The sequence below is a fragment of the Aplidium turbinatum genome, chromosome 2 (genome assembly GCF_918807975.1).
Source record: "Aplidium turbinatum chromosome 2, kaAplTurb1.1, whole genome shotgun sequence".
NCBI classification, from domain to species: Eukaryota; Metazoa; Chordata; class Ascidiacea; order Aplousobranchia; family Polyclinidae; genus Aplidium; species Aplidium turbinatum.
This window is the reverse complement of record NC_137473.1, coordinates 41,905,464-41,977,552: the sequence shown is the minus strand read 5'-3', so window position 1 is coordinate 41,977,552 and position 72,089 is coordinate 41,905,464. Positions and strand designations below refer to the sequence as shown.

Below are 72,089 nucleotides of genomic sequence, written 5' to 3'. Positions count from 1 at the left end.
TTAAAGCACCCGATTTTTTATTAATTTCCTTCCTTACAAAATGCTTTATGATTCTTCGACGCTGCTGTACTGTGTGATGGGGTACGTCACAATCACCACACAAACCAACGCCCACCAGTGCACCTACATAGTACATATCTAGTAACAAATGATCAGCAACTGAGAAAACCACTTGCGTTCGCCCTCACCCACTGCTTGCTCAGTGCTCACGCAGGTGATTGCATGCGACGTCCATCTCCATGCCGATCAAGTAGAACTATAAGACACAGTCTATCCCAGCCCAGCCAACCAATCAACCCTTTATTAGATTGATTCAACGTCTGTAGACCTGTAAAAGGACCGATTTGCTGACTGGTACCGCATCAACGGGTGACTAGTTACGTTCATGCAACATTACACCAAGCAAGAAAAGCTTTTTAAGTTGCTACTCGAACACACCCACTGGCCATTGACGCTAGTAATAGCTGACTCTTACGCAATAACAGCAGCTGTGCGGCTTCAAGGGAGTGGCTACTGATGACAGGAACCAAGTGTAAACGTTGAAACGATGCAAAAAGATAAACATGTGCTGTATGGGAATGAGCTAACCGGACTGACCCGTCAATTAGCAAGGTAATCTACACCATCTTAATTAAGCATGACAACGTAATGGATTAAGAACAAGTGACCTTTGCTATTATCGAGTTTTTATTTCTTGCAGCAATCGACGATTCATGTTTTAATTTCTGTGAGCACACGATCAGCCATGCACTTGACGTATAATTACATACCAACACATGGCAATCATGCTTTGTAGGTCTGAAGTGTTGGTCATAAAAAAATGAATAGCAAAAAGTAACATTTATAAAGTAACACAAGAATCACAACAAACTCATTCAGATATTGAGCTGGGATGTTGTTTATGTTTTTTCAAAAAAAAAAAAAAAAAAATTCAACCTCGCTTCATAGTTCATACAACCGAGAGAGACATTTGCCTTTCGCCAACCAACGGACTTTGGTATAAAGAAATGCGTAACGGAACGTCACATAAATTCATAATGAACTCAGAAGGCTATAAAGTCATAATGAAAACCACAAGTTTGACTTTAAGTGACGAATATCAATGTCGTCAAACTTGGGTTTTGCAATACCAGAGCTATATTATATATAAAGAGAAAACCTCTATACTGGTGGTCGGCGAAAACCGCTCTGTGGCCCCCGGTTGAGAAAGCCTAAAATGGACCATGATGAAAACGGGAAATCCACACTGGCGACTCCGCAGTGAGATTACAACTAGATAGACGAAGCCTATGGTGGCAAATTAAGACATAACAAAACATCTCACAACCAATAAATGCACTGATTTCCATCAATATACTAAAATGTTCAAAAAAGCACTCAAGTTTAGAGCATAAGGTTGAAAGAAAGCAATATCTCGCCGTTCACGATTTTATGACGCACTTCAAACGACTTTATCCCGGAACGACGCGATCCGTATGCCATCATGCTAGAATAACGCGACACGGTACTGACTTCAGCCAGAATGACGGGTGTCTTTGTTATTTCTTGTATCTGATGTAAAGGTTGCGCTGCTATATGCTGTTGCTACATTTGTCATTACACTTGGTCGCAAGAGTAAGTTACCATTCCTCAGTTTGTTAATGAAGTAGCGAGATACGGGATTAATTGAGGATAGCTAAACTTACACGTAGAGTCGTAGAGTAGGCCAGCAGCCTGACAAACTGTTGTAATTACAATAAGATTTTACTTCAAACATTCGTCCATAGCGGTCAGTAATCTCCTCATTCAGATCGACGTCATTACGTTTTCGCGTATTGGGGTAAGACGTCATTACGACATTATTAGAAGTTGAAGTCACCAAAGTAGGTCATGCAGACCTTATTTCGGTATCAATATTCACCACACCCCCGAATAATACTGCAATTCGTTTCATCATCATCCAAACTCGGTTGTGTCTCCACTCGTGGAAACAAAACCGGTCGATGAAAATCTTTCAAATCCGACAAAAGTCAAAAATATTATCCTTAACAAAACGATGGGACGTTTATCGAAATATTTTTTACTTTATTTTAGTCTATCAGTATTTTGTGATAATATTATCAAGTAAATTTGTTACAGTATTATATTACTCTGCTCACAATGTTTACTGCTATAAAAGAACCAAAAACTGGTCATTTGAGATATTCGAACAGAACAGATTAAACTTTTCGTTTAAAGAATGCACAATAACAACTGAGCAAATAAAAACCCAAACCATGTGGCAAGAAAAATAAACTAGGTAAACGCTATCGGTTGCCAGTCATGCGTTTGTAAACAAAAGGCGTGAATTAAAATACTTTTAGTGCCGACAACTTAATTCTTGAAATTTCAATCTATTCTACTCACGTGTTCACCGCGGTAATGTGACGTGCTGATGTCCTGAAACTCTGCTTAGTCTAAATTATTTAGACTATAAACTTATTTAGATTGTTTTAGACTCTAAAACAACTAAAGTATGTAAACGCACAAGTTATCTGAAAATTCACATGACATCTTCGGTTACAAGACAAAATTTTAATCAACTCTCCCAATATTCACTGCACAGACATAAGAAGTCTAATTGCTATCATACTGATTCATAGACTACAATTACTACATGCATGGTTGGAAATAAGCAGTTAGTCATGGACAAATCCCCAGGGTGAACAGATGTTTTGCAAACGAGGCGTAAACTATTCGTGGGTAAAACCGACATTTCCCTGAAGACCCCAACTTAATCCTCCCAGTCTTTGATTAAATAAGATATTCATTGTAGTGACGTTACAAGCTATTTCAGTGATGTAGCGTCAACACTAATGACAGTGAGCGGTCAGGCAACGAACTGAAAGACCTCACCAAAACTGCACAGGAAACCATACATTATACCACCCACCACATTAAAAAAGCTACATTTTTGCATTCTGTGGTGACTCATGACAAATTGCAACACTGTCCTATACTGTGCCTTCGACTGCCGAAGTAAACAATATATTTTCAAAACAAGTCCAAGACATTCCCTTGTGCATAGAAATTCCCTAACAACACATAGATGCCACTAAAAGCTAAATAGAAAGCATTTAAGACCATAGATGCTCTAAAATGGAAGTATCACGGACGTAAACAAACCTTAATCACCCACAAATGTAACCACTGGATACAGGACATCCTGGCACGGCCGATCAGTCGCAGAGACATCTCACCGCGGGACTATTTGGTACAAAGTCTATTTCATCCATTGAGTACATCTTGCTTGAGCATATTTTGTATATGGGTGTTGAATTCCCACCACAATTTTTTTCTAATTAGACATGTGTTGTGACAAAAAGTTATTCAATATATATTAATATTCAAACAAGGAAGTAGAAGCTACAAACAAAACCAACAAATGGAAGGAGGAGGGTCGTAGCATAAAATCATAGCCATAAAACTTCAGGGGGGGAATATTATTATTGCACATGTCAGTGGGCCAGGCGGTTTGTCGCTTAAGGTGACACACCCATAATGGGGTCTGGCAGGCTCCTCATAAAAATTTTGAAAAATTTGTCCTAAAAGCATGTATTCTGAGAGTACTTTCAGCCTCTATTTATAGCAAAATTCTGTCAATGATGTTGTAACAAATGTAACAGAGGATGAAATCTTACTTAGGTTAGGCCTACATAAAACCAAAACAGCTGTAAGAGTGAATGGAGTTAAGTCTATATTCTCTATAATGGTTGGTTCAATGGTAAGCATCAGTTTATCAATAAATACCTTTTGCTCAAAATGCAATACAGCACTGTACTTATCCAATGTTCATATTAGATCTGACGTGAACAGAACACACTTATATAGAACAAACATTCAACATTACGGTAGGCTACCAGTAAGAAAACGTTAAAAAATAAAATTGCATGGAACTGCTTTTGACTACTATTAACAGTGATAGTGTGGCTAAATTCTGCATGAACTCGATTAAAGAAATACATCTTTTTTTTTGATAAACTTTCCAACAGCTTATCATCATTAGCTTACAAGCCTGTTAGCCGCTAGCTGGTTGCATATACAAAAATATTTGTAACCATTACAAATACAAATGAGAAGGGCAAACAATCAGCAAAAATTAAAACTTGGAGATCCTGAGTTGTCTTTGTTGTGCTGTGTGACAGAAGTGGCCAAAACATGTGAGCATCAAATAATTTCATCTTCACCACGATAATCCACATGCCGATGTGATCCAAGTTTTTCTAGCTAAAACTAGTGCATCACTACAGTAATTCCACAAGTTCCTTAATCTCTCCATTTGGCACTGTGCGATTTATGGTTGTTTTAAAGTCAAAAATCATTCTGAACAAAACGTGATTGCCATCACAAAAAGATATGAAAAAATCGGGAGCTAAGGAGAATTTCTGAAGAGAGTTATTCAAGAGATATTTTCATAAGTCACAAAAGAACACTTGCCTCTAATTGGACCACATTAATCACAAATGGACAAAAATACACTTTACATAGGTATTAGCCTAGACATAGGCGTCGATTTTTTCTTAGAAGAGAGGAATTCTGGGTGGGCGAGAGTTTTCAAACAGATTTCATGGAATGTGTATGTTCACAAATTCGCAATGGTTAGTCTTTCTCACAAAGACTGTGTTTAGTGTAGATGCAGCAATTAAGCTTTAATGGGTTTGATGTTTGCTTTCTTGCGCCTTGCGATCTCATGAACGCTGTTAAACTAAACAAACTTCTTTGATGTTTTCCTTTGCGACCTAAAAAGCGAGTGACCTGTTATCTTTAAAGTGGCGCCTTCGGATTTGCCACAAAATGTTCGGATAGATTACAGCTGACTGTGCGGCGGTTTTACAGCGTATTGGCTTGATATCAAATCGTGCCCAAACGCAGGCCTCGAAATTCAAGGCGGACATGTCCACCGTCACAGCATGTGATGTCCACGGGAAATACCGTCTAGATCGGTCATAAACGTCGGCAGAGAAATAACACAGGATACAAATCGTCATTGCATAGCACGAATAATTGTTGCGAGAATGTAATTTCCCGCGCATCTAGAAAATGTGAATTCTGTATCCCTTAGCTTCCATTCAAGCAGGAAAACTTTCGATTTTGACGTTGCTTTAACGATTGATGACATTGAATCAGCGTAACAAAGGTAAATTCTTCGCCAAAAATTGATGGGAGTACCGGTACTTCTACACTAATCATGCGCAACTTAGTTCAAGACTTACGTCATAATGTCTGGCTTTGATCTCCGAGCAATGTTGATAAGTTAGTTACAAAATTAGATTATACGAGTAGGCTATTACAGGCAGCAAGATGTAGCAAAATTTGTGAAGTTTTGGTATTACGGTAAGAAAGAAAAGGCCCAGGGAAAATTCACTTCGCTCACATGACTCGCAAAATTAAACCTAAAGAAAAAAACCTAGTGAAACTTTGCACAGCAGAAAATAGTAGCGTTAGTGTAGATTGTAGAAGTTTTCCGACTCGTGCCCGGAGCATTGTGACGCAAGAAGCCGCACGACCTCGTTCGGTGAAAGTTAATCAGTTATGCGGCGTATTAAGCAGCGACACGGCGCTTTGACTCTTCAACTTCAAGCGCCCGTCGTTGGTGTGATGAAAGCCTTTCAGAGTGACATTGCTAAAATTTTAAAAAGCCTTAATCTAAACCGTATCTACACTGCATAGTTCTTAAATGGCAAAGAATTATCAAGATAAAGTGATTAAGCAATGCATGACAATCGACGCTAAAACTGGTGTGTCCGCCGTGAGACTTAATTTGTCTGCCGAGATAGCTGCTCAGACCGGACACGTTTGTCCGCCGTCAACAAAAACGAATTTCGAGGCCTGCAAACGCCTTTTTTTCAACGCAACGTTGTTGCGGAATTGCTTTGTTCTGTTGGATACCTAGCGGGAAACATAGCGTAAAACAAGAAGTTGCGCTGCAGTTGGTTGGATAATTCAGCGTTTAACAAAAACGGAAATAATTGTAACGAACACTTCATAAGTGTCATGAAAACAGGGTGGGCGAAACATATTTTGCCCACCCTCGTTTCACGGTAGGGTGGGCGTTGCCCACCCGGCCCACCCTATTTCGACGCCTATGAGCCTAGACACAAAACATGTTTGCACTGCAGAGTGAAGAGGTGGTAAATACAAGCTAGCACAATAAAATATATTCAAGTATTATGCATTTACTGTGTTGCACTATGTAAAATGAAAATTGAGCTGGTTTATATCTGGTGTAACATGACTGGTTTATGCTACTTAATACGTTTGCTTGATCAGTGAAACACTGATTACTGCATCCAAAGTGGAGTTGTCAATGAAATTGAGCACATGACTGTATAAATGTGTAATAAAAACTTCACAGTTAAAAAATTTACGTAAACGGAACAGCCATATGTACAATATTGTATGTACAAAATCACTTTGTGATTTTTTATAAAAAAGTTTGTTCATACAATATAGTCCATTTTTTTCAAAGACTTCTGAAAATTGTATTGTGAACTTAAACAGTTATATACTCTTGTTTTATAAGATATTTTTATAGCCTACTCTTGAGCGTGTAATAATTTGGTGGTATGGTTGGGTGTATTAAAATTACAACAGCATAATTTATGAATCAGGTTTTAATTCCAAAATGCATCCAAACACTACTGTCATTCAGGCAGAATAATTCTGCATGATCCACATAATAAAACGATTATTAAAAAAACGACGACAAATAATGCAATGGCAGCAACAACATGCGGACCCTGATAAAATCAATTCTGGCAACATATTTATTTTTAGGCTGTGGCTATATTTGCACTATATAGTGTAATAATAGCCTTAATAGTGTTGCCAGATAAGGAATTCTTCCCTAATTTTAGAAAAGTTTAAAGCTGTTGAAAACAAAAACTTGTACCGTATTCAGGAAATTTTTTTATAATCAAAACCCTAACCTTATTCCTAACTCTAACCCTTACCTTAACCTTTCCTAACTTTAATCCTAACTCTGGCAACACCTGATTGTAACCATGGCATTAATTTTTGATTGTAATTATGGTTGTATATATATTTTTTCTTTTCTTTCTTTTTTGCCAATAAAACAAAAAATAAACTGAACTTAACCGTGGAAAAATAGCCATTTCCTTATTTTTATGCAACTTGAAACTCAGGATCCCGTTTTTTATTTGTTTTTGTATAAAAATCGGAGTTTTTCTAAAAACGTACGGTAATTTGAAAACAAAATACAGAAGTTGTGATAACATTATTGCTAAATAAACTGTTAATTTCTTTTCTGTCAAATTATTTTCAACTGCAAATATTTACAAATTGGTGGAGTGGACTGTGGACGCAATTGCACACATGGACTGAAAGCATACAATACCTACAGTATAATACGGTAATTCATTTATCACTAAAAATACAGAAATCACTCCACTTGAATCTGCTAGGGGTCCGCCACTGTATAAATACAGAACGTGGCTATATTTCCCGCTGTGCCTCATTTTCTCCATTCTAATCATGATGGTAGGCCTGCTGCACTGCGCACTGGTCCCCACCAAGGTAAGCTGACATTGTCACACCTTTGCAACTCCTGGAACGTTTTTAGTTTAACTGCCAAGTTAACTTTAATTTTTTATCTAAATACGTTCATAACCAACTTTGCTGCTATTCTGCACAGACATAACATGAACTTCGCATCAGAAATTCAGTTCTTTTTCCAGTTTAGGCTCAAAGCTTCTTCATCAGAAGTTCGCAAATCAAAAGTTGCAAATAGTACTTCGTATATTCGTATTTGACGTCATAGCAACAACCAACTGAACTAGTCTCAAAGCAGAAAAAACAAGTTAGACATTTTGCCTATAGGAAGGCGAGACTCACTGTCTTCAGCATGCGAAAACGTCGCAGGGAAAATGGTGCATGTTTGTTTCCTTTTATCATTCACACTGGGAATACAATTTAAAAAATACGCTGTAGGTGAAATCTATTGTTATGCATGTTTCAAAAGCACGAGAATTTCAAAATGCGAGTCGCTGAGTCCTGCCCAGTGCCGGATTTAATTCTAGACTGAAAAAGCTTAAGCCTATAGGGGCTAGATTTAGCGGTCTCAGCCCTCAAAACTTGAGATGTACCACTTATAAATAAAAACGTTTAATAAACACTTTTGTGTAGAAACTTTCCACCTAGCAATAACGTGAATTTTTCTGGCAACCAGTTTTAATAAAGTAGGTAACCTATCGGAAGGGAAATGTGTTACAACACAGCTTAAAAGATGGGCTACACTTTTAACTGTTAATTTGCAAATAGCTGAACTGTTCATAGTCGTGCAGAAAACTATCTGCTAAATTTTAGGAAACTAATTTTTAAGAATTTTTGCCCACCTTTAGTCCTGCTACGCTGTGGACAAATTTGCGTGTAGTAACCTACATGTGCATATTGGAGCAAAACAATTTGACACCAGTATGCAGGCCCCACCTTAGCGCCTTTCTTGGCAAAAGCATTTCGGTTGGGTTGAGGCCCGTGTCAGATGTGAAGCTTTGAAGTCTTGTCGAGTCCATAATGTCTGTAAAGACAGGTAGTCTACGCACTAAGTATTTTCGAAATCAAGAGTGACCAACTGGGACAAATAAATTGTGATGAGATTTTGATACAAGGAAGGCTAGAATAAAAACTTTATAGTCAACATGAGTAGCCTACCGGTATTTGTGATAATAATAATTCATTTCTTATGTGTTTTAAGCCGAACTGTTTAGTGTTTGTTACGGACCATCGTTCCCCTAATCAAACGTCACATAAAACCGTTAAGGTCTACTTAACCTGACGTCTTACGTAATGGAATATTTAAAAAATGAGCAGAGATTTTATCATCCCTTCGAAACACCTGAAAAACATTGCACAATCCTTTTGAACACCTGTGAAATTGCATAAAAATGCATATGGACTATTACGTCACAGAAACTGGTTCCGTCCATTTCAAATATCGCAATCAATTTTCTCATTTTAAAATTGTCGTTAAAAAGGTTGGTCGAATATTAAAACTGTTTTGCTTGTGCTTACCAACTAGACGAAATTTCCGTCTTTTATCCTCAGTAATCTGTATTGTGGTGACAAGTTTTAGTGCGTACGTGTTGCGCCTCCTTTTCGACAGCTTGTGGCTATTTTTTTCTTGAAATACTGTTCCCGACAATTTTCACCAAATCAAACGTCATATAAAAACCGTTATGGTCTACTTAACTTAGCTGGCATCTTACGTCATGGAAATTGCTAGAAAATGTCCAAATATTGCACCATCGGTCGTAAGACCTGATGAAATATTGCATCACTACCCTTGAACACGGGTTTGAATTGCGTGACAATGTCTTTCATTATTGCGTCACAGTACTGTGTACGTGCATTTGAGATATTGCTATCTATTCTGGTCATTCGTAAAATTGTTTGCTGGAAGTCAGTCGCAAGTTAAATGTTTGCTTGGTGCTTGCTAGCTGGACAAATTTTTCGTCTTTTATCCAAGTAATCTGTTCTGTATTGACAGTTTTAGAGGCGTACGGTGTTGCGTCCCATTTTCGATAGCCGCGGGCTGATTTTACAGGAATACACTTTTGAATAGACGTTTCAAAAGAGTGTTTATTTTCTGTCATTACATGCAGACGAACGGATTTGGGAATCTTATGTTACAATTTTCCCACGAAGAGATTATGGTTTACCGCTGTGACCAAATACAATTCGTGAAAAGACGTTTTCAGAAGAGTATTTTTCGGTGTTATCGCACACAGACAGAGGTGGGCAGTAGCGCGCTACTTTTGGAGCGGCGCTACTTTTTTGGTAAAAGTAGCGGTAGCGGCGCTACTTTTTAGTTGGAGTAGCGGCTGCAGTAGCGGCGCTATTTTTATTTCAAAGTAGCGGTAGCGGGAGAGGCGCTACTTTTTTTCAGTCGCACTCCCGCTACCCGCTACTTTTGAATTTGAATTGAAAAAAATGCTTGTTTTTTTTGCAATAGGCCTACTGGCGTGGTCAAGCAGCTATATAATCGGCTTGGTTGCAAAGTTTTGGTCTTTTCTAGCTGACGTCAACTTCTTCGACGAATATTTCCGTGTGATGAAGCCTATCTGCCAGGCTTTAGACATTCTCCAGGGCGAGTCCAAGGTATATTACGGAGTCTTGCTTCCAACCATCACAATTTGCGGGAAGAAGTTGACCGAGATCAGTGATGTGACCTGTGAGGAGTTGAAAGTGAAAGTCCTTGAAGGGGTGAAGAAACGATTCAACAAGTGCTTCAACAACATGGAATGCGTTATGGCATCATGTCTTTATCCCTCCTTCAAGACGTCGTCGTGGCTACAATTTCTGCACTACGTTTCCACGGATGATGCTGACGCACTGCGAGAAAAAGTCAAGACAAATGTAATTCGACTGTTGCGGGAGACATTAAGCCAGGTTGATGCCGAGAAGAGTGACACCAACACCAGTCATGACTTCGAGGATATATGTTTTGGAGTGTTTGCGCCATCCCGTGAAACGTCGGTGCAGAAAAAGGCAACAATTGTGGACGCCTTTTTTTCGGACAAGAGCAAGTCCTTGAGCTTTTCGAATACTGGGACATACCACTACTAATCATATTACTGGGACATACCACTACTACATCCCAGCTGGCGATGACTGTCATTTTTGCATTAATTCAACGTTAGCCAACGTTGGATCGGTGTGGAAGTGGCGAGTTTAGCTGACAGGGGTCTAAAATTATCGCTTTATCAACGCAACTTTTATCAAAGCACGCTTGATATCTTTAAGACATAACTTCCCTGGTGTTACGGCCAATCTCTGTACAAATCAAACGTCATATAAAACCGTTCAAGTCTACTGAATATTACGTCATGGAAGTTGCTGGAAAGTGTGCCGAAATTGCACCATTGTTCATAGACTTGTTTCAAACCTGTTTGGGCCTGTTTAAACATGAATGCATTGGTTCACTAGCTTTGGACACCTGTTTTGAATTGCGTGACAATTGATTTCACTATTGCGTCACAGTTACTTTCTACGTGAATTTGAGATATTGATATCTTTTCTGATTCATTCGTAAAATGATTGCTTGAAAGTTGGCCGCTCATTTAACTGTTGGCTTAGTGCTTGCTAGCTGGACAAAAGTTCCGTCTTTTATCCAAGTAATTTGTATTGTAGTGACAGTTTTTAGGTGTACGGCGTTGCACCAGTCATTTCGATAGCCTCGGGCTAATTTTACTGGAATACACTTTTGAATAGAGGCATTTGAATAAAATTCATGAGGCACTCCAAATAAAGCAGCACAACCCCAGGCTCAACAAACAATTATTCGCTGGAGGGGCATCTTTTTTGTTGAATTTGTATTAGCTTACGTTTATTTTATGTTATGTTGTCCGCTCACTATCTCGTCTCATGACCACACTCCCGCATAATTATGACAGATTGCTACCACCTTTTGTGTTTGTTCGTCAGTTGTTGCTTGTACGCAGGTCAGTGCAGTTTTATTGAATTTCAGTCATTTATTATTAACATTTCACGAATAATTGTTTTGTTTAGATGAATTAAGATATTTTCCTGAAGAGGGCAGAAAGTTTTGCCGAAAACGTTCGAAATTATGTATCTATTTCATTTCTGTATTAATTTTGAATTATGCAATTCAATGTTATTAAGTTGTTATCGATTGTCTGTCTATGGTTTTTAAAAAGTACCTCTCTACCAAAGCTATACTTTTGAATAGACGTTTCGAAAGTGTGTTTATTTTTGGGTCATTGCATGCAGACGAACGGATTTGGGAATCTTACGTTACAATTTTCCCACGAAGAGATTATGGTTTACCGCTGTGACCATAAAAAATAAAAGACGATTCTCTGTCTAGTGTTTGGCACAGAACATAGCCATCTTCAGTAGAGGCCTTGTACACGTGCGCCATTTTTTTTGACTGGAGGCGAAACTTTTGCTGAGTCAGCAGTTTTTGTCTGGAATCGTTTTAAGAGTTTAAGTTGGCTGCGCAGCTGCTGCTGTGTTACTGTACTTTTTTCGCAGCATGGTTGAACTACTTGTTATTATGACGTTATAGTCAGAGTTGAAATATTGATTGTAAGTTTTGTTAGCAATCATGCTGTGGGACGTTGTACTCTTGCTGGCTTAGACTGTTTAAAAATTAGCTGATTTGTTGTGAAAATGCTGTTTAAGTCTTTAAAGTTATGTTGTTGATTGAATACAGCTATACTTCAGAAAAATTAAGCTATGACTTTGTTGATTGTTTTTTTTAGCATAAAATAGAAGTCTGAGCTAGTTTGTAGTTGAAATTTAACTGACTATTTTAATAATTCTATTTCTATGAAGCACATCAGTTGGTCAAATTTAGAAACAACTTAAAGCTTAGGCTACACAAATTTGAATGTAACAGTAAGATCCATATCTAACTTGCAGAATTAGATTCCTGGATATAGCAGACAATCAGACATGATATAGTAATAAAAGAGTTTATAAAATGTAGCCAGAATTAGGTAAATGTGCTAAACGACATCCAATCATGCATAGGCTACATGATGTTGTAATCAGGGAGTCGAACCGTTTGATTTTTTCGGTTCGGGTCCGGTTCTGGTTTAAAGATTGTTTCAAAATTTGGTTCAGTTCCGGTTTGGGTTCAAAGAAACTTAAGAGTTCCAGTTTAGCTCCGGTTCAGCAACAATGATTTGTGGTTCGGGTACGGTTCGGTTTCGAAAAAATAGTCTCAACACCGGTTTTATAAGTTCCGGTTCGGGTCCGATAAAATTAGGCCTAGGCCTACTATTGAAATCCAAAACTGGTAGCCTACCAAGATTTAGAATAATACCACATGTAACACGGAATAGGCTATAATTCATCCGTAAAATGTGGCCTCCAAGATAACAACATGCTATGTACAACTTCACTTACCACAATGCGAGCAATGACGTAATGCTGGAGTGAGCCGCTTGTTTCAACCGGTTCGGGTTCGGTTAGGATTTAAGCTAACTCAAATTTTCGGTTCAGTTAAGGTTCAGACAAAATCGCACCAAAACCGGTTTACAAAAATCCGGTTCGGGTTCGGTTCGACTCCCTGGTTGTAATGCTATGCAAGTTTTTATTTCAAGATGCATCATTACCATTATGTTTTAAATACAGTCAAGTTTAAAAAGTGTGCTTTTGTATCAATAAGTAATTTAACATGGTTCGAAAATGTTGTGTGACTGGATGCAATGGAAACTATGACAAAGAAAACAAAGAAACTGTGTTTAGACTTCCAAAAAATGAAGAAGAAAGAGATCGGTGGATCAAGAGCATTCCACGTGAAAACATACCACGTTCACAACACACTTCAGTATGTGAAAGGCATTGGCCGAAAGACTATGAAACTGTTTTTGTTAATGGGCGAAAGCGACCCAAACAACCCCCAACAGTTTTTCATTGTGTTCCTCAAAGCCAAGTTCCGACACCCCCAAGCAAACCTCGAACAACGACAAAGTCAATGCCAAGCAGCAGAAATACTATTGGTGATGAAATGGAGACGTTTTTGCAAAAAGACCGTATCTTATCATTTGAAGATCTTGTCAATAAACTTGAAAAAAATGAGGTTGATTTCGGTTTGAGTTCATCCATTTTAAATTATACAATCCCTGACCAGTTATGCATACAAAGTTCAGAGTTTAGATTAGGTGTTGCACGTTTTCTACTTAAAGTCTCAAAAGATTTGTCCTTTGAAGGGTACCATTATGGTATCAGGCACACCATAAAAAGTTTGTCTATCAATCGTGTTTGTGTCCTGGATAAAGTGTCAAATCTTATTGAAGCAATAAATTTTTTAAACAACATCACCACAAGCAACAAGCAAGAAATTTTACTGCAGCAAATGTCCAGCATGTCTTGCACTTCCATTGTGGAAAAAAAATATACACCTGAAATGATAGCAAGAGCTTTTGAATATTTTTCAATGTCTCGTTCACTCTATAGTCGTCTTCGAGAAGATTTCCAACTTCCATGTATTTCATTGCTTACAAGATTGTCTAGCAGAGTAAATCAATTAGAAGACTGTGACTTTTTAAAGCGGTATTTTGACAACTGCACAGATGTTCGTCACAGGAATGTGGTTTTATTGATTGATGAAGTTTATGTGAAGCCTGCCTTGACATATCAAGGTGGCAGTGTTTTTGGAAAAGCTGTTAATAACCCAGAACATTGTGCGACTACAGCTTTAGGTTTCATGTTATGTAGCCTGTTTGGCGGAAAAAAATTTCTTCTCAAAATGTTGCCTGTATATTGCTTAGATGCGGATTTTCAATTCCAGGAAGCTTGTGCAATTTTGGAAAATATTCGATGTTCTGGTGGCTTCCCTATTGCAGTAATCTGTGATAATAATCGAGTCAACCAAAGTTTTTTCAAAAAATTTGACCTTATTCCAGGAAAGCCTTGGTGTACTACAGACAATATGCACTTACTCTTTGACTATGTGCATTTGATGAAATCTATACGAAATAACTGGTTCACGGAAGCATCACAAGAACTAAGATTTACATGCAATGACAAGGAAATGATTGCCAAATGGAGTGACTTGAAAAAGTTACATGAACAGGAGAAGGAAAATCTTGTGAAGCTTTCAAAACTTAATGATGTTGCTGTCAGTCCAAAACCTGTTGAGCGTCAAAATGTGACTCTTTGTTTGAGAGTATTTTGCCATGAAACACATGCTGCTTTAAAATCTCATTCGGATGTTGGTTCTGCAGAAGGAACGTTGTTTTTTTTATCAAAGTTCATTAAGTTTTTTAGTATAGTCAATGTTAAAAGATTGAATCAAGATATAATCTCAAGAGACCCGACAAGATCTGTCATTAAAACAGCAGATGATGAAAGTTTGCATTTTTTACTGGATTTAGCTGATTTTGCTGAATCTATGAAACCAAAAAAAAAAGGTAAAATAGAAAGGTCATTTACCAATGATACAGCATCTGCGCTGATTCAAACTTGCAGAGGTCTGGTTGATCTTGCAAAGTATTTGTTAAACACTTCACATGACTATGTCGCTTTTGGGAATTTTAACAGTGACCCCATTGAAAAAGCTTTTTCAAAATTACGCCAAGGTTCTGGTGGTACGTATTTCATCAATGTGCAACAAGTGTTACAAAAAGTTAATATAAGGAAAACTAAGTTGTTGTTTGACATTGGAGGTGGTGTTTGTGATTTAGACACAACTGTTTCACATTCTTGCCGAAAGTGTCAGTACCTCATCGCGGATGAGAAAACATGGAATGTGTTTCTGAATCTAGACAATATGGAAAATAGTTTAACAAATGCTGTCAAAATGGGGCTTGTTTATATTGCTGGATATGTCACTCGAAATGACACTTTTCTTAATGACAGCATGACGTACATGGAACAGTATGGCCAATTCACCGATGAACTAAACAGAGGTGGCTTAAACTTACCTGGGGACAGTGTTTGTCAATGGGTATTTTTTTCATACATTCTATTTCATGAAATTGCAAGTTTTGTTTGCAGAAAAAGCTTGTGTAATGTGTTTTCAAGTGTAGCAGAATATTATAGTTTTGCAGATATTCAAAAGAAACACTGTCGCATCTTATCAAACATTTTCTTAAAAAATCACTGCAGTTTGTATTCACCAAAATGTTCAAAAGAGCCAAAACTAAAGATTTTAAAACTTTCTGCTTAGACTTCTTTTAACATTACTTTTTGTTGGTATGATGGTTTTGGTGCTTCTGTTGCAACCTTTGTTATTACTTAACTTAGCTTTATTTAGAGCATAAGCAAATAACAAACCGATGTGTTTGTATTTTTGTGTAAGTTGTCAATGGTGTTTCTGCATTTTGTATATTATACACTGTCACTTTAATCTCTCCTGTCGGTGCCACAGCACATTGTATGTTGCAATGCTCTGCGCCGAACTATTTTTCTTGTTAAGTATTGGTATGTAATTTATCTTTGTGATTTTGATACCCACCGAGCGGTATCAATTTGTAGGTTTAATATGATGACCGTTCTGTTTAATATGATGACCGATGATAGTTCTGTACTGAATAATTAGGTTGTCTGTGTCGCTTTCTGAGTTTGCTTAAACATTATATCTCATGTGGTTTTATACTTAATCGCTGTACCTTGTCACTTTCATACTGAAACAGCAATCACAAGTTTGACCAAATCACAGCTTTTTGTGTGTTTGTTTTGAAACCTTAAACTTTGTTCTTTAAATTACCAAACTTCATTGTTAGTTTAGAACAACATCTAGCGACATATTCCATGTTCGGTTGGCTTTAAAAACAGCATAATAAACTAATAATGATGTGAAAGTGTATTCACAACTTCAAGCTCGCATTATGCGACTACACAGACATTGCAGGTCGCTTATAACATCACAGTTCTGCTAGCTGTCAGATTTAATCAATCGCCTCCAGTCATTGCCTCCAGTCGCACGTGTACAAGGCCTCTATATAAAGAAGGTCATGGCACAGAAGCACTTAGAAGCAAAAAATAAAAGACGATTCTCTGTCTAGTGTTTGGCACAGAAGCACTTAGAAGCAAAAAATAAAAGACGAAGTTTGTAGTTGGTAGGCTAAGAAGCACTTAGAAGCAAAGAAATAATAAAAGAAGATCTTATTGGTTGGTAGTCTAAAGAAGCAAAGAAAATTAAAGACATTTCTTCTCGGTAGGCAACTGAAGAACTTTAAGCTAAAAAGTAAAGACATTTCTTCTCAGTTTGGTACAGAAGAAAAATAACTTTGACATTCATTGGCAAGAAAGAAGATTAAAGGCAATCCATCTGTGCTTGAAGATTCAAGTGGAAGAATCCAAGCAAGTTTTGTGGACGTTTGGACTTCACATACTCGTACAGCTACGGTATCGTGCATTTAAATTCTTTTTTGTATTTTTACGGTCTTTGCAGTTAAGTTTTTTATAACTACTGTAATTTTGTGTGTTTGTGTAACTTAATTTTTTAATTGTTAAATTTAGCCCTAACATTTTAATATGTCTACACTCGGTGGCGACAGGGACTCGACCGCCGTCGACTCGACTGAGTTTAAGCCTGATGATGTTCTTTGCGGTCGGGCAGGCCATTCTGGGGAGGGGCCCATTAACGATGAGGCTAAGTCAGTTCGAGAGGCCCGGCATCTTAGATGGGATATTTTGACTCAAATTGGGAAACTTTCTGTGGCCCTAGGTTCTTTGAGTGATAAGCAGGAACTGTTAATTTTTAGATCTAACTTATCTACTTTAGAAGAGGAATTAAGGCATTTCCATGCTCTTTTGAGTAAAATTGTTAACTCTGCAATCTTGACAGAACTTCGTGATAGGGTAGATCCCGAATTTAACTCGTTAAAAAATAACTTCGAACAAAAAGAAAGTGATTTCTCAGATAGGTTAGATGCTGACATACATCCTGAGGATAGCGCCTCAAATGTAAGCACTAGGATGTCTGAGAGCTCGTCACGGATAGTTGCACAAATTAACCTACAGTTAAGACGAGAGGAGCTCCAGATCCAAGCTGAGGCCGAAGCTAGAGCTGCTGAGGCCATAGCGAGAGCTGAGACCATACGAGTTGAGGCCGAAGCGAGAGCTGCTGAGGCCGCCGCGAAAGCCGAAGCGAGAGCTGCTGAGTTCGCACTCAAAGACGCTCAGTTGAGGGCCGAACAACGTAAAGAGGTAGTTTTAGCTGAATATCGTTCTGAGTTGGGCTCCCGGCGTAGCTCTAGGAAGGGCTCTTCTAGGCATTCCAGAAGTGAACACCAATCGCAGTTTAATTTACCTAACCTTTTCCAGACGCCTGTTCAATCTGTAAGTGGACCTGTACAATCCACATGTTTTCCAGCTGTTTCAGGAGGTCTCGGGGCCGCGGCTAAGGGTCTTCCGAAGGCTGTAGAGCTAAGGTCTGCAAATTACAACCGAACTCCTCCCCCAGAGCGTACAGGTCACGGGGCCGCCATTAGCAGTAATGCTTTGCCCCCTTCAAAGTTTTCAGCGCCGCTAGTTTTTGATCGCCCAGCTACACGTAATTTGGGTGGTTGTGAGAGGCGTATCGTGTCTCCTGATTTTAACGTATGTGAGGATCGTGATCGGGCTGTGCATGTGACTGAGCCCACTCAGCCCATTAAGGGATATAGCTTGTCTTCTCCCGCTAAATCGAGTTCTCAACAGCAGGATTGCTTTTTTGAATACCAAAATAGTAGGACGTTCTTCGATAAGGCGGCCTTGATTGGTTACGATGGTAATAATATGCCATTTGTCTTCTTTAAAAATCGTGTTATGGCCTTGATGGCAGCTTCGCCCTTTAAGGGAACTCGTTTGACTTTGTTGCAAGCAGCTTGTGTTAGAACAGCTGCACAAACGATTGCTAATTCGGTTTCTGACACTCCTGGCTTGTCAGAGGAAGACAGGATAGAAATGTCGTTAGCTCGCTTGTCCCAACGTTTTGGGGTTCGTGGAGGTCTTTTCGCAGAACCAGAAATTAGAAAGTATCGCTATGGTAGCAAATTGACTTCTATCTCTTCCAGTGATTTGAAAGAGTTTAAAGATGAATTGTCGCAGTGTTTGCTTTACGCGAAAGCTTATGGTCAGCGTGATAAATTAGAAGGACGTTTTGTTTTGGATTTGGCTAAGCGACTCCCGTTTGACGCTAAGCAGCGTTATCTTGACTTTTTAGGTGATCAGTATGGTAGCACTGAGGAACCTACCTTTCAGAGTTTGTTTGATTTTGTAGTACGGGAGGAAACGCGCAAGTCGACTGATTTTAGCATTATGCTAATGGGCGATTCTGGTGAGTCGCAGCATTTTAAAAAGTTTGGCAAAGGAAAATTGCCTTCATGTCCGGTTAGGCAGACGTCGGTAAAGCCCCATGATAATGTGATTTCAGGGAGTTCGCAGTACTCGACTGCTGTTGGCGCACCGCGCGGCGGTGTGGCCAGACATAGTGACATACCGGCGTGTTTTTGTTGTTCGTCACGTGGTCAAGTTGAATATCATTTTTTGTCTAATTGTAAAGAATTTTTGCGCTTGACACCTAAAGATCGGAGAGATGTCGTTGTGAAAGCTGGCAAATGCTTGAATTGTTTGCGCCAGCATATGGTTAGAGACTGTAATCATGCAAATAACTGTCGTAAGTGTGGACCTACCAACGATAGGAAACACTATTTTCTTCTGCATGATTTTTATGTGACGTCACGTGATTCTCTGGATTCGGTCGGTAAAGATGATGCTGGTGCCAGAGTTCCTGTGCGTAATGTTAAGATTGGAAATGTTAAAGCAGCCTTTAACCGCGTTACTGCTGCTCGTGTTTTGAATCCAATGACTGGCAAATCGAAGTTGGTGTATTGTCAGCATGATCCTGGTTCGCAGTTGACCTTTGTTTCGAGTGACTTGGTGTGCGAACTTGGTCTTAAACCGTATGATAAAGCGTCGTTTAAAATGGATACTCTGGCTGGTCAGAAACCTACTTGTGCTGACCTTGTTAAACTCAACATCCAGTCGTTAGAGACTGATGAACTGTTTTGTGATATAACCTCGGTGGTTAACCCAGCTTGGGCTGACGATGTTAAAACTTTACCCCATAAACAAGATTTAAGTGGTTTCCGTCATTTTCATGACGTGAATATGTTTCATTTGAATGATTGTAGTACTGTAGATGTACTGATTGGCAACGACAACGCTTATTTGATGTGTGCAAAAGAAGAGCGTGTTGGTGACAATCGTAGTGAACCACATGCTTTGCTCACTCCTCTCGGTTGGTTGGCTTGTGGTGGTAAGTCACCCTTAGATGAAAACGTTGCTAATGTGTGCAGAGTGCAGACGTCTTCAGAGTTGGATGTCATCTCTGGCTTTCAGCATAAAATTCAGTCTCGTGATATGGAAATAGCAGACCTGAATAAAGTCATTCAGGATTTGACTTTGCAAAATGAAACCTGTGAATTGTCTCGCAATGACATTTTGGCTAGAGAACTTGTCGAACCGAATATTGAGTTGAAAGATGGTCGATTTGAGATACCTGTTCCGTTGAAGGAAGATATTGATTTACCTAACAATTTTGTGTTGGCTTCAGATAGAGCTGCTGATTTAAAGAAGAAGGCTTTAAAACAATCTGAATTCCGAGGAACTTGTGTAAATGATGTAATGTCTTCTTGTCCTGAATTGTCTGACTTGTTAAACCCTCTGGCAGATGTCTTGGCTAGATTTCGGCTTGAAAGATTTGGTTTCATGGCTGATGTGACCAAATACTTTTTTCACATTTTGGACTCTTCAATTCGTAAGCCCAATTTTATTGAACTGCTTACGTACACAGGCAGTGCCGTTCGGATCGTGAACGAACGCCCTTTGGTACCTTTGAGTGACGACCCTAGGGATTTTACTGTCATCACCCCTGCCTCACTTTTGACCCCATACTTAGACCCATACTGTGCTGTTGGGCAACCACATGATCGTGACCAATTAAGAAGGGATTATCGGTTCAATTTGTCACTTTCTCAGCAGTTTTGGAGTAAATGGATCGATTTTTACTTGCCAGGTCTTCAGGGCCGGAAAAAATGGCTAAAAATGGCCGAGAATTTGGAGCCTGGTCAACTTGTAGTGGTAGGTTCTCTCCAAGACATTGGTAAACGTGGGAAGTATCAACTTGGGAGGGTGCATGAGGTAGTTCCACAAATTAGGAAAGGGAAGCCTGTGGTTCGTAGAGCCAAAGTTGCCGTCTGCAACTATGATGAGAGTACGGGGAAAGTGAAAGTAGACTACGTGTTGAGGGATATTTCGTGCCTCGCCCCCGTAAAGAACACCTAAGTGTTAGGGTTTGAGCCTGGTTTTGTCTGCGGTGGCCGATACTTGTCTGAGCCCGGAACAGTCGGTTATTATCGCAACTATTGTATATAGCGTCATTTAGCGTGTACCTATGGTACCAATTTCATGTATCGTCGTGTATTATTCTTATTGCTGTTCATTCTTTGCATGCCCTTTGTATTTGCGTATTAACTTAAACGTGAGTGATTCAAAAAATTTGTGTATCGTGTGTTTTATTCATTGGCTCACGATTGTCCTTCAATTCTTTTTTAGTTATGCCATGTTAGACTGTCATAACTAGGGGCCGCTATGTTACGGCCAATCTCTGTACAAATCAAACGTCATATAAAACCGTTCAAGTCTACTGAATATTACGTCATGGAAGTTGCTGGAAAGTGTGCCGAAATTGCACCATTGTTCATAGACTTGTTTCAAACCTGTTTGGGCCTGTTTAAACATGAATGCATTGGTTCACTAGCTTTGGACACCTGTTTTGAATTGCGTGACAATTGATTTCACTATTGCGTCACAGTTACTTTCTACGTGAATTTGAGATATTGATATCTTTTCTGATTCATTCGTAAAATGATTGCTTGAAAGTTGGCCGCTCATTTAACTGTTGGCTTAGTGCTTGCTAGCTGGACAAAAGTTCCGTCTTTTATCCAAGTAATTTGTATTGTAGTGACAGTTTTTAGGTGTACGGCGTTGCACCAGTCATTTCGATAGCCTCGGGCTAATTTTACTGGAATACACTTTTGAATAGACGTTTCGAAAGTGTGTTTATTTTTGGGTCATTGCATGCAGACGAACGGATTTGGGAATCTTACGTTACAATTTTCCCACGAAGAGATTATGGTTTACCGCTGTGACCACCTGGGTAAAATTGAATTTCCGCAAGATGATGATGTTGTTTTTTGCTAGTTTGATTTATTTGTTTTTTGTCATTGTTTTATGTCGTCAAGTTCTAGCCTATCTATTTTGTGAGTCGTGCAAGGCCTGGTGCGTTGCGCTTGAAATGGCTTTGCCCGTGGTAGGATTTCTTTGTGGGGTTTTCTTTGCCTGCCTTGCTCTTTGCTATGAGCTAAACGCATCAAGACGTGTTCCCTTTACGACCATCAGCACTCTTGATAACGCACCATGGCCGATCTTCATAGCAACTGTCCATACAAATCTTCAATATATCAGCTAAAGTTAAGTAGGCTGATAAAGTTATAGCCTAGCCTATATATGTTTATTTGTTTTGTAACATTTTTTATTTTCCCTTTATATCTTAAATTTTTCTGAAGGTGTTGCGACCGTGCCAAATTTTTTTCAACTCAATAACTTACTTCGATCACAAGCACGTTTTAACGTTCGCGTTTTGTCGCTTCTACCTTTTTCTTGACCTTTGCTATGTTGACGTGTATTGTTTTGATATGATGGTCAGAAATAAAAAAACAACTGAACTGAACTGATCTGTTCATTAAATACAACATCCCCATTCCTTCCAGTGCTGCGGTGGAGAGACTTTTCTCTGTTGGAAAAGATGTGCTTAAGCGAAAGCGGGCAGGACTTAGTGACTCTCATTTTGAAATGCTTGTGTTTTTGAAAGATGCGTAACAATAAATTTCCCTTAGAATGTGTTTTCTATAACGACGTCAAAATGACAGCGTAAACGAATGATAACATTTGTTTTCAAGGTCATTTTTGCGTCACTAGGGACTTGAGTGTTTTCTATTGTCATTTTAGACAAAAGTAGCGGAAGAAGTAGCGGTAGCGCGCGCTACTTTGGCCCGAGTAGCGGGTAGCGCGCTACTTTTGTAAATTGGTAGCGGGTAGCGGTAGCGCGCGCTACTTTGGCCCAAGTAGCGATAGCGGGTAGTGCGCTCCTTTAAAAGTAGCGGGTGCCCACCTCTGCACACAGACGAAAGGATTCGGGAATTTTATGTTTCAACTTTCCCACAAAGATATTATGGTTTTCCGCTATGACCATCAAATATAAAAGACGTGTTCTTGTTAGTAGGGACAGAAGCACAACAAGAAAGAAAAAATAAAAGACGGTCTTCTAGCTAGTGTTTGTACGGAAGCACAGGCAAGAAAAATAAAAGACATGTTCTAATAGTTATATTGAGCGTGCTGGTGAAGCAGGAAATGTAAAGGGATTTGAATGGAATTTAGGCTACCATATTTTGTGGCGTCACAATCAAAAAAGTGCATTATTTACGATGTCAAGTCTGAATTCCGAGGAACTTGTGTTAATTGTTTGTTTGTTTATCTTTATCCTGCATTGCGGGAAAGCGGACTTGAGCGCTATGCATCGGTGTACGCCTTCCGACATACACCTGACCCACGCTGCAGCCGACGGCAATGTCTGTTTCCGGTTGTCTACTCTACTTATGACTTAAATTTGGTACTAGGCTACCCATTACTCGAAATCGATCACTGGGTAGAGGCAATTATCGTAAAGTTTCTTGCCCAGAGCAACAACAGCAAGTGCGGGTGGCTGGAGTCGAACATGCAGGCTCTCGACTGCGAGCCCAACGCGCTAACCACTCGGCCACGGCTGCCGACAATGATGTATTGTTTTCGAGTCCTGACTTGTTAAACCCTCTGGCAGATGTCTTGGCTAGATTTCGGCTTAATAGATTTGGTTTCATGGCCGATGTGATTAAATACTTTTTTCACATTTTGGACACTTCAATACTCAAGCCCAATTTGCTTACGTAATTCTGCTTACGTACACTTCTGCCCAATTCAATTCTGCTTACGTACACAGGCAGTGCCGTTTGGATCGTGAACGAACGCCCATTGGTACCTTTGAGTGACGAAGGGATTATCGGTTCAATTTGTCACTTTCTCAGCAGTTTTGGAGTAGGCTAGCCTACCATACCGGTAAATGGATAGATTTTTACTTGCCAGGGCTTCAGGGCCGGAAAAATGGCCGAGAATTTGGAGCCTGGTCAACTTGTAGTGGTGGGTTCTCTTCAAGACATCGGTAAACGTGGGAAGTATCAACTTTGGAGGGTGCATGAGGTGGTCCCACGAATTAGGAAAGGGAAGCCTGTTGTTCGAAGAGGTAAAGTTGCCGTTTGCAACTATGACGAGAGTAGGGGGGCAGTGAAAGTAGACTACGTGTTGAGGGATACTTCGTGTCTCGCCCCGTAAAAAACACTTAAGAGTTAGAGTTTGAGCGTAATTCTGTCTGCGGTGGCCGACGTTTGTCTTGCCTTTTGTACTTGCGTATTAGCCTTATCGTGAATAATTGAAACAATTTGTGTATCCTGTGTTTTCATTTATTGACTCACGATTGTATTCAATTCTTTTTTCGTTATGCCATGTCACTGTCAGACTGTCATAACTAGGTACACGATGTTACGGACAATCGTTCCCCTAATCAAACGTCACATAAAACCGTTAAGGTCTACTTAACCTGACGTCTTACGTTATGGAATATTACTAAAAAATGAGCAGAGATTTCATCATCCCTTCTTAACACCTGTAAAACATTGCACAATCGTTTTGAACACCTGTGAGATTGCATAACAATGCATAATTGTTTATGGACTATTACGTCACAGAAGCTGGTTACGTCCATTTCAAATATCGCAATCAATAGGCTACTCTCATTTTAGAATTGTCGTTAGAAAGGTTGGTCGAATATTAAAACGTTTTGCTTGTGCTTACCAACTAGACGAAATTTCCGTCTTTTATCCTCAGTAATCTGTATTGTGGTGACAAGTTTTAGTGCGTACGTGTTGCGCCCCCTTTTCGATAGCCTGTGGCTATTTTTTTCTTGAAATGCAATTCGTGAAAACACGTTTTTAGAAGAGTATTTTTTCGGCGTCATCGCATACAGACGAAAGGATTCGGGAAGTTTACGTAACAACTTTCCCACGAAGATATTATGGTTTTTCGCTGTGACCAGTGATAACATCGATTGATTGAATCTTTTTCCTCGGATTGGAAAAGTTTCTTTGAAACCTTAATCCTGACAGTTTCGCGTAGCCTACTTGTAAAGGCTTTGAACCATTGACGCAAGCCAGATCACTGAGATTGACAGAGTGAAGTTTTCGATTGTTGAAGGCCTTAGACCAGTGGCGTAGGCTACGCCTGGTGGGTTGAGCAAGGGAAGCAATAAATTTGTCTGGGATTTTTCTCTCCGGAAAAATTACACTCAAATAATGGATTATAGTGCTTTGTGGAAACACTTTTAGGGTAGGCTAATATTTGTATGGAATTTATTAGCAGATAAACAGCTAATTATCCTATTAAAAGTAGCTCTTACACACAAACGGGCAAAAACTGCGGCTAAAATTAGAAAACACCAAAAACAGAGTAAGCGATTCAGAAATTGCTCTCACAGATTAAACCAGTTAAAAGAAACGTAAATCGCGTTAACTTTGGTCTGCTTTTTTCCTTCGTATAGCGAAAACGAAAGCAAGGGATGCGATACGAATCTCGTCTTCCAACTTTTTTTTAATTAAAACCGAGCTGAAATCATAGGGGGACATGAGTTAGAAGCTGTTTTATTTCGAGTTCAGATAAAGAAATTACCAATTCGTTTTGCTGAGAAACATCACCTCCCCTTTTTTGATTTTGACAGGGGAAGCTATGCTTCCCTTGAGGATACGCCCCTGCCAATGGACCACATCTCTGTCTGAGCAACACCACCTTAAAGCTGTGGACACAAGTTAAATGTTTTTTCGAAGGGCAATGTATCAAACCTTCATTTAACAACTTTTTTTGGAAAGACAAGGGCATTTACCGAAAGCTTCAATCTAATAAAGTTTGGCAAATGCTTATTTAAAAACGGTAATATTAATCGTTCATTTTTTGTCATGAGCTGTACAAAGTAGTAGCGTTTAGCAAACACGAGGGCACTTTTGGACCTGTGAACCTTTCCGAGGGCTCCGGAAACCACCTCGTATTTTTTGGATGTAGTGCGGAAATAGATCAGAAAAGTTGGCGGAAGTATGTGAAACTATTTTTATGAATAGCTATAGGCTACTGGCTTTTTTCTCCATATAAAGTGCTGTCATATACTTATCCTCAAGTATGAATAAATTGCGTGTGGCTTACAATAATGCATTTCGAACATTGCATAAATTACCGAGGCGTGTTAGCATTAGTAGTATTCAGACGTACAATCATATTCCTACGTTTCATGCCCTATTCCGAAATCGCATATTTAATTTTGTCAACCGCTGTCAGGTCTCATCTAACAAGTGGTTAGTTGCAGTTTTTACCTCAGAGTGTTATGCTTTTTCTGACTATGCGTCTCACTATAACGTGAATATGTACGCATAAGTTTTGCTTGTATATGTAACCGTGTGTGTTTTGTGACTTGTGTTGTGTTTATGAATATGGGCCTGTCTCTTTAGTGCCTGATGCAAATAAATAAATAAAATATTAACAGGTAGGAGGACAAGTGGCTATATAAGTTAAATGCATGAACCGGCAACCTATTTGTTTGGCATACTATGTAGACTATTTTAGGGTTTGTAGATGATAGGGATGCGAAACTTCATCCGCTTTTGGCTTATCCGCAACACTAGAAGGGTTACGTTTTTTTGTAATTTACAAAATATTTTACTTTTTATAGGTTATATAAGAAGAGTGAAGTTGGTTTTAAAGTAATTTAAGGTTTTTAGTTGAAAGCAAGCCAGCAGTAAAGCGTAAAAAAAATGTCAAATTGGCAATTGACCCTTCTAATGTTGAAGGAAGAACGGAGTTGCGCGTCCCGTAATGTACCGTCCCTAAGACTATTTAAACTGTTTTTGTTTTTTTTATGTCGGAAACAAGCCTACAATTACACCTTTGTCAAAACTACGATTCCACTTTTGGGTAGTGCTAAAACTTAAACGATACCGCGTTACACAGATTGACGACACATGTAGGCCTAATATTTGGCGATGTAGGCTACAAAGTGCTTAACTTGATACGCTGGTATTTGCACAGTGTCTTAGTCTGAAATAAAGCATTAAACAACCACTCATAGAGTTAAGTTAAATGTAAGTGAGGATTTGTCAGCGCTCGATGAGGTCCCAGGATTAAGATCAAAACCAATTCCTCCCACACAGTAAAAGGGTAAAAAAAGGAAAGAGCAAAAAGAAACAAGACAATCAAGAACTCTGTAAACCTCCTATTGTTTTTAATCGATATTAAATCAATATTCCATACTCTGTAAAAAGCGTGTGCTTGATTGAGTTTTAACAAGCTCACTTTGACAAAGTGTCAGGTTTGTTGTACTTGTGGAACATCGTACACAGGTATTGGGTAGCGGTACAGCAAGACATCTATTTCTCAAAAACCTGAAGTCAAGCTGCTGTATTCGAACAAATTATCGTCACTGTAGGTAAAAACGCCGTAAGAAGCACACAATCTTTTTTTCTTTTCAGTGCTCAAGCACACAATGCTACGTATTTTGGCAACGCAGAAAAAACCTATACTTTTTACATAGATTTAGCACCTAAAGACGTTGAATCAACATTAAAAATATACCGCAGGGGGCCAGCGTATGCGTCGGACTGAGGCAATGCAAGCATTTTCCAAAAGTCAAACATTTCAGTTTACCTGCGCCTGAAAACAAGCCATTGCCCACAAACATAAATGGCAACTCAGAAAACATTGGTTCTGCGGAGCGATTTTGTTTTGACGTCACAATTCGTATTACAAGGAGCCATTCATAACAAGCAAAATTCGAAAAGGTAAAACAATGCTTAAAGCGATCTTAAAATTTAAAAACAAGTAGGCTACATAAAAAAACGAATTAGTCATTAGACGCCAAATCAACGTAAACATGGCATTTTAGAAAACCCAGAAAAGAAGCTTTTTACATCAGTTTCTTCTTTCTACTAATTAAAAAAATGGTTTATTCAATAGCATAAGTTTCAACTGAGCAAACCAGACACATGCGCAAAATGGTTGGAGCGCCTGGTTAAACTAATCAAAACAACAATGAGCTGAAGATATCCCTGCTGAAGACAGTATAGTTTTCGAAACGTTTGCTGAACATGAGTTTTGTATTTATTTATTCTTGAGTCTTTATTTTTTAATTAGACACAGGTGCTGTTAAAATGATGACGCATTCGTTTTTAGCAGTGGCCTTTACAAGCTATGAACACAAGTAAGCGCGTCTGTGTGATTCTTCCTACGTCTATATAACAGTCAAGAAAAAACTAATGCAATAAAAGCCAAAAAAAAATTGAATGCCTCGTAGTCGCACCAGTACGTTGCAAATACGAGCACATTAAAAATTTATGGAATCAGTTCAATACAACAGCAGGTCGCCGATCACGTGCGAAATTTTTTCACTTCAAAAATTGTAAATATGACATCCCCCTAACAGCGCAAAAGTCTACACGTAGGCCATACTGTCTCTCTCTAGGGGTTTAACTCTGAAAACGGAAAAGTTTGAAGTTTAGTTTCATGGGGAAAATCTGAGATGGTCGTATTTTCTATAAAAAGCCTAGTACGAACCCAGACAGCAAAATTCGTTTAATCAATGTGAAAATGACGGATTTTGCTGTCTGGGTTCGTACTAGGCTTTTTATATAAAATACGACCATCTCAGATTTTCATGAAGTGGCAACAAACGATAACAAAACACATTATTTCGAATCAAACAACAGGAAAATCAATAAAGATAACAAAACAAATCAACCGAAAAACAAACTCACGATGATCAATATGAATGCGGTAACTGATCTGAACAACTGGAACTTAACAGTTGGGGTATTGCAAAGAAACATGAGTATATTCGAACACATGTAATCGTACTCGAGCACGAATTGAAAAATAAAAAACGCCTTTCATCGCTGTTGCGTTGATTCAACATTAGCTGATGGATTCATCATGGCTTACAAAAGTCAGCCAGCGAAACATGGACACTGTAGTAGAACACGACATGGGATAATTGCTTAGTCAACACAGCTTCTAAACAAAAAAATTCACATCAACGTCAAAGACAAATGGTGGTTTAAAAGCGAGATGCATTTTTTCAATGACACAGTCGAGATTGGAAAACTGATGCTATTTGAATAGCAATGCACCCAAGCTAACAGGAGTCAGCCAACCGCTTTAAATATACAGCTTGCTGGGTTTAGTTTAAAAAATGAAACTGAACTTCTCCAGACGACAAAGATTTCATTACATCAATGATTTATGGTGAAGGTTTCACTTGTGCAAACTAAACCCCAATTGCGAGGCTACCATCCAACGACGGAGGTTCTTCCGAATTAAGCTAAAAAGGTATTTGCATTTACTTTTTAACATGTTCAATTATAGTAGGGATCATGTGAAGGGCTGTGAGGGGCATAATAGGGCGCTGTGACCACTTAAGGGGATGCCAACGCCTTGAAAGCGACTAGACTTGGTGGCTTTGTCAACAGTTCCGTATAGATGTAGCAGTCTCAAGGATCCGGCTGCTGAGAAGCGCGGAAACCTGCAATTGATTAAAAAGCAGCTAAAGCAGCGGTTCCCAACCTTTTTGGTGCCGTGACCCTTTTATGACATTTGCCAAGTTGCGGTGACCCCAAGGATAAAATTAGTTGGGTTGATCCTCCTTCACTGCACTTTTGGAGCTAACTAGTAGGCTACTAGGCTATATATTAAATTTGACTTCTAAATAAATAAACAACACAACAATTTGTTCAGTGAGAAGGCTGTGCTTGCTTCTTTTTAGCCAGATCTGAAAACCTTGGAGCAGTCTTTGCAAGAGCACAATGCAGATCATCTTCTGCATCAAGTCTGCTCCTGTATTTAGATTTGATAACCAACAAGCTTGAAAAGCCTGTTTCACAAAGGTATGTTGTTGGAAAAGGAAGAATCAGGCGCAATGCGATCTCAGACAGAAAGGGATATGACTGCAAACTTTTGGTCCAAAATTTGGTAACTGACATTGAAGAAAAATTAGTTTTTGCTGCATCGCTGGTAATGAGTTCAATGAACTCCTCTTGTGCATTCTCAGGAACATCTTCAACTCTGATGGTGAATGGGCTTCTAGCAAGGGCAAATGGTGTGTCAGGTAAATTAGGAAAATACCTTGAAATTTCTTCCTCAAGAATTTTGAAGTGTTCTTTGACAGAAAGTATTGTTCTATTCATTGTTTCCTGTTCAATATCATTTTCCTCAAAGAAAGCAGATAAGTTCAGCAACATGTAAATTCTATTTTCATCCAATTTTTTTTGCCAAAGTTGAAGTTTCAACTGGAATGCTCGGATCTTTTCTGACAAATCTAGGCATATTGCATTTGGTCCTTGGAAAGACAAATTTAACTCATTTAAGAATGCAAATATGTCAACCAAGTAAGCAATTTTGTGAAGTTGGTTTTTGTCGCCGAAAAGTGCTTCAAACTGGGGTTTAGATTTTTGATTAAAAAATGTTTTTAATTCATCACGAAGATCAAAAACACGTTTCAAAACTTTGCGTCTGGACAACCATCTCACACTAGTGTGAAATAACAGAACATTATTGGATGCATCCAACTCACTGCAAACTTTTGAAAATAGGCGGCTGTTTAAAGCACTAGCTTTTACAAAATTCACGACACTTACAACGCTTTTCATTGATCTTAGAATTCTTGTGGCAAAGTCTTCATTGCTAACACTTGTCGATGAATCATAAGGTGAATTACGATGGCTTTCGGTGATGCATTGATTACCAATCGTTGAAATCCAGACCTACATCCCAGCGGAATGGCCCGTTTCGGTGAGTCCGATCCCTATTTGGTGATTTTTTCATTTTTTTTTTTTAAATTATTGGGTACCGTAGCCTAATTATCATTCCCGTTTTAGGGTTAGGGGTTAGAGGTTAGGAACTCACCGAATCGGACTCACCGAATAGTAGCAGACCCACATCCCAGCATTGCTGGAGCACCGTCTGTGCAAACACCACAAACATTTTCCCAAGGAATGCCATGATTTTGCAGAAATGATCCAACTGTGTCAAAGATATCGCGTGCAGTAGTTGTCGTTTCAAGTAGTTTGCAAAAAAGAAACAATTTATCTTTGAAACCACCTTCATAAATGTACCTCACGTAAACCAGTAACTGAGAACAGTTTGCCACATCTGTTGATTCATCAAGCTGAATACTAAATATTCCAAGTGGAGCTGATTTCATTTCCTGGATTACTTGCTCCATAATATCAGCAGACATGTCGTATATTTTTCTACTGACGGTGTTATTAGATAAGAATATTGTATTCAGTTTGTTAACATATTCAGCTCCAAGTATAACTCGAACAATGTCTTCGGTTGCTGGCAACAGCAACTCCTCGGAAATGGTGTGAGGTTTCTTGGCTTTGGGGGATTCTGAGAGCCACCAAATATGAAGCATCAAGGGCAGCCATATTTTGCTGTTGGTACTTGCTGCCAGAATCCAGCCTGTTTTTTTTGACTCAATCAGCTTTGTTCTTAAAATACTGGACATCCTTGCCCGCAAAGTTTGAATGCTTAGCGTCAAAATGGCGTTCCATTTTGTTGGGCTTCATTGATTCGGCTGACATAATTGTGTTGCAAATGACACATTGTGGCTTTTCAATTCCTGCTTCAACTATGAAATTAAATCCATACTTCAAAAATTCCTCACTATATTTTCTTTTCCTAGGCCTAACACTTGTCTCTCGATTCATCATGGAAAATCTGAAATTTTACAAAATAAATTTTAGTTTATGGCGCCAGTTATTCTTAAACTCTTTCCAACGGGTACTTTTTTTGCTTTTTTTTAAGTCTAGAAAATGTTTTCAGTCGCTTTTGAAAGTTCTGTAGGCTAGGCTAGCTATCGTAGGCTACCTATGGTTGATGCCGGGAATTCAATAGTAAGCCTACTGCCTACACTGGCTTGCCTAGGCTATCAACTGATGCAGAAATAATAGCCTAGCTCTCAACTTGCGTCCTAGCTGCTCAATGTTTGAAAATTTACCTTTTTTCTCACAAATATCAACAAAAGTCGCGACCTCAAGTCCAACTTTTGCTTAAAAAATGCAATATGTTTGCCCAGGGTGTTCTGGTTTGTCTAGTTACTAGTGACTACTAGACAAGCCATTGTAAAATCGCGATTTTTTTCTAGACACTAGTAAAATCACGATGCACTCTGTGGTGAGCTGCCCATTGGTAAGAGTTAACTTTCTAAATTTCTAAACTAATAAATTTCTAAACTTTTCAGAAGGCCTCAGGTGACCCCAGGAAAATTGTCAGGCGACTCCAGTTGGGGTCGCGACCCACAGGTTGGTAACCGCTGAGCTAAAGGAAATGGAAAGCTAGTGTCTGAGTCTATTTATATAAACTCCAGAAAGCGGCCACGTGGCCGCAGTAGGCGTCGAACAAACTTTCTAATAAAAGGCTTTGCAGTCAACTGGTTCCAATTTCGTGCATTTATGTGCAATTTTTATACAGTTCTACCACAACTAAGAGCCAGTGATGATAGACTAGAGCATGGAGATGCATAACTAGTTTTATCTACATACGATTTTGTCTTATCCGCCACACCAGAAGAGTTACGTTTTTTTCTGATTAATAAAACATGCTTTGTATAGGTTATATTATACAGTATAAGAGTAGTGAAGTTGGTTTTTAATTGCCGGTATTTTAAGTTCTTTTGTGTTTTTTGAAACCAAGCTTGCAGTGATGCATAAAAAGTTGTCAAATTGACAACAAACCTTTCTCATGAATGTGGCCGGAGAAGCGGAGCTGTGTGTCCAGTAATGTGATGTCCCTACAAGGAACAATACCTCACGAGATGCCAATTCCCTTTTTTAATTTTGGGATGTAAATCTGATTTTCCAACCACACTAGAAGTATTAATTGGATAATTCTCTACAAGCAACCTTAGATCGCTTCAATACTAACTCTACTTCTCAAAATAACCTATAAAAAGCAGAAAATTTAAATCAGAACAAAAATGCGACCCTTCAAGTGCGGCGGACAAAGCATAATTGGATGTAGTTTCGCATCCCTTAATCTAAAATCTCTAAAACACACAAAAAAAAAGAAGATTCAGAGATCTTCCAAGACTTGAAGAATTGAAGTTACAACTTATATTTCTCACCTTGGCAGATAAAGACTGGTTGTCCGCCCCGTAACTTGGTTCTGTTAAATATGCGGAATACTGGACACGATGCTTCCACTCGCAAGCACTGTTCTATGCACGAAACTCCTAATATAGAAACACACGAGTCGGAGTGCAAAGAGTGATGTTGCGTGCACGTCCAAGCCTTGTAGTGTTCCTGCAAAGAAATGAATCATTTTATGTATAAGCATTTATCTGATAAGTAAATTTATATATTTTAACTAACGCTCTGAAACAAGTGACAGTAAATCAATTCATTCGCATTTATATGGTATATTATATATATTTTTACTAAAGCTAGTTAACATTTAACTGCTTATTAGAACAATTGACTTGCTAAACATACACACCAAAGGAGGTGAAAAGTACATTCTAAATATATATATAATGTAAGTGAATCATATGATTTTTGGTGCATTGTATGCCATGATAATGCCTCATACTCAAAGCAAAATACCAGCACAAAAAAGGATGAATATCATGTGAATTCTTTTTCTACTGGAAGTGCAAGAGAATCATTAGTCAAATAAGAATTGCTCAAAATTTTCATCAACAAACTTGTTGCTATTCAATTTCTTTACTGCATTAGATTGAAAATGATCTGTCAGACTCATAGTAATACGTATCGTATATATTATATGGGTATTATTTTGATACAAACGTATTGCTCACTTCTTTTGCAATTTGCATGTGACTGTGATTTTTATAGAAAATTCACAAAACAAACAATCTCTCAAGTATCACCTCTGTTCTTTTCACTTAAACCGTGCACAAGAAAGCCAAACTAAGGTGGGCACTGGGCAGCAAGGAAACTTCCCAGCTGGGAACTCAGGTGCTTGCCCTAATGGACATTCACCAAGAATATTGATAGTTTCAAACTATCTTAAACTTTCTTCAGTCCAGGCTCAGTTTGAAAACGTATTGATTTTTACCACGATAAAATATAGGTGACCTTAAAAAATGAATGCATGTGCGTACAATCAAGAAATAACATGCAGCAGCTGCAAATAAAGTGCTCGATACACGATACAGCTAGCAGAGCCAAAACATTCTTAATTCATAGCAAAAACTAGCAAGGAAAAGTTTTGCACTACCCAAATACTCAAGATCTCATGTTAGACAATCATCAGGTGGAAACTTCATCGAATAGCCAACATCAAGTTTAAATACAAGAGATTCTACGTATATAAATTTGTTTAAATAATCTGTTAGTTTTTTTACGAATTTATATATATATAAGTTTGCAAACGCAGGACTTTCTTATCATAACAAGAAAAAGAATCATATGATATGGAAAAACCTACAGAAGTGGAAATTCATTAATTATTTAAAAGCAGCCAGCTGGTACAAAAAAAATGAAAATTTGATTTAAAAATTGCAATTGTATTACAAGCAGGATTGTCAGATGGTGATTCTTTCCAGTATTAGTTGAAGTACGATGTTCTCCAAATTACTTTTGGCATTTTTTTTGTTGATCTGAAGCTTACCATTAACAACACAAAGAGTTTGGAGATTCATTTTTATTATTTTGTTGCAGTTCATGGTTTTATGATGACTGTATAATGTTAACATTTCCTAAAGCAGTAATATTTCTGGCTTTGTTTTTGTTGTTGAGGATTTTGTATTGTGGAATTTAACACATGAACACAATGGTTCTTAAAGTTTTGTTTTTTACGGCTTGGGAGTTCTATGCATGACCACATACCAGCATTCAGCAAGTTGTAAAAGAAATTTATTTACCAAAAATAAGTAAAACAATCATTAAGAAAACCACAAATGAGATTTTAAGAACCATGTATATACTTCTTCATTACTGATATACCAGCTGGTTTTTTTTTTGGTCATTTATCGGTCATTGACCGATTTTTTAGCAAAATGTCCCAAAAAAATATAGTGAATTCGGTCAAAACGTCCGAAAAAAAAAATATATATATATATATTGTCAATTAGGTCAAAATGTCCGAAAACGTGCATTAAAGATGCGTACAATTCTAATGATATTGTGAAAATGGTCGAAATATTTTCATCAGAAAAAATAACCGAAATAATAAAAAATGACCGAATTTTTTCAAGTCATTTCGGACAAATGACCGAAAAGTCTCAGCAAAAAAAAAAAACAGTATACCAGTGCATACTTCAAGTGCAATCTTGTTCATAATCATAAGTAAAAGAAAAACACAAACTATGTCACAAACATCAAGAACATTCACATCTTGATTTTAAATGCTCATCATTCTCATCCATCAGATGAAATAAACATTGCAAACAGTTGTGTATATATTATATATATTTAACATGTATGCTGCATCAAATTCACAATTTGGATCAAGTGCATGATATTTAGATAGGAGCACTTTGGCACAAAAAGCAAGCTCACGTGTAAAGTAGGCTAAAATGTGACTTTAGGCACCATGGCATACTATAGGGCTAGGCTATTACAGCACTTGTTCTCAAAAAAAAAAAAAAACACACATTCAAATAAAAATTGTATATATTATGATTTTTTAATTCATGTCATGTCAGTTTTGGTAATCGTTCAGGTCAGTGCAAAATAGATTGATATGATTTTTATCCTCGAACTTGGAAAGCTTATTTGAGAGCTTAATCCTGACAGTTTTGCATACTTGTAGAGTAGGCCTAGAGAAGGTTCTTAAACTTTTTTTAACAATGACCCCTTAAAAAAAAAAGGTTAGCGTGGACCACTGGACCCCTTGTTCGAGAAACTTTTTTGATGAAACAGGCTGTCAAGGGTTTAGAGCAGGGGTCACCAACCTTTTTTGCATGCGGGCCACCTTGGTACTAAGGAGAGCTTAGGCAGGCCGCACAACAAAAATTTTAGGTAGGTTGACTCTTATGCTAGAAAAGAACGCATTTCGTACCCAGTATTACATGTTGTTAATATTTATCTTAGAATATACCGCAGCAACAAAATTAGTCGAACAGCACTACTGCCAGGCCAAGCTCCTTTAACAACACTTTTGACTTCTTTAACAATGTCTAATAAACGAGGCCACTTGTTTTGCGCACTTATAGCGAGGCAAGCGAATACTCATGTCCAAGCAAGATTGGTGTTGTCACTTCGCTTCACAAAAGATATCTTGTAAATTGTAATTAACAGTTTCAGTAAACAAGAAGAACGCTTGTGGAAATCACCAAAAAAAAAACGTTTCTATCGTAACTCATGAACAGCGTTCCCTCAAAAAAGCAATAAGTTGGTTTTTCATCCTTTTTGTGAGAGTCTGTAAAACCGTCTTTCTTTGATTATTAGACAACTGTCACTTGCGGTGCTCATCAGCATGGCAAGAATTGTTGATTAACAACATTTTTGCAGTACTGAGCTAAATCTTTTTCAACTGCCTGGAAACATAATAATTTCACTTTGTACGCGTTTTAATCAACCACTGGGACAGTGTGGTTGGACATTGCATTGGAATAACTTTAAGTGACCCCCACCTTGAACTACATTCTGATTGGTCGGTCGGTGGAATCGTATGCAAAACGAAAATATGCTTCCCGGAAAGTATTTTTTGCCTTCATGCACTTTAACTCCTCAAGAAAAGTATTTTTGGTTATACTTGTATGCTGATACTTTCGGCGGGCCACCAGTTGGTGACCCCTGGTTTAGAGAATAGATATTTGGTTTGAGGTAACAAAATTTATGTTTTATTAAATTTAAGAAATAGCAAATGCAAATTGTTTTTCAATATCTTCGATTTAATTTCATTAATGTGAAGGATGCTGCTGTTTGTCTTCAACAAGAACATGAAATTGTGGCTTCGTCTTTGATAGGGCATGTTATCCTTTGCATGCAACCAGTTTCAACTCTTTGTTTTGATAGTTACCAAGAATGAAAATCCTGACATAAATATGTAGTCGCAAAAGGGTTTATAGAAGCCATGGCTCTCTTTACCAAAAGATATGCATAAACCTTTCACAATCTTAACCTAGCCTAGCTGACGTCTAGCTTAGCTGCAACTGATAAAATTTTGCAATGTTCAAATAGCGGCAAAAACAACAATGTGGAAAGTACGTAACAAAAACAGTACAATGCTATAACAATTATCTGGAAAGGCAAACTAGAAATCATCAGCGTTGTTTGAACTTAATGTCTTGTCTTTTGAAAAATTTATTCCATTTTTGAAATTATACACTAAGATTTCCATTGGGCCTTCATGCACCCTCTAAAACTAGTCTGCATAGTGCGGGTCTGCTACTATTCGGTGAGTCTGATTCGGTGAGTTCCTAACCTCTAACTCCTAACCCTAACCCCTAACCCTAAAACGGCAATGATAATTAGGCTACGGTACCCGATAATTTAAAAAAAAATTGAAAAAATCCCCCGTTAAGGGATCGGACTCACCGAATCAGACTCACCGAAACGGGCCATTCCGGCATAGTGCATACCCCTTGGGGGTCCACAGACCCCAGTTTAAGAACCCCTGGTCTAGAGGCTTTGAGCAACTGACGCAGGCCCGGTCATCAAGATTGACAGAGTGAAGATTCCAATTGTTGTTGAATTATTCCATCTACTAGATGAAACTAAATAAAGAGCATTCTTGAAATGCGTGGCTTAAGTGCACACCTTAAGAGTCAAACCAGCGAGGCTTGATTTTGAGTCGCGCATGTAACTAATGAGCTAACAGGGTAAAATAAATAGAAAAACCTTAACATGGCTCCAAATACCATACCTTTCCTTAACCAACTCAGAAAACTAGAAAACTGAATGAAATAGGCAAGCATAGTTAATGCATACGATGAATAACACTGATTAACACGATTTCTGTGGTATATATAAACTTCGATAATTAATCTTGGGTAATTTAGGATGATGAAACTGACCTCAGATTTATTCTATCATGTCAGGTTTTTGAAATATGATAACTACGGTACTAATTGTTATTTTTGGCAAAAGTGGCTGATCTAAAGTTGTAGTTATTACAACTACAAGTTTAATTATGTTTTCACTGGAAATGCAACAAAGACCTTTTCAAATGTATTCTTGAGCATAAAATCCAAAAATCGAGTGCTCACATGCCGAAGACAGAACATTTTTAAAATAACCAATTTATATTTGCAATTTTTAACGTTTTTAGAAATGTTTTGTTGTAAAGGTTTTACATCACATCATAAAGATGGAAACAAACCTATGGACATTAAGCTTATTAAAGCTACAGTATTTTGGCATGCCTAGCACTTAACTTTCACCATTGCACTGCATCTTTGTTTGTAAGCGCAATGTAAATTATGTAACTTTTTTCAAAATATGATATGATGCAAAAAATCCAAGCTCAGATTGGGATTCAGCAGCCCATCATTACGCTAAATCAATTCTTGAAGTTCAAACAGCATGAAAACTGTTTTTTTGACCACTGAAATACGGTACAACAAATTGAAATTTAACAATTGTGTATTTATTGAGCTAGAAAACAACACAGTGCATTTCCTATCATGGTTCTCCAACTTATGTCTAATTCAAATTAGGAATAAAGTCTAAAAAAAGATTCATTATTCTGAAATACACATCCCCACAAATACCACAGAACCACTACATAACACCAGTAAAATCCATTTATCTTTAAAAAAAAGTAAGTTATAGAATATATACCGTAACTTTAACATAACCACCTTAATGATTAAACTTGAAATTATGCCATAATATGACTACACTTCAAAGAACCCTATAGTGCTACAGTATGGTACTTGAAAGTGTTGAATAAAACATACATCTTTTGAAAGTACAGTGCAGTACGCAAATGAAATAAAATAATAAATCTATATATATATCTCGCAGTCTTAATGGACTGTGATAATGTGATGTATTTTGAAAATTTTTCAATTCAATCAAAATATTACTTGGTACAACACTAAAATTTCACAACACATCAGGAAACAACTAAGTGTATTAGCGACACTATAGCTGAAATGCTTTAAATCCAAATTAAAAAGACTCCACTATCAACCTTTGTGTTTGTGAAACCCTGGGTTATGATCAATTTCAAAAAGACAAAACTGATTTAAATAAATTTCCTGCCCCACTTTAAAGAGACACTGCACTTTCAAAGGATGATGGTTATTGTTCAATGGAACACTCAACTTTGTACAACACAAAAACGCTAAGTTAAAGAATTAAAACCAATCAAAAAATAAAGAGCCTAAATTGTAGAAACTAAACTCATAGCCAGACAAGTAAAATTTTGCAACATAAGAATTTCTAACTGGAAAAATGCAACAAAAGAATTTCAAATTGGACTTTGTCTCACTTTTATGCATATACTCTAAAAGGTCGTCGTTTATATTATAGTGTTCATATTTTTCTCAAATTTTTGATGCTTTTGTATCTGCTTTACACGAATCCCCGATTGACTTTACGTTGATACGGGTTTAAAGTAATCGCCCCCTTTTTTTAAACAAACTCATAGCGTCTTCAATTAAATTTGAAAATTTTTTAACGCACTTATAGCGAGTTTTAATTTCAAAACCAGGCTTCGAAACAACTTTTTTTCCGGCGGCCAAACGTGTCCGACTGAAGCAAGTTGTTCGGCGGCCAATCACAAGCACATGGCGGCCATCGGAACTTCGACACGCATCCACATACAGTCTTCGAAATTAGCACATTTTACTTCGGCAGAAGCGAAAAATATACTAGAGTGGTCTATCACGACCGCACTGTATGATTTGTTGTGATGTAATAATGCCAAAAGTAGCGATAAAGCGAGGTACAAGATACGCACGTCGCACGCTGTTACAGTAATTCACCTCAAATAACTGACGGGGGGGGAGAGTAAGTTGATTTTGGGTTGATTCAACGTTCAAGTCAGCACGAATCGATTTAATTTTCCCGGCGGGTTATATTGCGTAACAACAAAGCCCAATAAGAAAGTTACGTTTGTTTTACATTAATTCGACATCTAGCAACGTTGAATTATCATAAAATAACGTCAATTGCTCAACCAGGTTCTGGTAACAGATTAATAGCTCCCTGCGAGAAGATTGCCTCGATTTACAAATACACTAACATAATTTCGGCACAATTGGGATACTGCGAACAACACAAAGTCTGTTTGATGAAGAACTAGCTGTCAGAATCGGAATAATCAGATGCTGTATCGGAGCACGAGGTTGTCGCGTCATCACTGGAATCAGACACATCAAGAGGCTCATCGCTTGGCTGTAAATCTACACCGTCTTTGCCGTTCGCAATGAAGCGTCCACGTTTTGCAGCTTTCGGGCTTTGATACCAATTCACACGCCTCTTTCTTTTTCATAGAGATTCATCAGGTTGTTGACTAAGGAACAAATCTATGGCTGTGTCATAACGACTGGGAAGAATGTCTCACCCTAACCTTACAAGCACTCGTGTGCAGAGGCGTAGCAACCGCCCTCCGATCGGAGGGGGCCCCGCAAGAAATGAGGGCCCCTCCGCCGAAGTTTTTGGAAGACTATCGAAATACAGGATATAGGCTAACCACGTGGTCACAAACGCACGCGAAATAGCAGAGCTTATTGGTATTGAGCAGGAGTTTTTCAAAAAACACGATGCGACGTAGGAAGAGAATGTTTGGTTACGAATGTGCTGATGATTCGAGCCGTCTTTCTGCTGAAGAAAAATTAAAATCGCAAGTTTTTCTTGTTCTCACTGATCAGGCCATGTCTTCTGTTTCTTCGCGCTTTGACCAACTCGTGGAGTTGTTTGAATTTCTGTACAACGCTAGCAGTCTGAAAAAGTGTCTCAAGAGAAAATGGTTGGTTTTGAATCTTTATCCTCGGACTGACAAAGCCTTGATTGGTTATTCCTGGTAGTTTCGCATACTTGCAGAGGCTCTTGACGCAGGGCCGGTTACCGAGATTGGCAGAGTGAAGTTTTCCGATTATTCAAGTGTTGTTGCCAGGAAATTATTCCATTCACTAGGTGCCGCTGAATGGAGAGCAGTCCTGAAATGCGTTGCTCAAGCGCACACCCCGAGAGTCAAACTTGCGCCGCATGGTCTAGAGTGGGCACGTAACCACTGAGCTAATGAGGCGGACAATGGAACTAGATAATCACTAAAAAAAAATTAAAAGAAAAATGGGAGACATTGATGCCAACAAACTAACAATGGAATTGAATCGTTTTATTTATGTCATAGAGAAAGAGAGAGGACTTGTTACGGCAAGTATTCTTTTAACGTACAAGAACAGCCTTTGAGAGATACATCCGAATCTTTGCATTTGCACCAGAATTCTTCTGACCGACCACACCAGTTACTGTCGCCAGTGCTGAAAGGACTTTCAGCAGAATGAAACTGATCAAGAATATGCTGCGCTTAACAGTGGCAGATGACAGGCTTTCTGCTCTTGCAATTACCATCGAAAACAAGATTGCCAAATCCCTGGACTATGACCCATTACAATTTGTGTAGAACAAGGCTCGAAAGAAGCGCTTTGCGTAATTATAGAATATATGTCCACACTGTCACTGCAGACCTATACAGTAGCCTACACAGTGGTGGGCCACGGCCTACTAGAACACGGCCAAATATGTTGCTATTTGGGAAAATTTCTAAGAGTCTTAGTTGTTACAATCATAACCACGACAAACCTGTCATTTTCCCACTTAAAGAAGTATGTAAAATAAGCAATATTTGCATCTAGACATATTTTTACTTGTTTTGCCGGAGATTAGATATGTATGTTAAGCACAATTCATGCAATAATAATGTAAAATATGTAAGACTTTCCAGCTGCATCCTGGCGGTAGTCTCATCATACAGTCGTTAGGTTTTTTGTATAACAGGATCTTTCGCCAAAAGCCATATTTCACTTGCACAATTAAACTTGGCGAAAAACAAAACGAACTAACATTTCAATTGGCACGTCAAATGAACAGCTTACAACATAGATTCCACAAAAAATTCTTGATATTTTGGAACATGCAATTGCACCTAAAGCGATACACCAAAGGATACTACCTCCAGGGTGCAGTTGGAAAGTCTTACATATTATATTATTATTGTGTGAACTGTGCTCAACGTACATGCCTAATCTCCGGTTAAACAAGCCAAAAATATGTCTAGGTGCAAATATTGCTTATTTTACTTACTTTTGGAAATGGGAAATGACAGGTTTGTCATAGCTATGATTGTAACAATTCAGACTCTTAGAAATTTCCTCAAATAGCAACATATTTGGCCGTGTTCTAGTAGGTCATGGGTGGGCGCAGCTAATGTAAAAGTTAGCTTTCAACAAAAAAATCAGCGGATTTCCAATAAATTTACTTTCGCTGATGAGTTTGCTAAAATTTCTAAATATTAGCGAGTATTAACTGTGTAGGCCTATACATAATATGAACCCTGCATGTTGTGTAAAATAAATACCACATTCCAGTTTCTGCGTTGGAAGGGGCCCCGGACTTATATTCGGAGGGGGCCACGTTCTTTGTTGCTACGGCCCTGCTCGCGTGGCCTCGGCATTTTTATTGCCGACGCTAATGCGCCATTTGCCGACGCTAATTTTGAAGATTGAATATATCGCATCAATAAAGTGTATTGTGATGTCACTAAGCATCCTGCGGATGTCAGACATCAGCTGCTTGGTCAATCAAAAATTATGTTAACAATTCAAGCATAGACAGTAGACAGTGTGTATTTTGATTTATCGGATACTTTGACTGCTTTCTAATCCTTTGTGATTATAAGTGACAAAGTACTTTATTCACAAGGCCGGTTGCGTAAATTTTTCTCGGAACTTCATGTCGGACAAATGCAGCCGACGGAAGGGCGAGACTCGGCGCACAAAATGTCGGTTTTTGTAGGTTAATCGCGGCCATGGCCGCCTTCAGTTTCGAGGCCTGAAAACTATATATATATTATATAAAAAACAATGAAAACTATTAATACCGGTACTACAAAAAGTGCTCAATGCTAAGCAAAAAGGCAAAGCAGAGCGAATTAAATCAAATAAAGTTATTACTATCTGAAGCCTTTACATTTAATTTTTACAGGTTTTAAAAACAGATTTCATTTCATTTGTTCAGGTTACTACAGGTTACATCATCACAATTCCTTGTGATTTTCACAGGTTATAATTTTGAAAAAATTAAATTTTATTTGATTTTTACAGGTTATAAATCTCATTTAATTTTTACAGGTTTTTTTAAAAACAATTTTCATTTATTTTGTTCAGGTTACTACAGGTTGCATTGATCATCACAACTGCATTTTGCTTTTTTGTGATGTCATAGATGTTGCCATCAAGTTGCTTGGTTTCCAGTTGGACAAATTAATTGAAACTTTGTAGTAATGGATGGAGGTAGCCCTTAGTAGCCTAATTCTGAGGTTTTTTCTGCAGATTGGATTACGGTTATAATAATATATAATATTTTTTCAGGAATTACAGGTTTAGAGGTTTTTTTTGCAGATTAAATTACAGTTGTAATATTTAGTATCTTTTCAGGAATTATCGATTCATTACTTTTTGCATGTTTTTCAGACCTTCTGATGATCCGTTAGGTGAAACAATTTGTAAAGGCTTCAGATAGTAATAACTATATTTGATTTATATGTTATATATATACTGTCTTCATCTTTATTGGCATAAAAGTGTAGGCTATAAAGCTTACTTTTATTTGACTGAAGATGAAGACAGTACAGTTTTCAAAACGTTTGTTCAGAATAGATGTTTAGTGTTTGCTAAACATGAATTTGGTTTCTACATTTTGAGCTCTTCATTTTTTAATTAGACTAACCAGGCGTTCCAACCATTTTGCTCCTAAGAATTAAAACTTTTAAAAGTATCAACTCACCAAACATTGTGTCTTGTTCCACCTAATGGAGTAGGAGTCTGGTGAAGCATATCGTGCAAATACTTTCTCAAAAAGCATGTATGCTGACTTAGCTTTCTCATCATTTTCTTTAAGTTTTGTTAGATTGTTCAAACATTCATTTGAGGTTGAAAAATATGAAACATTGAGAATTTTACTAATAGAAAAATCTGTACAAAAGTCCAGCAGGAAATTTGGACTCATTGTTGGTTCTCTATCTTGTTCTGGTGCATATACAAGTTGAGATAAAGGTGTTTGAAAAAAACTTTGGTCTGAATTAATTGAAGAGCGAATTGTTACAGCATAAGAAGAATGCAGCCCATAAGATGTAAAAGAATTATTTCTGCTTGAGCAATTGAAATAATACTGACAAAATTCTTGATTAGAAATATTTGTAAACGAAACTTCACAATCGGAAAGATAATTAATTGTCCTTTGCCTAGAAGCCACAGCTGTCAGCAGAGTGGAAAAAAATATCAATAAAAGTAAAAATTTATACCAAAAAAGAAGCAAGGAAAAATTAAAATAGGTAGAAAAAACAAAGCGAGATAAAAACTGAGTGATGTTCAACAAGCACAAATGTTTACGTCTTGCTGGAGGATACTGGTACTGAGGCGTTCTTGATCTTTTTTTCACATTATGCAAGGATGCAGTTGCAGAAACTGTTGACTGTTGAAAAAGTTGTTCATTGCAGAATTTGCAGATAAATCCATTATGATTAGTTCCACATAGACTGGATACTGATAACTGACAATTGCTTTTCTGGCTCTTGCAATGTAAGGGTGGTGTTACTGTTTGGGTAGTACCACATATTCTAGCTGGATCACTTGTTAATTCCGACTGTTGATTGATATGCTTTCTGTTCTTTAGATATGTAGAGTTGCGTTGCTTCTTCTTGGCAACCCACATGACCATATTTGGTCATGGCTTTGCAGTAACACACCTGAATAACTATTTAGCAAAATGAAGCATTCCCGCTCCAACCTCAGATGCATTAATATCTATCAAACTGACATCCTGTGTAAAAGATAAAAATTTTACAATGAATTCAAAATAAAATAATTGTAGTGCTGACACAGTCTACTTTCTAAAACATTAATAGCAACGCATACTTACAACAGTGGATTATGAAAACACATTAATGTTGTTAAAGGGCGGAAAAACCCAAATTAACTTTGCGGTTTTTTGTTTCAGCATGATGTTATTGTGTACAACATGCGTTTTAGCAATAAAAAAATCCAAATTTTGTTATGTTAAGACCATTTTTGCATTACTTCAAAATACTGCATCAGATATAAGATGATGCATAAAGATGATGCAACTGAAACAATATCTGATGGATTATTTTGAAGTAATGCAAAAATGGTCATAAATCAAGTCTGGTCTTAAAATTTTGGCCACAATTATATGTGTACCTTGTGACGTCACAGCGAACAGCGTCACAGCGAACAGCGTCACAGCTTGATGCGCGCGAGACCTCGCAAACGGGTATCAAACAAAAGCGGCCTTAGCGAGACAAAGGGTAACAAAATTTGGATTTTTTTTTGCTAAAAAGCATGTTGTACACAATGACATCACGCTGAAACAAAAAACTCGCAAAAAGTTAATTTGGGTTTCCCCGCCCTTTAAGGTACCTTATTCTATGCAGTAAGGTGAGCAAACATTTTTAATATTTATATATGCTTATTCCCCTAAACACAATTTTTGGTAAAATAACCCGAAACACGAATTTCAAATAAAACAGGCTAATGTTTGTTTAAACTCAAAAACTGAAATGGCACAGGTACGGTAAGAAGATTGCTATCCCTATTTCTGCACTAAAAATTAGACCAAAACCGCTTTTCAGATTTCAGCAATCAGGAAATATTTCACCTAGGCCCAAAACCCTGTCCCTAATAAATGGGAATAAGTCACCATTTCTTGTCCAATTATGTTGAACAAAGTGTCTATTCCCATGTTCTCATGGATGAGGAATTCAATTAAATGCTATTAAAATTTCAAAAAAACAATTGCTTGATTTGAAAATCCTCATGTTATTTTTTAAAAGTTCCGTAAACTTTAAGACCTTCCTCTCCCCCATAATTGCATAAATTTTTTTTGATTGGCTCCATTTTGTAAAGTGATTGTTTAGTTACCAAGAAATGAAAAATCTTTCATTAAGGGCATCATCCAAAGTAACAGTTTTGAATACGTTTATTTGCAGTAATTCAAACTTAATTTTCAAATTTAATGATTTCTTGTCAATTCTAACCTTTATACACTTGTTGAGGAGGGTCTGCTACTATTCGGTGAGTCCGATTTGGTGAGTTCCTAACCTCTAACCCTAACACGGCAATGATAATTAGGCTACGGTACCCAATAATTTAAAAAAAAAAATTGAAAAAATCCCCCGTTAAGGGATCGGACTCACCGAATCGGACTCACCGAATCGGACTCACCGAAACGGGCCATTCCGTGTTGAGCAATATGCAAAGCTCACGAGACAAAACAACAAAAGGAGCTGTTTTAAGTGATAATTTTTTTATTTTTGCATGTAGGATATAAACGTTCTTATTACGTAACATTCCATGATCGTTAAAGTCATTGTCAAACCTTAGCGGGCCGCATAAAACAATGATGTCAGGTTGGCTAGGTGATAATAACAGTAAGAGATGTCGTTAATGCAGGCCAGGGATGGATCCAGCCTCTAATTTTTGGGGGGTGCTACTGAAATCTATTTTCATTCAAAAAGGTGTATTTGGCATACTGATAAGCATTCATGTTGTTAATACAGATGTTTTTGTTTAATATTTATAAAGACCTGAAAACGGAGAATGTGTGCATGAAAAATCAAGTCTTAAAAACAAGCATGAATAAAAAAGACTTATGGTATATATAACAAAATTCAAGAACGTGATGAAATTTTGGGAGATATTCTAAAGTTTAAAAACATGAGCAGTACAAAACACATGATTATTTCGATTGGTACACATTCCATAATCTACAGTTCTACACAGCATCAATTCGTTACATGCTGATATAAATGATGCAACCTAGTTCGTACCATCAGTTCGTACCCTGAAAAGACAGAGAGAAAAAATAAAAAAAAGCCGAAATTGCTGATTGCAGTTTCCGCAAACAAACAAAAACTCTTAGGATATCACCAGAAATTTAAAAATGTTTGCGGAAACTCCAATCAACCCTAACCCTTTTAAAATGTTTGCGGAAACTGCAATCAGTGATTTCGGCTTTTTTTCTATTTTTTCTCTCGATCTTTTCAGTTTGTTTGTTTGTGGAAACTCCGATAAGCAACTTTGGCTTTTTTTAATTTTTTTCTCTCGATTGTTTCCTAACCCTAACCCCTTTTAAAATGTTTGCGGAAACTGCGATCAGCGACTTCGGCAAACTCTTAGAGTCTTAGGATCATTACTGGAAATTTTAAAATGTTTGCGGAAACTGCAAAAAAATGGAAACTCCAATCAGCAACTTCGGCTTTGCTCTATTTTTTTTCTCAATCTTTTCAGTTTGTTTGTTTGCGATAACTGCGATCAACGACTTCGGCTTTGTGCTATTTTTTCACTCGATCTTTTCAGGGGGGAAAATTTAAAAAAATTGCTGAAACTGCGATCAGCCCCTTAGGCTTTTATTAATTTTTTCTCTCGATCTTTTCAGAGTACGAACTGAGGGTACAAACTGTTGAGGGTATGAACTAGGTTGCACGCGATATAAAATGCTATGATCTATCAAAATATAAACTAATACTAGTAGATCTAATATCATTAGTTTATTAAAATAATAGCAGTTTGAAATTTTTTGGGGGGGTGCGCACCCTCCCCCCCCCTTGGATCCATCCTTGATGCAGGTAATGTCTGTGACCAAGACCATTCAATACAGGAAGGCCTAGTGCTAATTTTCATGTGTTAATGAGCGGATTTCGATTCTCGTGCGTCTGATAACAAAACAATGTATTCTGTTGAATCATAACACTGTGCTGCGTTAATTTTAAGGTTACTAAAGTATTGACGGTTCTTTTTGATGCTGAATCCAAAACTGTTATCCGTTTTCTTACATCAGGTCAATTTTTTTGGCAAATTGAATTTGAAATTTTCGACAACTGCTGCTTTCAGCGTCTTGCGATTGAGATTTGTGATGTCATAAAAATGATTTAGCAAATGAATTAAGTTTTGATGAAACTTCAGTGACATTACAATGAGAAGAACATGACGAATGCACCCGATGCTTGAAAAGTTAAACATCTGAACTGGTTTTTACAGGCTGCGTTAGTGTGCAGATAAGATGATAGTTATTGTATTTTATTTGGAAATTAGCTATGTAAAGACTTATGTGCACTTAATACTTTACCACATCAGTATATTTGATACGTTTGTGTAATAATGATAAGTTTTGTTTTTACAGTACAATGAGAAAGTGCAAAAATGATGCAGACATGTTCTGTTATATATGTGGAAGGTCACCCTACATAGTCGCCAAGCAAAAATTATGAAGTTTGTTAAGAAAGCATATTATGAGTATTTTGGAGTAAAACTAGGCGATCAGGACAAGGAATTTGCTCCGCACATATGTTGTAGAGCATTCGTTGAAAGCTTGAGATTATGGAGCCTAAAGAAAATAAAGAGCTTTCCTTTTGGTATTCCTATGGTATGGAGAGAAGGAAAAGACCATGTCACTGATTGTTATTTTTGCATGACCAACTTACAAGGTATGCTGATACTTGTACTGTATGGAGGCATTTTCATTTATTGTTTGATTTAAGAGTAACAGTGTTCTTTAAAAAGAACACTGTTACTCTACTTCACATATTGTTTGTTCTTCCAGTTTATTTCTGAAATGAAAATTCATTTCAGAAATAAACTGGAAGAACAAACAATATGTGAAGTACCCTGATGTTCCTTCAGCCATGAAACCAGTATCATATGGCCCTGGTATCCCTGTTCCAGAACCACCTGGAAAAATAAGTGAAATGGAGTGTTCTTCATCTGCAGAGAGCTAAGCAAGTGAACAAGACACATGGGATGCAAGTACAAGCCAACCCAAGCCTCTTACACAGCTTGAGCTGAATGACCTAACACGAGATTTAAATCTCACTAAAGAATAGAAGCCCTGATTAGAAAGCATAGAAGCCCTGATTACGAAACACAGGTTAAAGAACTGCTTGAAAGCTTTCAACCCTTGGAGCCTGGATGTCTGTGAAAATGCACTTTCTGAGTTCGCATTCGGATTACTTTCCTGACAACTGTGGTGACTACAGCGAAGAACATGGAGAGAGGTTCCACGAAGACCTTCGCCAGATGGAAGAAAGGTACCAAGGATACTGGGACGTAAACATGCTTGCAGATTACTGCTGGTGCTTAAAAAGAGATCTTCCCAATTCCACACATAAAAGAAAATCTTTGAAGCGACAATTTTTGTCAGCATAAATCATTTGTATTTATATTGTTATTGTATTTATCGTCGGAATATCATCATGTGCCGAACAACGCTTTCTGTGTTAAGCTATTTTGAACACTTTGTTTTTATTTCACACATCGATGTTGGCAAGTATTTCGCATTTAAAACACATTTGTGATGTTAGGTGTTTACGAGTCTACTATCTATAGTGTATTATACGGTACATATTAACTTCTACTGTGAGGTTGATCGCCGTTGAACAAAATTATGTGTTAGGAAGCTTTCTTGGTTAGATGTAAGTGCCTTTATTTCAACTGTGTCATTATATTTTTGTAGTATTTAAAATGGCTGTCATTGCAAAAACCTTGCATTCAAATAAAAATACCATCTTGCAAAAATTGACAATATGCATGACCAATTAAGCTACCACAGAAATTAGTTTCTCTGTGCACAATAATGACCAAAGCTAGCATAATTAAATATGTAAAAAAAAAAAAACTTGACCTGATTGAAAAAAACTGGTTGCATTTTTGAGTTCAGCGCAAAAAATTGATTCAGAAACACTTAAAACATCTTTGACCTTTGCGAAAAAATTTTCAAACGCACCACAGTGTATAATTGATCTCACAGGGGAACCTCGTTAAAAATAGAGTGTCTAATTTAGCTGGTTTACTTATTATTGCAGTGAATAGTGTTACGTGACTATTCCAGCAGCGTAACTTACTCGACGCCCTACTTTGAAATCTCCTCACCGTACGTCAATTCATGCCAATGGCAATACTTAGTCTTGAACCATTGAATGGTAGTGTTGGAAATATAAGCTATTGGATCAAAAATCAACAACTGTGCCGAAAGGGAAGAACTACGTCACATTATCTATTAATCAACTGATTCAACAAAATTTCACAGTAATAATGCCTTACAACACAGAAACTCAACAGCCAGCAGCCTCAAGCCAAAGAGCCGCATTAAAGAACAAATCACTGACTTCAACACCATTCGTCATAGGACATGACTACAGAACTGTGTTCTGAAAGCTAGTGCAATCTGCTATTGCCGCAGCAAACTCGCAGCATTGGGCTGAAACAGGTTGTTAAAATCCACATTGTGAAGTAAGCTATTCGACTTATATACACGGGAGAAAATATCACCGATTTTCAGCTGAAAAGTAGGCTAGGGCTTCGACTTATACACAAGATCGATTTTGTATATATGATAAATTTGCTACAGCTGACCAATAACTTTATTGAATATAGGCTGCTCATCTGCTTTGATAAAGCTTAGCCCTAGGCTGTCATTGATACTGCAGCAATTTGCTGTTTTAAATTTTGCTGTTCAAGTTCAATAACTTTTGCTGTTTTAACTAATCACCCATACTGAATGTTGATTTTAAATTAAATTCTTGTTCCATTGACTTTAAAAGTAAAAAAAAAACACATATTTTTTCCAAAATTATGATATTTTTGCGACTAAGTAATATAGTAATTAGCTTCACAAGACCTTTCATTGACATTTAAAACAAAAGTGTAAAAAATGGGAATTCTTGCTTCTCAAAACCTCGTAACAGACATGGAAAACAAAGTTTTATAAATAATTCATACATTTTAGAAGGGCCCTAGTTTGGATTTAAGACCCAAGTAGCCAATACCGAGCACAGCAGATACTAGTCTTTCTATCTAAGGTGTCCATGCATCTAACTAACTGATAGATGTATGAATACTCAAAATATGTACTAGAAATGATGAATTAAATGTGCTACGGTACTTTGAAATGAAGACGAGAAAAAGTTGCGCGAGATGATATTATTATCAGGCCTCGAAATTCCGGCGGTCATGACCTCCGGAATGACCTCGAATGTCTGCCGAAGCCGACTCATTGGTCGGTCATAAATGACCGCCGCAAAATTCTTGACAAAAATAGAGCTAATGCAGCAAAAATATATTTTAAATTTGAATTATTACAATTGTTTGTTTAACGCGAACAAATACGGAGCTGAAACAATAATAGTACAGGCAATTGCTTTAAAGATCACATTAGAGTGGCGTGGTTAACGAGCTGATGGCAAAAGTAGCCATTTTTACATCATTTCAACGCCTTGCAATGTTGCCTTGAAATAAAGTTGTCTGAACTTTTCGGCAGGATATGTATTCTAATTTTAACAATGAGGATTATTGCGTTACATTGATCGTTTGTTAAAAAAAATGTCACAGAAAAGCAAGTCTCAGCTGGATTCCGTACGTGCTCAGGCGAATGTAGCGACCTTATTCACGCTGATACTGATAGAAATAGAATTTCTGCACAGAAGGGAGGGTGTTAGACTAACACTATTGTGTTAGTTAGTTAACACCAACACTATTGAGGGCTAACACTATTGAGTCACTAATGCGCATTTGTCTGGACGGTCCTGAGCTGGAGATTTACGACCCCGCGCCGGCAGTAATCGCTTGGCACAACGATTCTATAACGCGAAAACCACGGGATAAGTGATCGTAGTTGCTTTTGTAATAAGAAAATTTGGATTGTTGTTTTCAATTGTGTTTATTGCGTCATTACACGACTGTCATTAACGCACTGATTTATTTGCAAGCAATCTGCTCCTGTATACTTCAGGGTCGGTTAATTAAGCCATCAACCATTGCAGAGTTATTCTGTTGTAGAAAATCTTCTACAAACACGACTACACATACAATACTGTAGTGTGATTTTGTGCAAAATCTACATGCAAAAAATATGTCCGGTTGAGATATTAAATGTCCGCTGAAAGGGCCAGTCCGGTAGGACATGCTTAACCGCCGGAAAAAAGTACAAATTTCGAGGCCTGATTATATATTTCAAAACTTTTAAATTTTTTGAAGGCAAACCAAAGGAGTAATTAAACTATCGGAAACAAATTTGCTTTTGGTATAACTATGAAAACTAATCTTATGCCGCTAAATGTGATAATTCAAAACAGGTCACAATAACTTTTGTTCTTTGATGTTTTATCATCTCGGCAGAGGCTATATTTACCATATATTGTGAATGTAGCCTTTGAGGGTATGTATATGCACAGTTGCACACATTCAGTTGAACATGACGTTTGACCTTAATATGAGCTCAAGTGAGCTGTAGGCCTACAGGGCAGCTATGTATCGTTTTGCAAAATGTCAAGTCGCGCATGCATAACACATGAAAGTAGCAACAATAAAACAAAACAAATTGCAAAACTAAAACTCTCAAATATATTAAGAGTGGCCGCAAACATTTCAAATTTTCTCTCGATCTTTTCAGGGGACAAAATAGGTTGCAGGCCTCGAAATTAAATTTTGTTGACAGCGGACAAACGTGTCCGGTCTGAGCAGCTATCTCGGCGGACACACCAGTTTTAATGTCGATTGTCATGCCTACTCACATTATCTTGAACTATATCTACAGTTTAGAATGGAATGGCCCGTTTCGGTGAGTCCGATCCCTTAAAGGGGGATTTTTTTAATTTTTTTTTTTAATTATTGGGTACCGTAGCCTAATTATCATTGTCGTTTTAGGGTTTGGGGTTAGGGGTTAGGGTTAAAGTGCCTCTGACAGGTAAATAAATTCGCTAAATTTACCTAAGATACCAAAAAGATGACACTAACAAACTTCCCTGACCAGCAAATCGTAAAAAATATCAATAGGCTACTGAGTTACACGCTTGCAAACTTTCGTTGACATCGGCGAATCTGGCACTCATTCAATTGCGAAAATAAAAATGGCAACACCGCTGTGACGTCACAGTAAGCGGGAAGGATACATTCTTTCTCTGTGATGACTTGGTGAAGTATGGTACGGCTATACTGCAAAACGTGAATGTGTGGGGCTCTGTTGGTCTAAAGCATGTGCAAATTAAGAATTACCGAAATGAAAAAGTGAACTTATTATTACTATCAGGTTTCGATCAAATAGGTTAAGTTTACTTTTATCAAACAGCATCTGAATTCAATAGGGCTACAATTTTCATACTTTTTTATTTGTCCTAATCTGGCTATAGCCATTTGCAGTGTAACAACAGTATCTCACAAAGAGCACCTTTAATTTATGGTTGAGGCAATGCCTACAAATTGCTGTTTATGTGACATTGTCAGTGACAAAGACCGTGTGCTTTCTTTTCCCACTTTCCCACAAAACAAGGTAGGCTACTGAGAAGAAAATGATCAAAGTTTTCTTCAAGTGTTCGAAAGTGGGATGGGCCATACAAAACTAGTCGTATATGTTCACTTCACTGAAGATGATTTTGTTAATACCACTCAAGTAAAAATGCCTACAGGCATGTGTTGGAGTGTATACTACAAGGTGATGCTCTCGGAACCAACAATCGGATTGTGATGCCGTCATGCATTGTTTGGCGAATCCGAAACAATTTTCCAGATCCAGATGGCCGTTACACAGGATTTCAATGGCCAACTGAAGGCACATTATGAGAGAGAGAGAGAACTTTTATTTATTTTTGAATAGTGATGATGAATTAAATATGAATGATGATTCGTACGATTTCTTCATTTTTCACTTAAAGTATAGCCTACTTTAGGTTTTGTAGGAACGTATCCAGTACAGTTTTATTAAACTGCAAAAAACAACAAATCTTCGAAAAAAGCAACCGCTTGTACCAACTCCGACCAAACTGTGATCCACTAATTACATCTAGGAAGCGTTTGTTTCATCCGTTGCGAACGACGTCCACTTAGGATGACGTAATACCACCAAAGTCGTCCCAGAGCAGTGAAATATGAAGTTTCGCCTGTGGTGGCGCTGCGGAGCAGTCGTTTGATTAAATTACGCCCTAACCAGTCGAGCTACGAGGTTAAGATTAAAAAGTTCGCTAAGTATAATTCTGCGCTAGGAAATGCTTTAAAAAGTTACTATACTTGGATCCAACCTGTCAGGGGCACTTTAAGGGTTAGAGGTTAGGAACTCACTGAATCGGACTCACCGAATCGGACTCACCGAATCGGACTCACCAAATCGGACTCACCGAATCGGACTCACCGAATCGGACTCACCGAATCGGACTCACCGAATCGGACTCACCGAATCGGACTCACCGAATCGGACTCACCGAATAGTAGCAGACCCGTTTAGAAGACAGTCTAAAATTTCAGCAAAGTCACTCTGAAAGGCTTTCATCAGATCAACGTCCTGCGCTTCCTTGGGTTTGTTTTTGCATGTTATGTGAGCGAAAGTGATGAAGAGCAAGTAGGTTCATCATATTCATTCTCACTCATAAAATTTTCACTGCCCTCCTTTTCTTACTGTAATACAAAACTTAGCCTACTCTAATAATCTAATTTTGTAACCAACCTTGCCTTATCAATATTACTCGGAGATCAAAGCCAGACATTGTGATGTAAGACTTGAACTAAGTTGTGCGTGATTAGTGTAGAAGTAGGTACTCCCATCCATTCTTAGCGAAGAATTCACCTTTGTTATGCTGATTCAAGGTCATCAATTGTTGAAGCATCGTAAAAATCGAAAGTTGCCTGCTTCAATGGAAGCTAAGAAAGAGACAGTATTCATATTTTGTAAATGCGCGCTAGAATGCACTGGAAATTAAATTCTCGCAACAATTGTTTGTGCTATGCAATGACTTTAGGGTTAGAAATGTTAAAGCCAAAGATTCAACCTATTTCGCCCACAAAACACTTCGTACCCCGATTTCAGGGGACGAAATCAGGGATCGAATTGTTCAGGGGACGAAATAGGTTGCATCTGTTTTTTTACAAAAAAGCCCAAGGATGTTTTCCCACAAAAGACTTGGGTAGGCAAGTTTTACAAAAAATGGGTTTTTTACAGCCCTGACACAAACAACTTAGGTTAAACTGCCATGTAAAAATAAAATTGCTCACGTCAATGATCCAAGATTTGGTTTTAAATTTTGTTTTGATTGTTACCTAAAGTCACCCCAGTTCCAGTAATCTTCATATTTTTTAAATTCTTAAATTTTGTCTACTTTTTTGTACTACTTGTTAATTTTGTCTGTTTGAAAACTTTTTCCATTCTTTTGCAAATTGAAGATTCATTTTTAATATCCTCAATTCCTCAGACGGTAGCTTTAAATGCAAATTTCTAGAACAGGGGTGGGCAACTTTTTAACACAAGGGCCAGTTAGGAAAATGCAATGCTTACAGGAGGGCCGCACATCAAATAAACCCTAATTTATATTTTCAGCAATGGAATTTATCTTATTGAAATTTTGCACAAGAATGTCATCCTCCTGCAGTGAATTCAATTCAAGCTGGATTTCTACAGGCGCAAAACTTATTTCACGGGTACAGAGGAGTGAAAAGAAGATCATATCACTTCTTAAGCTTTGAAATTGTGTAAATCGAGATGAAAATAGCCTTATTCGAGGAAAAATAGCTGGAAGATGAAGGGCCGCACAAAAAATAGAAAAGGGCCATATGCAGCCTGTGGGCCACACATTGCCCACCCCTGCTTTAGAATGTCTGTCAATCTCTTAAGATGTCGACAATGCCAGACAATTTTTAAGAGTTACAAGATCCAAATAGTTTTGCTTGCAAAATTTGGGATACTTGTGCTGTCTGACTGTAGAAATTTTTTAGCAGTTGCGGAGTGTTGTATTGTTGAATCATTTGATTTTCTATTTATTTAAATTTGCTTCAATAGAATAAACACTATTTTAAGGTAAAAACATCTGGGAACACTGACAATGCATGCTTAAAGGTACCCCTAAGGGGGTGCAACCTAGTTTGTACCCTGAACAGTTCGTACCCTGAAAAGATCGAGAGAAAAAATTCAAAAAAGCTGAAGTCGCTGTTCAAAGTTTTCGCAAACAAACAAACTGAAAAGATCAATAGAAAAAAATAGAACAAAGCTGTAGTCGCTGAACGCAGTTTCAGTTTTTCCGCAGTTTCCGCAAACGTTTTAAAATTTCCAGTAATGATCCTAAGAGTTTGCCAAAGTCGCTGATTGCAGTTTCCGCAAACATTTTAAAAGGGTTAGGGTTAGGAAGAGATCGAGAGAAAAAATTAAAAAGCCGAAGTCGCTGCTAGGAGTTTTCGCAAACAAATAAACCGAAAAGATCGAGAGAAAAAAATAGAACAAAGCCGAAGTCGCTTATTGCAGTTTCCGTTTTTCCGCAAACATTTTAAAATTTCCGATAATGATTCTAAGAGTTTGCTGAAGCCACTGATCGCAGTTTCCGCAAACATTTTAAAATTTCCGATAATGATCCTGAGAGATTTTGTTTGTTTGCGAAAACTGCGATCAGCGACTTCAACTTTGTGGTATTTTTTTTTCTTGATCTTTTCAGGTAGAAAATTTTAAAATGTTTGCAAAAACTGCGATCAGCGACTTTGGCTTTTTTAAACTTTTTTTCTCTATCTTTTCAGGGTACGAACTGAGGATACGAACTGAGGATACGAACTGTTCAGGGTACGAACTAGGTTGCATCCCCCCTAAGGTACCAATCTCGGTGTGCAATCTATTTCGTAGCATGAACAATTCGTACCGTCAGTTCGTACCTTGAAAAAATCGAGAGAAAAAATTAAAAAAAGCTGAAGTTGCTGATTGCAGCAGTTTCCGCAAACATTTTAAAAGGGTTAGGGTATCGGTTAGCGGTATCCGCAAACAAACCATCTGAAAAGATCGATAGAATAAAAAATAGAACATCGCTGATTGCAGTTTCCGTTTTTTCGCAAACATTTTTAAATTTCCGGTAATGATCCTAGAGCTTGCCAAAGTCGCTGATTGCAGTTTCCGCAAACATTTAAAAAAGGTTAGGGTTGATCGGAGTTTCCGCAAACATTTTAAAAGGGCTAGGGTGTTTCCGCAAACAAACAAACTGAAAAGATCGAGAGAAAAAAATAGAATAAAGCCGAAGTCGCTGATCGCAGTTTCCACAAACATTTTTAAATTTCCGGTAATGATCCGAACAGTTTGCCGAAGTCGCTGATCACAGTTTCTGCAAACATTTTAAAAGAGTTAGGGGGTTAGGGTTGATCGGAGTTTCTGCAAATATTTTAAAAGGGTTAGGGTTGATCGGAGTTTCCGCAAACATTTTAAAATTTCTGGTAATAATTCTAAGAGTTTTTGTTTGTTTGCAGAAAATTTTAAAATGTTTGCGGAAACTGCGATCAGCGACTTTAGCTTTTTTAATTTTTTCGCTCGATCTTTTCAAGGTACGAACTGACAGTACGAATTGTTCATGGTACGAATTAGCAAAGATTACGTATACGCCGCAAATTCAACGCCGCATACCTGCGGCGTAGACTTTTTGTTTACGCTAACGCTTGCGGCCACATTTTTTTGGATAGTTTACCCTTGAGGCTACACACAGTGTTGCCAACCTTGCGGTTTTCCCGCAAGTTTGGGCTTGTTTTTTTTTTCGAGTTTGCATATTTTTTTTTTAGTTTGCGGGTTACTTGTTTTTGGGCTTCTTTTTTGGGGTCTGCTACTATTCGGTGAGAGCCTTTTTCGGTGAGAGCCCTATTCGGTGATTTTTTTGAATTTTTTTTGGAAAATTATTGGGTACCGTAGCCTAATTAAAACCCCTAACCCCAAAAACCCAAACCCCCCAAAAAAAACCAAAAACCCAAACCCCCAAAACCCAAACCCCCCAAAACCCCCCAACTTCCATAAACCCACCAACCCCCCCAACCTCCAAAAAAACCCCAACCCCTAACCCTTAACCCTATAACGGCAATGATAATTAGGCTACGGTACCCAATAATTTAAAAAAAATCACTGAAAAAGGCTCTCACCGAATAGGGAACTCACCGAATCGGACTCACCGAATCGGGCCATTCCGTCTTTTTTGGCCAGTCAAACTTTTTTGATTTGTTTTTGACACTAAAATTGCAAGGTTTTTATTGTAGTCAACATTGTATCCCTTCTTTTCAAGATAATCATTGCTTGGAATGGCGTAAACAAATATCATTCTTGAAATAAACATGATGTATGGACTGCAAAGGTTGTATTGAAAATTTTGAACTGCTAAACTGCATGCTTTATGCTACAGACGAAATCGGTTAATCGAATCACCTACTTGCCAGACGTTTTGATACGATTATACGATTGATTCGTTTAACCAATTTAATAAAAAAAAGGTTTATTGTGAATGGGCGTAATTGTTGGGAAGATGTCTGTGCTGACTAGGCTGCAACGCACATTATAACTGATGCTTCCTACAACTGTTTACAATTCTGGTTAAACTTTAAAGAGTTTACTAGTTCTGTGTTACATAACACCACTAACATAATAGCGGACTAACATAATAGCGGCACATTCGATTTGCTCCTGTGGCTGTGAATGATTATATTTCCCAGGATCTCTGTGTAAGAGTGTTTCAGAGCATTCCCCAGAACTGATTCCATGGCAGATTTCAAAAAGGTACGGTACATCTGGTGTGTGCTTAGATCTTTGAATTGTCCAATTTTGGCAAATAAGAAGTTTCAATTTTATCAAGTAATGCAATCTCCAAGGCTATAAGGTTTGACCACAGAATATCGCCAATTTTACCAATGAATGTTTCTGGACCTGTTGTCTTTCCAAATAATCCAATTAGATGCTTCAATGGTAACTCATTGATGGGCAGCATAGGCCAACATATATTCCACTGGACTTCATAATGGATATGATCTTCTATTCTAGCAATTACTCTATTATGATTCTCAGTGTTCACTGCTGTCCCGTCACAACCTGTTATTCGAATTCCATCAATGTTCACATTCTCGTTGATCATACATTTTAAAATGTCAACTGAACGACCACTTGGTGTTGTGACATGAGAGATGCAGATGTTACCAGGTTGTGTCAGTAAAACGTAATGGTATTCTTTTATTTTTTTCCTGTGGTGGAAAGGGAGCAAGTCTTTTAGGCGCTGGTCTAATAGGCGCGCACACTGTGGCGTCTGGATATTTAGGTGCGGAGCACTGTGGCGCCCGGTCATTTAGGTGCTATTCCTAGTGAAGTCTGTAGATTGTATCAGCTTGCCAGAAAATGATATCATGGCTTCAGTGAGTGAAGCTGCTAAAACCGGCAATGCTTTTCACACAAAATGTTACATTGAACAGAAAAATATATTGTTGTTTTAATGATTTATTACTGTTTTATTTGTTGTTAATCCAGGTTTGCGTTGGTGAAAGCTTTATCAATAAATTATTGAAGCTTCCGAACATTATTGAGTTCATTTTTAGTTAACTCTTTCGCGACCACGAACGTATACACACGTCTTGGGATTTTTGCCATGATGACCAAGGAAGTATCCCTACGTCCAAGGTTAAAAGGTAGCCTATTTCAAGCAAAAAAATAATGTAAATGATGGCAGATCCATAGTCTTTGTCTGTCCATTTTTGGCTAATTAAAAAAAAATATTTTGGCGGTGCAGTTATCAGATGAGGACTTCTTAAAGATGGGGACACAGTGGATTTTTTTTCTTTCACTCATTGGAATTGGCAGTCAAAACTGGCTAGGCAACCCCTTACTTTGGAATTTCTCGATCAAAAAGACTGTAGGCTAAATTACGTTAACTTTTTGCGTAAAATTTTCCAAATTTCTTCATAATCATTCTGCTGTACCTCCTAAAGCATTGCGCGCAGAAACGAAGTAAATTTTTTCTTATGTGCAGAATTGTTTTGGCATTCGATTAAACTACATATGTTTTCATATTATTGTATCATGCTTGGGTAGTAAAAATTATAATGAAGTACACTTTTCTGCCAATTTTTAATTTCTTTAGAAATTAGAAAAAATACCGTTTGGAGTTGCTAGTTGTACATAGAATGTTTTAAATTTTATTGCAAAGCTTTGCATCTTCGGATAGCTGAAGATGTATGCTTTCATTTGATGTCAAGATTGTGCGTCTACGTCGATCACATGACATGTTTTTACCGCGTAAATACAACAGTTTTGTGTGAAAAATGTCTGGTAATTTAGATTAAATATAAATTACTTCTGTTCGGGATGGATTGGCCATGTGACGAGAACGCGTAAGACGCTCTACTACTGTTCACATGAATACATTTCTACAGGGCATATAGGCTACACCTTGGCTACAAGTTGCAAGCATAATGGTGAGACTTCGCTCGTTATTAAACCTAGTCCGGGTTTTTACGGAAAACTAAGTTACTCTTCACTCAAGCCTACCGCCCGCTTGAGTACAGCCTACGGTACATTTTTTACTGATGTTTAGTTATTATTTGACCTAACTAAAAGTGAACTCATACATGTTCAAAAACTTGAATAATTTATTGATAAAGCTTTCGCCGACGCAAACCTGGACTAACAACAAATAAATGCTAAACACGCGCATTAAAAAAACAACATATTTTTCTGTTCAATACAACATTTTATGTGAAAATCATTGCCGGTTTAAGCAGCTTCACTCACGGAAGCCATGATATATTTTTCTGTTCAATATAACATTTTGTGTGAAAAGCATTTCCGGTTCAAGCAGCTTCACCCATATATTTTTCTGTGTAATATAACATTTTGTGTGAAAAAGCATTGCCAGTTTAAGTAACTTCACTCACTGAAGCCATGACCAACAACGCACACGCATTAACAAAACAATATGTTTTCCTGTTCAATATAATATTTTGTGTGAAAAGCATTGCCCTACGCCCCTACCTGCCAAGCTGATACAATCTACAGACTTTACTAGGAATAGCACCTAAATGAACGAGCGCCACAGTGCTCCGCACCTAAATATCCAGACGCCACAGTGTGCACGCCTATTAGACCAGCGCCTAACTGTCAACGCCTAAAAGACGTGGACCCGGTGGAAATCATCAAAGACATAATATAATTCATCCTTTCTCCCATCGAAATAGAGCAATGTAAAATTGTTGACGACATGGGTTGGTTTCAATCCAGTAGCCTACGCCCTACGTCCCTTGACTAGGCTATGTCTCACTTTCCGTGGGTCAATAATGATGTCTGTGGAGAACACATTCTCCAAAGTATTAGTGGCAATAGCAGCAACTGTTTCGTCAGAAACCAACTTTTGATGGGTTTCCCTTGCAACACAAGGGATTGGGATGGTATTGTAGGCACTACTTGTTGAGACACTCTCCATGAAACTCGGATCATTATCGGATGAATAAGATAAAGAGTCAGTTTCACAAAGTTTTTTTGTGGAGTGCTAAACCGCACGACCAGGGCTGCGATTTTTGCCTTTTTCGGTGACGAGGTCACTCGACACGCGCCATCACTATTCGACAAACGCCGTGCCTTACGAAAAAAAAAAGGAAAATAAAAAGGAAAATAAAAAGGAAATAAAAAAAAACTGAGAGAGGACTAAACGTAGTCAGGTCGAGGAACAATCGGGGGGGGGGAGGCATCACGTGATGCAATCATAAGAGTGCTGACTTACGTAAACTTTCTTGCGCCAGGTACATCAAAGCAAGGTCTAAAAGTGACGCTTCATACGAGAAACTCCCAAGGCGTCAGCGCCGCCATTTTGAACACTGCGGGAGAATGCTTTGATCGAAGTTCCAACGCCTGGCATCAAACATTTCGCCACACACGTTTTGTGCTATTCGACACAACGGGTTTCTTTTATAGATAAAATAACCGAAGTAGGCTACTTTAATTGTCAACGTGTTTGCAAGTTTGTATTTATGTCTGACTTATGCACTTGTTGTTCCAAGCTTGCAGAAATGTTTTGCAATGTGAATAAGGAATAATAGACAGATAAACATGGTTGCAGGTTGACTTCCATCCACTAAAAGGGTTCCTGTGATTACGTAATGGGCGACTTTGCATTTGCATTCACAAAAGCACACAACCCAGCTGGCAAAACCCGTCGTTTTTACATTGATTCAACGTCTGCAGACGTTGAATTGAAAAAACGAGAAGCGAAAAATATACTAGAGTAGTCTATCACGAGTCACGACCGCACTGTTTGATTTGTAGTGATGTAATAATACCAAAAGTAGCGATACGCACGCTGTTGCGTTAAATCACGTTAAATAACTCAGAGGAAAAAGTAAGTTAATTTTGGGTTGATTCAACGTTCGAGTCAGCACAAATCTATTTAATTTTCCTGGCGGGTTACATTGCGTACCCAGACAGCAAAAATCATCATTTTTACATTGATTCAACGTCTACAGACGTGAAGTCAATGCAAAAATAACGAATTTTGCTGCCTGCGTAATAATGCCCAAGAAGAAATTTACGTTTGTTTTACATTAATTCGACATCTAGCGACTTTGAATTATCATAAAATAACGTTAATTGTTCAACCAGGTACCGGTAACAAATTAATATCTCACTGCGAGATGATTGCCTCGATTTACGTTTACACTAACATAATTTCGGCACAATTGAGATACTGCGAGCAAACACAACACGAGTCTGTTTGATAAAGAACTAGTTGTCACAATCGGAATCATAAGACGCTGTATGGAAGGATGAAGCTGTCGCATCGTCACTGGAATACTTGAAGACGCAAAACTGCCCGTTCATGAACGGCACGCGCGATGCCATATGATCGGAAGCATTACTTTACTGCCCAAGAACCATTTATCAAATTTCGTATTACTTTTTTAACTTGACCCCGTAGCTTTTCTAATTCCGATTTGTTTCCGTCATAAAATTCTTTACAAATTTTGCAAAATACCACACTAACTTTTCCTTCTGTTTGATAATCTATAGCAGGTAAATTCCACTTTTTAACTGTATCTTCTTTCACGATGATTTATATTCGCAACGACACCGGTAAACAATAAGCATTCGATGAAAAAATAACATTTGCGTAACAATTAAGCCAGTATTCATAAGGTGGCAAACTTTTTACAGTTCACAATTGAGCATTGTCAGCGCATAAAATAGCTTGCGTGATGCTCTGGGCTACCGCCGTGTGACACGCGATGAAGAAGCGCATAAAATTTCGTTTGATTAAACAATAAAGCATACGGCAATTGTCGCAGCAATCCAACGTGTGTTGATTTGGCGACGGCAATGTTTTTGCCGTCGTAGATGGAATCACTCAACCAGCGTTAAAAACTTAAAGTAAGTGACTCTGATACCACACAACTTGTGCGGTAACTCGCGGCCAAACGCTTATAATCTGACTCTTGTGGCGTCATATTACTATTCGACAAACAAGCGTAGAATTTTTGGTCGTTCGACAAAAAAGAAAAAATCGCAGCCCTGCGCACGACTATTAGAAGTTCGCTCACTGCGCAGGATTGCCGGATTGGGCAAAAAAATGAGATAAAATGACAAAAATTTCCGCAACTTTTCGCCCAATCTGGCAACCCTGTTATAGAAACAGGGGTCATTGGGGTAATGGGTTGCTGTGCACCAAACGATTTTAAACTTTGAGGAAATGTTTAGAAGGTAAAGTGGCACCTGTGTTCAAATTTATATGATAAATGGAGAAATCGACCCACCCTACTGAGCAGGTATGATCAAAGCATTTTTCTGCAAACTGCGGCAATCGGACTTCTTTTAATCTCACCGATCTCTGTGATGTCACAACGCGAACTTTGACGTTGACGTTTTTGATTGAAGCGTGCTAGTTTTAGTTCGTACCAGCTGTGTAGTTTAGAGTATGGAACGTGGCCTACGAAAATAGTGGTATGGTAGAAAAACACGGCTCACACTCATTGTTTTGAAATTGCAAAGTTTTTTTTCAAGTTTTTTGTGCTGTCTCGTAAAATAATTAATTTGCAATGTTCTTCAACTGAACGAAACTGCACAAATGAACTGATGCACTGCATTTCACAACAGTAGGCTACTTTTTTTCAGCAATTTAAAAAAAATTCTCCAAAGTTTTCTAGTAAAAACTTTTGGACATGCTTTCCAACACTTCCCTCTTAAGCCGAAATAATTTGTCCATGTCCATTCCTTGGAAGGCCAGTCGCCGACAGATGACATCAAAAGCATTTAAACTTCTTTAGTGTGATTATTCCTTTTGTGTGCTCTTCTGTTTTAATGAAGCCCAGCTGTGCGAAAGTTAGTTCTTTTTAGTGGGATGTCTAGCACAAGATTATGGCCTGGGATTACAGACACTTGTCTTTGTTTTGACCGCATGCGTCTGTCTCACCTTTGCTTCATTTCGCCTTTGAACATTGCAGACAATAATGCGAAGCAAAAAAGAGACTTTCTCTTTTCGCTAACGAGTATAATTATACGATTAAATGAATGCAGTATGCAAACTAGAAACAAATCCTGATGCTTTTATCCGACTTATTCTTTTAAGCGGTATGCGCTTAACCGATGTTTTTACTTAACATCAGATTGGATTTGGTTTGGGATTTCAGGTTTTGATTCAACTAAACGATTGATACGTTTAAGCAGTATACTATTAACCGATTTCGTCTGTAATTGGTATTGGTTGCAAATTACGGAATGGCCCGTTTCGGTGAGTCCGATTTGGTGAGTTCCCTATTCGGTGAGAGCCCTATTCGGTGATTTTTTTTTAATTATTGGGTACCGTTAGGGATGGGCAATATAGAATATCGAATAGTTACAATCCGAATATCTAATTATTCGAATTGAAATGACATTTCGAATCGAATTTTCCAAACCGAAATGAAAATATCCACTTTTCAGACTACCAAAATTTTTATCGATTTTTCGCCGATCAATTACATTCGGCTCAACGACGGCTAGCCAGCTCTCTTTACCAGTGCGGTTTGTAGACGTCGGAAGACCGTTGTGCTGTGGATTTGCATCTATTTTTATCGTATGAAACACGGAACACAGTTCAACTCTGGGTGAGGCTACCGCTACACCTAGTGTCATAACTTCCGCAACAATGCAGCAATCCAATGAAACAGATGATCTAGAGCTCCGGTGTTGAGGCGACAAATACTTCAGCATCAAGTAACCATGACAACGAACAGCTTTGAGTTGCCGTAGAAAACCGATCCTACCTTAAGGTAAAAGTGCCATATAGCGATGCAATTGAATGGTGGAACAAAAATCAAGAAAAGTTCCCCCTGTTGTTTGATCTTGCAAGGAAGTATTTAGCCACTTCTGCATCCTCAGAAAGACTCTTCTCGAGTGCTGGATTAACAGCATCAAAACTGCGATTGCGGCTCACTGGCGAGTATTTAGAAGCTTGAAACATTCTTCACTGCCACAAAGACATGCTCTCCTAGGCAGTTACTATTGTTTTTCGTTTAGTTGCCACTTTCCATTATGTGTCTTCAATAAAACCAGAATAAAAACTAAGCTTTTTGACATTTTCTGACATTGAAAAAAATTATTCTAGAATAGGTATTCGAAATTCTAAATTCGAAAAATTATTCTAGAATAATTCTAGAATAGCTTACTCTTCTATTTTGCCCATCCCTAGGTACCGTAGCCTAAATTATAATTGCCGATAAAGGGTTAGAGGTTAGGGTTAAGGGGTTCCAGGTTTAGGGTCTTATTTCAACGTTTAGCGATGTTAAAACGATGTAAAAGCGACAATGATAATTAGGCTGCGGTATCCGATAATTTTCAAAAAAAAATTCAAAAAAATCACTGAATATGGCTCTCACCGAAAAAGGCTCTCACCGAATCGGACTCACCGAATAGTAGCAGACCCGCAAATTATTGGGCTTGTTTTTGTGTTGATTTGCTTGTTTTGGGCTTGTTTTTTAGATTCACTTGCTTGTTTTAAAAAAACAACTTGGCATCACTGGCTACACCGTAAAGTTTTCGCGGTTATTTAGCGCATAGCGTCAACGTATACTTTTTAATGTCTTTTTTTCGCTACAACACGCCAATACCTTCCAGCGCTGCAGTTGAAAGAATGTTTTCAATGGGCAAAGACATATTGGAACCAAAACACAGCAAAATGTCAGATGAACACTTTCAGATGCTTGAGTTTCTTCGTGGAAATTCAAAATAAAACTAGTTTGTTTCGAGTGGTTTATACCGTGTGAATGTTTGGCACCTAGCAAACAAAATGAGTTTACGCTAGTGTATGCGCTGACGCCGCCAACTTTTTTTACAAGTTGCGTTGACGCATATACGGCGTATGGTTTTTCGAACGTTTGCATCAGGGATATCTAAAGAAGGGGATACGAAGGCTCAGAGCGATCGCTGATTCTCATGACACTAGAAGGGCGGTAGTTTGTACCGCGTTAAACATGCGGTTCTTTTTAAAACTTCAGAAAGTTTTGTAGTGCAGCTGGTACACTCAGCTACACAAGACAATTAGCAAGTGTTATGTAGAACATAAAGAATCCTTGTTTGAAAAGACAGTCGAAAGGTTACCAGTTAGCTGTTTTTTTGACATAACCTTTGCAGTTGGCTAGGTGTAAAGCAAGTATACGGGTAGTTGAATTAACAAGTGAGTATGAGCATTCATTGAAGGCAGTGGCTATTTGACCGGCGCCGGTCTTTGAATCTGAAACACTATTTGACCGGTCATGACGTCACTATACAGTCACTTTTTTCTTTTTCTCTTTCAAAGCAAAAGACGAGAAGCGTATATAAGTTCTAAATCCAACCATCTCACTCAACTCGTAACGTGGCGCATGCGATACGTCGCAGCCTCCGACTCTAGAGGGACTGAGTTCGATACTACCCGGAAGCGTTCTTTTTTTTTATTTATTTTTTTTTAACTAAATTTTGACACGAAGTGCATTTTTTAGTCAGTTTTTAATTATTTTTTATGTCTTTTCAAATGTGAGTAATAAAGTTAGAGTTTTTTTAATTTGCTGGAATTTGAGAATTTCTCTGGGTAATTTTCCGATTGTGGCCGTGCTAACTACTGATATGGTATATAGCCTACATAATTTTTCAATTCAGGCACGTTTTAAACTTTTCAAGGTTTTGCCACGTCTTCCTGTTCATTAACGTGCTGGGAGGTCTATATGTATCGATTTTTGTAGTTAGTATCTTTTTCGTCCCGGACGCGTTAATGACGAAAAATAAAATGATTGATTGATGTGACCGTGTTTGCCGAACGAAGCAATACATTTTTGCTCTCAATAAAATGCACTTTGGGTCAAAAATTAGTTTAAAAAAAAGAACGCTTCTGGGTAGTATCGAACTCAGTCCCTCTAGAATAGGAAGCGGCGACGTACCACACGCGCCACATAACGAGTTGAATAAAATGGTTGGATTCAGAACTTATATGCGCGCTTCTCATCTTTTGCTTTGAAAGAGAAAAAGAAAAAAAGTGACTGGACAATGACGTAATGACGGTCAAATAGTGTTTCAGATTCAAAGACCGGCGCCGGTCAAATAGCCACTGCCTTCATTGAATATCCACACCTGGTTGTAATAGTGCAGTGCAGGTTGTCATAACAACGGTTTATTAAATTATTATATGTACCAATTGTCATTTTACCATAAACAGAGATTATTTAAGATATATAAATAGAAGCCCTTCTATTGTCAGACGTAATAGAAGCCTTCATATCCCCTTCTCTAGATATCCCTGGTTTGCGTTAACGCTGACGGCGTCAATATTTTTTGTATGGGCGTACATCACTGGGAATTAGGTTGCATCCCCAATCTCGTACGTAGCTTACAGTATCTTCAAAATATCATTCACTGTTTTTCTGAAACTAGCAAATAGGTTGCAAACAACTGTGTATCATATTTTTCCTGATCTTTTCTTCATACTGAAATACCGTAGACTTGTTATTGTAATTGTGTAGACTAGGCTAGTAACTAAACATGGACAAAATAAGCAAAACACAATCTACGGTAACGGATTGCAAGGACAAAATAAGCAAAACACAATCTAATGGATTGCAAGGACAAAATAAACTGGCATAAACATAGCCATTATTTTATGTCGTAGACTTAAAAAATAAAACACAAGTAAGTGCATTACAAGAAATTATGTTGCTCAGCAAAAATTAATTTCTTCTAACCCTAGTCGACTGTGCTCAGTCTAAAAATATATATATATACAGTAGGTACATATACCAGTAACCTATAAGTGTCACATCTTCTATAAGCGTTTTCTTTGCAAAAACAAATCACTTCACAATTAAGCATCCTTTTAGAGCTAATGTGTGCATCAGCAAAGAGTGTTATAGTCTTATAGAAAGCTCAAATAATTCCACTGAAATCACGCAAGGTAAAGTCCCGCATTATAGCAGGAGATATCTTTCTAGCTTTGACAGATTGAATATTTATCCTTGGACTGGGAAAGCTTCTTTCAGAGCTTTATCTTGGCAGTTTCGAAATTGACAGAATGAAGTTTTCGATTGTTGTTGCTGATGAATTTTTCCATCCATTAGATATTGTACTGTTGAATAGACAGCATTTCTTAACATACGTTAGATGAGATGAGATAACATATGTTGAGACTAGATGACTGCTTATGGTGTTTTGCTACCATTCTGATTGCGCCATAATCTAACCAACAGTTGTACAATGCATTGTTTTGACAATTCCATTTACTCTGATTGTTTGTTAATACCGGTATATGGCGCTGTTAAAACAAAATAAATTGACTTGACTACATTGCAAGCGCACACTCCAAAAGTTAAACCAATGCCACTTGATCTTGAAGCTTGTTTATTCACAAAGTCATGCGCGAACCAACTGAGCAATTGGTAAGTGTACGATATATTTTGAAAACTAGCCGAGAGCTCTTGGAAAAAAACTGACTGCATTTTTGAAATCAAACTTCACATTTACACCAAAATTGGTATTTGATTCCAGGCAACAATTTATGTACTGACCAGTGTAATCTCATTGGGAAGTTTATAAGCTTTACTAAATTGATAAACTTTATGCGGTGCTAAAAAGGTGTTAAAAACCTAACCATCTTTATCAATCATTAGAACACTTTCATCCCAGCAAAAATAAGGTCATCAGAAGTGGCCTACATTTTCAACTTTCCTAACTTAAGAATATATAATGCTGATTGGTGTAAATAAGTTTGAGTTTTAGTTTGTTTTATTTGGCCAAAAGCCAAAACGGTTTTCATTAACACTTCCAAATCCCAAAATGGGCGTCAATCAAGAAAAACAGGGTTGCCAGACTAAAATTTGCAAAAAAGGCCAAACTCACCAAAAAAAAAAAAGCCAACTTGAGGCCAAATAGGTAGAAAAAAGGCCAAAAATAAGCCAAACTCAAACACGACAAAATAAGTATTGTAAGTAGTGATTCAATGTGCCAGAATCCGAGCTTGGATTTGTTTTTGTTGAATATCAGAATTCAGCAGCAGAATTGCCAGAGTATGAAAAGGTTTTAAAGCCAAAATAATACAAAAAAAGGCCAAACAAGGAAAATATTAGATAAGTCAAGTCAATTTTTTTTTGTTTGTTTGTTTGTTTATCTTTATCCTGCATTGCGGGAAAGCGGACTTGAGCGCTATGCATCGGTGTACGCTTTCCGACATACACCTGACCCACGCTGCAGCCGACTATAATGTCTGTTTCCGGTTGTCTACTCTACTTATGACTTAAATTTGATACTACCCATTACTCGAAATCGATCACTAGGTAGTGGCAATTATCGTAAAGTTTCTTGCCCAGAGAAACAACAGCAAGTGCGGTGGCTGGAGTCGAACATGCAGGCTCTCGACTGCGAGCCCAACGCGCTAACCACTCGGCCACGGCTGCCGACTTATTTTGTTTTGTTTATTTTGTTTCAACAGCGCCATATATTAACAAACAAGCAGAGTAAATGTAATTGTCAAAACAATGCATTGTACAACTGTTGGTTAGATTATGGCGCAATCAGGATGGTAGCGAAAGACCATAAGCAGTAGGCTGGCGCAAAATCTCGAAAAAAAAAATATTTTCTTTTAAACTTTTCGTCAGTTTGGAATATTGTTCCTTTTGGTAAATGTATCTCCTACACCAAATTTCACAAAAAAATATTAACGTTTGACCCTGGTTCACCTGGTTTGAATTTTTTCAAAATATCGAATTTTCGCTTATCCCTGAAACTGCTCACCCGCTATCTTCTAACGCACTCTAGCATCTTAATAGACACAATAAGAGGCAGTAACACAAACTTGTAGTAAGCAAAGTGGTTTAATTAGCAACTCCATGAACACTGACACGTGTATTACTCTCAAAATGTCGAATTCTACCACATTTCAGACATGATTTTCTTTGTGCACCCTTCACCGTAGTAAATATCTACTGCTTTCAGTTTCTTGAATCATTTGACGATGTTTATCGATTTTCACAGGCCAACAAAACTTTTTTTTTATTTAAAGGCAGTCATTTTAAAGTATTTCGAGGCCCCTTATTCTGAAAATGCACTAAGTTTTCTCGAATTGGCTCTAGTTTCTGAGTTACAGCAAAAATATTTTTTTCCTAATTTTTGAGACCCTATAGATTTAACGTCGTGTCGTTTACTATGTCATAGACAAAACTGGAAGTAATCCCAGGCACATTTTTGAGTTGTATAAACGCTATTTGGAACCAATCACGTTGATTACAACCCAAACAAACAGCTATTTAACGGTTACTGGCCTAGTAACAATCAAAATATGATGTGAAGTAAGCCTGATAATACAAGATGTAGAATATAGGCCTACAACTTGCGTTTTGCATATATTTGTTGACTTCAACAATATCAGACTTACTAAGTGAGCTACTAAGTACAAACAAAATGCATACATTGTTTTGCTTAACAAACTAGACAAATAAGCAAAACAAAGCTGTCGATGAACAAACGCAACTCTTTATTACGATTGGCCTACTGAGCAACACCCATCAAGGTACGAAGGCCATTTATATACTTATGGAATACAAAGTTATGTTATTCAGTAAAGTAGCTGCTTAGAATTTTATCCTTGCTGCGGAAGAACGTAATTTTGGCCTTGGAGTCAAGAATGCCATGTTGATCGAGATGAGGAGCCAAGATTCTAGCTACCACTTTTGATAGCTAAATCTTTAACTACTACAGTAGGTGGTAGAAATGGTTTTGAGAAAAAAAACTTGACCTTGCTCCAAAACACTACTGAAGGTATTGAGGTTACTCTCAGTCATGCCCGTTTTCCTATTGTTTCAAGCAAATCACCACTTGAAACTAGAGAGGGCAAACAAAAACAGAAATAGCAACTTCCATGCAATGACTGCCTTGCACACTCCATGTAAACATGATGTTCCAACTTCCTTCGAACATCCTCACCGTGCAGAAGTATCAATTTTCATGGTGATTCCACGGCTTTCTTTATGCCATGGCACTCTGAACTTCTTAGCCTTGAGCCCAGAAACGGGTTTGCGTGCAATGTTTGCATACTTTATAGGAGGAACCAAGGACTTATCTTGATCACCCAGCTTCATGTCAAAGTAATAATAATAATAATGCTTGTTTTTATATAGCGCTGTATCTATCGCAGAATACGTTGCCTCATGCAGCAAAATATATCCGGGTTGTTTGTACAGCATCCTACTTGTCAAAGGCATATCTTATTAGCCTATATGCCATTTATTTAGCCTATAGACCAGAAAAAAAACTTCTTGCAGCAAAGACTTGGCCTTAGCAAAGGCTTAAAATAAAATTTCATTTGCACAGTATCCATTTCAGTAGGCCTACCTATTCAATATAAAGCTGCATTCATAAACACATGACTTTCGGGATATTTTTCTTGTGAGGTAGGCCTACTGATTCACAACTGTTTTCATTGAATATTTATGTCTCCCTTATGTTAAACACAATTCATTTCAACCTTTGCTTGCGTTTTGAACTTTCGTGCAATATGAACCAATTGAACTAGACAAGTGCAATTATGACATCATAATGGTAAACAGGGCTGAAAATAAGTGATTTGCTAATTGAAATCTTTTGAGAAACGATTTCAAAAATATTTTCATTGTCGAATATCTCGAAAACTAGATCCAATTCGAAAAAACTAAGTGCATTTTCGGAATCAGGGGCCCTGAAATACTCTATAATGACTCTCATCTTCTGTGCCAAATTTTTTTTGTTGGTCTATGTTATAGATTCACTGACTGCGAAAAGGCTGTAAAATCAACTAAAATGACACTAAAAGCATGCACTATTAGTGACTCTCAGACTTGGAGTAGGGTGAAGATGTTCCACGTGGAAGTTAACAGAGGAAGTGACGTCAAAATCACGTGGTCAAATTTTGAGAAATCCCCTCTTCAGATACTGCTAAACCACTTCGAAATTTACTAATTTTTCATAAAAATTTAGAATTTCTCCTTGGGTGAA

General features: G+C 37.8%; 2 protein-coding genes across 2 annotated transcripts; one reads left to right on the top strand and one right to left on the bottom strand.

The window, feature by feature from the left end:
* Positions 1 to 27,384: 27,384 nt before the first annotated feature.
* Positions 27,385 to 44,628, bottom strand: LOC145765437 (uncharacterized). The gene is made up of 3 exons (XM_082577258.1): positions 43,605 to 44,628; positions 32,804 to 32,981; positions 27,385 to 29,200 (listed from the first exon to the last, which is right to left on the bottom strand). Exons 1-3 carry the CDS (start codon positions 44,535 to 44,537, stop codon positions 29,169 to 29,171), a joined length of 1,143 nt encoding a protein of 380 aa, XP_082433384.1. The 5' UTR covers positions 44,538 to 44,628; the 3' UTR covers positions 27,385 to 29,168.
* Positions 44,629 to 48,062: 3,434 nt separating this feature from the next.
* LOC145787114 (uncharacterized) lies at positions 48,063 to 48,612 on the top strand. Its single transcript, XM_082598843.1, has 2 exons — positions 48,063 to 48,321; positions 48,467 to 48,612. Exons 1-2 carry the CDS (start codon positions 48,063 to 48,065, stop codon positions 48,610 to 48,612), a joined length of 405 nt encoding a protein of 134 aa, XP_082454969.1.
* The last annotated feature ends 23,477 nt before the right edge of the window (positions 48,613 to 72,089 follow it).

Bases quoted from the DNA above. Each gene is read 5' to 3' on its own strand.
- LOC145765437 (XM_082577258.1), bottom strand. From the start codon at position 44,537: ATGGTCATGTGGGTTGCCAAGAAGAAGCAACGCAACTCTACATATCTA. The intron at 32,982-43,604 runs GTGAGTTGATAC...ATTTCTTTGCAG, and splicing joins GGAACAAGACACAATGTTTG to GAACACTACAAGGCTTGGAC. The intron at 29,201-32,803 runs GTGAGAAATATA...AATCAATTGCAG, and splicing joins ACCAGTCTTTATCTGCCAAG to GTTTCCGCGCTTCTCAGCAG.
- LOC145787114 (XM_082598843.1), top strand. From the start codon at position 48,063: ATGTGGAAGGTCACCCTACATAGTCGCCAAGCAAAAATTATGAAGTTT. The intron at 48,322-48,466 runs GTATGCTGATAC...AATTCATTTCAG, and splicing joins TTGCATGACCAACTTACAAG to AAATAAACTGGAAGAACAAA.